Raw genomic sequence first — 62,875 nt, 5'->3', positions numbered from 1 at the left:
CTTCTGCTAGTATCTTTTCATTTAGTAGTACTTGAATGTAACTCAATTTTAATAGCAGAAATAGTGATAGGTTTTTCTTTGGATCTGCCTTTAGTTGTGCCAATATTTATTTTTAAAGAAGATGCATTATTTGTCTTTTGAGAAACCTATCATGTACCTTATTCATGTTAAATTTAACATATGAAGATCAATTTAATTTAAAAAAGCTAATTACCTGAAGATTGGTAAACTGAGGATGAACTTTTTTGAATCCCTTGAACTTCATATTTTTTTGCCTTGAAGTCTCTCCCACCACTAATGCCTTGCAACATTTTACATTAAATCTAACTTGACCATAGTTTCCATATTTACTTGGCTTATTTTTTTGTAACATTTTGTAATGATTTTACTGTTCATTTGGTGTTTTTTTTTTTTAAATTTTTTCGTCTACCTGGTGGTTTATATATGATTGGAAGGGCAAAAGTAGGGTTATTACCTATAGTCCATTCTTGTTATCGTAAAATACGATTAATAATGGCATCATATGTAACCATGTATGTCTCCTTAGAATAGCAAGAACGGACATAGAATTTTGGTCTTTTTATTATTGTAAATGATAGAAACAAATGTTTATAGGAGATTCTAATCAAATCTTAAACTTTATAAGTACAACTCCATTTAGCCAAGTACACAACATTATAGGTTATATCACATTCAACTTCATATATAGACCCACCAACAGGAATAGAAAAATAATTAAAAGAGTTTTTTTTAATCTTCTCAAGTTTGTCTTGAATATCTAGATATATAAGGCCATTGTAAGACTTTATACCAACTTTCTTAGAATCAAAACTTTTCATCAATCTTTTTCTTATCCATTCTAACATGCTAATGATAGTCAAATCTACACCTTTCAATATATAAGTATTGAAAGATTCATTAAGATTATTGACCACTAAATCAACCTTTGTTCTATAGCTAAAATGAGACCTTGCCCAAGTTTTTGGATTTAATTTACTCACCTAAGCATGTGCTACTCCTATTTTGTCAAGTTTATTTCAGCACCAATATAGCTTTCTCCCATTCTTTCATTGACGCCATGCTTGCTGCCTTCCAAAAAGCTTTCTATACTCTTCTCTCTTAAAGTGAACATTAAAATTTGTATACAAATGACTTAAATAGAACTTATGCTCAAGTTGAGGGTCTATTTCTTCAAATGTTTGGTTTAAACCTTTAAAAAGAAAGATATAACAAAGAATATAACATGCCTAAAATATAGCAACTAAATATAATAATGATTAATATCTTTTGTTAGTTAGATATAAACTCTAATCCTAATTCAATGAAACTTTCAAGTTCTTGATGTAGCAAATTCAAGAACCAGGACCCAATTCTTTATTTTCTTGTTTAACAACTGCATAATAAAGAGGAAAAAGGTTGTTATTCTCATCTCTAGCAACAACACTTAATAATTGCCCTCCAAAATGACCTTTAAAGTGACAACTATCCAATTATATTAACCTTTTATATCCAGCCATGAATCCCTTTTTTTGTGCTTCAAACATGATGAATATCTTTTCAAACCTAGAAATAACGGATCTAAGAACACCAGTGTTTGCATGAAAATATTGACTTTTCATTTTCATCAATGTAGAGCTACCATAATTGATATCTCGGATCATATGACAATAATCAAACAACTTCACATATTGTAAATTGTTATCCCCTTACATCATTTCTCTAGTTTTTTTTTTTAGCTCTATATACTTGAGGGATACTAACTTCAACCTTTAATTTTTGTAAACTTTTCTCAATATCTCTATAGTTTTTCGATTCGAGTTATCTTTCAAATCATCAAAAAACTTTTCAGTCAAATAAGATGCAGTAACTTGAGCAATGATGCTCTGGTTGAAAAGTCTTTATTTGAAAAGCGTGATCCTCTCTTAACCTAGATGCATATATTCTTCATTTATAGTTTTTAGCACAAATAGCACTAATTTTATCTCTATCTTTCTTTTCAAATGTATAGTCATAACCTTTATTAACATAGTATTCCTTCAATGCCCTTTTATAAGCGGTGCCATTAATAAACTTCAATCCAACTTTTAACTACATATTTTTTATGTCAACATCTTTATTGAACATTGGGTAATGTCTATCTCTTCATCAGATCTATGAACACAATATAAATTACCATCATCCATCACTTCATCCTCTTCTAAAATAATGTTTTTAGTTTAGAAGTTTGGATTAAGTTGTCTAGTATGATGCATTTCTCTTTTTTTAGGACCATCAACTTTATTATCCTCAAAGATATTATTAGATTCTACAAAGCCTTCATCAAAGCCAAAACAACTGGGATCACTACTAGAATAACCATCATTTTTGCATGATGGTGACTATCATCCTAATCACTATCTTTACCATATTTCTTGTCATCATTTTTAGCATCTTCACCAACATTTCGAGCATCATTTTCAGCCTTACTTGCATCATTATTTTCTACCAAATTAGTAGTGCCATCATCAACCTCATTTGCATCATAGTTTTTTTACCAAATTAAAAGTACCATAATCAACCTCATTAGCACCATTATTTTTTGTCAAATTAGTTCTATCATTTTTAGCCAGCTACAAATTCTTGAGTAGATCTCTCTGTTTCTACCTCATTTTCATTCCCAGATGGTGTACATGGATAAATAATAGAAAGATAAGGCTCACCTACCACAACATATATTGGAATAGTTTTTTTCTTTTGATGACACAGAATCATATATGGAAATCTGAACCAATACATTTCAAGCCTTCATCAAATGATAGCCAATACAATAAAATATGTCACTAGTTATCTTGTCTTCTAATTTAATAACCGAGTCTTGCAACTGAAAAAATGACAACTTAGATAATCATCCAACCATGCTACATCAGCTTCTACCTAAACTTTGTTAGGAATATGTATAAACGACCCACCATGATAAAACTCAATAGTTTTACTAGCATTCCACATTTGTAGCAAAATGAAAATTTTATTTTTTAATGAAATTTTGATTTTCTCATCATGTTAATAACATTTCAAAATTTAAAAAACCTTCAATTGATTATAATATGGAGTTAAGTATAAAAAATCTCTAAATGCTTTTAATAAAACTTGCTAACCCTAACAATTACCCTATAACCAATTGCATCAAAATTAAAAATAGAATTGTATGTACCTTATTTGATTGTGTAAATCCAATGAAATATCTCCAAATTGTGTCCAAATTTCAAGCACTACCTTTCTATCAATTTAATGTAAATCCAACCAAAATTTGATTTCAATCACTAACCTAAACACCTTCACATCATAATAATCAAATAATTTTAAAGATTGATTGTTGAAAGAAGAGTTTTAAAAGATGAAGATCAGATTAAGGGAAGTTTTGTTCAATGTTTTATTAACTATTCAACTGCTTCTGTGATATTCGTGGCTTGTGTTATACAAATATCAATTTGGTCATTTTACTTATAACGGCATTTAATAGGTGTTAATAGAATAGTAGCATAGGACAATTATGTGTCACGTTTTAAACCTCAAGGGTACTTTTATATTGCTTTTAACTACATGGTAAATTTGCATTTGTCAAATTTATTAAGAAAGAATATTTTAATGTTAAGAAATAAATTGAGATAATACTTATGTCTTACACTAACATCAAAAAAGTAAAAAATTTATAACTTCAAAAAAAATATTGTTTGCTTGTCAAGTTACAATATAATGAATTAATTTTAATATTTTTTAATAGTAATGAAATTAAAATAATCATCATGACATTAAACTGAATGTCCTTGTGTATAATATTTGATTTTTATTTTTGGTAACATTTTTTAGAACTTTGATAACATTTGATAAAATTTTGATAATCTTTAATACAATTTTCATAACCTTTAATTCTATTTTGGTAACTTATTATATGACTTAGGTACTCATTAAGACAATTTTGGTAATTTTTAATAAAATTTTAGTAAGTTTGATATAATTTTGGTACTTTATAATATAATTTTGATAGCCCTTAATACAATTTTGGTAATCTTGAATATAATTTTAGTAAGTTTTGATATAATTGATAACCTTTTATATTATTTTGATTTTGATAACCTTTTATATAATGGGATGATCTTTGTTAGAAATTTGTAACAATTAATAAAATTTGGTAACGTTTGATACTATTTTGGCAACTTTCGATACAATTTGATAATCATTTATATAATTTTGATTTTGATAAATTTTGATATATTGTAATAACCTTTATTAGAAGTTTTTTAACAATTCGTAAAATTTTAATAACCTCTAATATAATTTTGATAACCTTTACTTCTATTTTAATAACTTCGATATAATTTGGGTAACTATTTATATAATTTTGGTAACATTTAATAAAATTTTATAAGTTTGATTTAATTTTGATAACCTTTAATACAATTTTAGTAATCTTAGATACAATTTTGATGAGTTTTGATGTAATTTTGATACAATTTTGATTATGGTAACTTTTTATATATTTTGGTAATTTTTGTTAGAAATTTGATCGACTTTGATAAAATTTTGTAACCATCAATAAAATATTGGTAACATTAGGTATTAGTTTGTTAATATTATATAGTTTTGGTAGCAATTAATATATTTTGGTAACATTTGATAAAACGTTGACAATTTATTGATGTAATTTTGGTAACCTTTCATACAATTTTGATAGCTTATTATATACTTTTGGTAATCTTTAATAGCATTTTAGTAACAATTCGTAAAATTTTAGTAACCTTTAATACAATTTTGATGACCTCTATTTCTATTTTGATAATTATGATATAATTTTAGTAACTATTTATATAATTTTAGTAATATTGGACAAAAGTTTAGTAAGTTTGATATAATTTTGGTAACTTTTAATGGAATTTTGGTAATCTTAGATACAATTCTGGTAATCTTTTATACATTTTGATTATTTTTGTGAAAATTTTGATAAAATTTTGTAACCATCAATAAAATGTTGGTAACATTTAGGTATTATTTTGGTAATATGATATAGTTTCAGTAACTATAAAATACAATTTTAGTAACTTTCAATAAAACAATGATAACCAACTAATATAATTTTGGTAACCTTTTATACAATTTTGGCAACTTATGGTATATTTTTGGTAATCATTGATACAATGTTGGTAATCTTTGATAGCATTTTGCAATATTGGGTATAGTTTTGAGAAATCTTAATACAATTGTGATAAACTTTGATATAGTTTTTATTTTGATAATGTTTGATATATTTTGGTAACCTTATATATATGGTAACCAAAGACACGTAGGAGAACCTTTGCAGTAACCTTGACCTTATATAAACATTCATCTTTCCTCTCATTTTTCACACCAAGAAACTAAAAAATCTAAGACTTGCAATCTTTCTTTTTACTATTAATCTGAAAAAGGAAAAAAACCTAGCATCACCTTTGGAGACACTGTGCCTAACCTTAAAGTTGAAACCACCCACGAAAAATTCAAGCTTCATGACTATTTTAAGAATGGTTGGATAATCATTTTCTCTCATCTTGGTATATGTTTTTTTTTGTTCTTTAATTCTCTTTGTAATTATCTTGGAATATAAGATGCTAGTTTTAATTTATTTTAAGTTAGGCTGGGTTATGTTTTTGCATTTAGTTGATTTCACACTAGTTTGCACTACGAAACTTGGCAAGATGGCAGCTTTCTAACCAGAGTTTGAAAAATGAAGGGCAAAGCTTTTGGCTTTCTCTTGTGATAATGTGCAATCACACAATGAGTGGATCAAGGATGTTGAAGCCTACATTGTACCATTTTTACTGTAAATTTTTAATATAACTATTTTTTTGAGTTAACATAAGAGGGGAGTATGGCTTTTATGTCCATTTTGACCAGTTTCTTTGTTACTTTGTTTATGTCTTACTTGGTTGTATGGTAGCCTAAGTGCAAGGTGACATACCCAATCATTGTTGATCCTAAAAGAGAGATCATCAAGCAACTTAACATGGTGGACCCAGATGCTAAAGACTTTTCAAAAAACAAGCTCCCAAATTAAGCTTTTCATATCATGGGCTCTGATAACAAGGTGATGTGTTGTTTTATACGTAGCTTTAGCATTAATGTAAATAAAAATAAAGTCATCGAGAAAAAAAAAAGAACCCATATGAACCATTGATTTGTGCTAACAAAAAACTTGGATGATGAAGATCAAGCTGAGTTTAGTATATCCAGTAACCACTGGTCGCAACATGGATGAAGTGTTGAGGGCCCTAGATGCCTTGTAGAAGGTGTCAAAGTACAAGGTTACCACACCAATGAATTGGAAACCAGATGATTTTATGGTGATTTTTCATACTATAACCAACAAGAAAGCTAAAGAAATGTTCTTTCAAGGTTTTGAGACTAAAAAGCTTCCATCAGGGTTAGAATACCTACGCTTCACTCATGTCTGATGATTAGAAGACTTATAATATTTTCTATTATCCAATAAAAAATATGTAGAAGGCAAACATATAGTACATGTTTAGGACTATGTGGTTTCGAACATATTATACTTGTCTTGCAAGTTTTACTATGTAAAAACTATTTACAGTTAAATAAAGTTAAATTTTATTTGTGTTTGCTTGGAGTCAAACCTTAATCTGTTGCTTGGAAGGCAATTATCCTAACCATTAGACTACAAACACAACTTTGTTTTTAAATAGATTTTTTTTTTAGTTGAAAATAAGGAACTCTCAGATACGGCTTAAACATTATAGATGATAAGTAGTATCCCTTTGTCTATTTTTCATTCAATTTTGTTTAACAATAGAAAATGAAATAATGTACTTCACATATAGGGATGGCAGCGGGGCGGGGCGGGTCGGATTTTTGCTTTCCCCGCCTCCGACCCGAAGCCTTAGTGCTTCTACCCGATACCCGACCCGTCCCCGTTCGGAGGTTTTAGTGAAAAATCTGACTCCGACCCGTTACAAATATTATTTATCCGAATAAAACCCGACCCGACCCGTTACAAATATTATTTACACTGCAGGGATTTTTCAAATTTTTTTTGTTCTTAAAGAAAAAGAAACCCGAAAAGATTCCTGGAAAACCTACAATCGTAGCTAAGGTTTTTCGATTCTGCAGGGCATTACTTTGTTCTTGAAAAGTTACAAAACCAATTTTTAAAACATAGCCTTTTTCAACTCCCTCAAAGACGTAAAAAGTTTATCCAAAACCCCTCCCATGGTTTGCAAGCACATGGTTTGCAACAGAACATGGTTTCGAACAGCACATGGTTTGCAATAGAACATGGTTTCGAAAACAGCACATGGTTTGTAACAAAACATGGTTTGCAAGTTGCAACAGAACATGAACCAGAACAGCCGGTTAGCAGAGTTTCAGCTTTGTCTGAAATCGAAATTGAAACTATCCAAGTCTCTATAAAAACTCAACATGCTTGACATAACATTAACAGTAGAGGGTAAGGAGATGATTTTGGCTTACCTCAAAACTGTTGTCTGCTGGTATCCTGGCATTGTGGAGATTACAAATGGTTGCAACTCGTCTGTCTTTCTGTCCTGTTAACTTTACTCTTTCTAGCTTGATGGCTTTTTTTGTTGAAATAGAGGAAAGATTCGAAGGAAGAAAGCTAAATAGATGGAAGTTAAATGGATGAAAACAGGTGGGATGGCTGGAATTGGATAGGTGGATGAAAAATTTTGAACAAATCGAAAGAGATGAGAAGGATAAGATGGACGAAAAACAAAAACATTGAAAGCAATCGAAACTTAGAAACCCTAAAAAAAAATTACATATATATATTAAGGGTATTTTAGTAAATATCTCGGGTCGGGTCGGTTCGGGTTTCATATAAACCCGACCCCGACCCGAAATCGACATTTCAAAAATTAAACCCGACCCCGACCCGATTCGAAACCCGTTTTTTAAGAAAAAAACCCGACCCTAAATTATCGGGTCGGGTCGGAACCCGACAGATTCGGGTAAATTTGCCGACCCTATTCACATAAAAGGATTGACTTGTTAGGCTTTAATTATCTGCTAAAAGACTAAAAATAAACTTCGATGGATCCAAGCACAGATTTAAATTAACACTTATTGGTCTTTGGATAGACATCTGAAATACTTGAGTCTAGAATATAGATAATTTAAGTAATTTAAATGCATTAATTGATTAGTTTGAAAAATCATACTATATTTTACAAAAGGGTAAAATGTTTTTGAGGTTTAAAACATGACACATAACCATCTTATGCCACTATTTCATTATCACCTATTGAACGCAGTTAGAAAAATAGTCATAGTAAGTATCTTTTTCTTATTCCTTCCACAAGTAACGTCTTTTATGTTCATTTCTTCTTTTTTTTTTCTCTTCCCATTATATTACTTGGAAAAATTAAGTGAATCTGTCCATATATATTCTCTCAAATCTGTAGAAAACGAAGAAATGAATAGTGCCAAATTATGCTATTGTGGTGTAGAATCACTAATAAGAGCTTTTGGAATAAATGATAACTATTGAAAAAAATTTTATGGTTATGGAAAATTTGAGGTAAGATTTTGTTAATTGTTGATATAGCTTTTAGGTAGGAAAAATGTAAATTTTTTTGGTTTTGGCATTTATAAGGATTACAAAAATGTGAATTTTTTTAATGGGTGGATGAGATACTATGTGAAATTGTAAGAAAGAGATACTAAAATTAAAAGAAATAATGACAAATATGATAGATGAATTTCAAGATCAAATGCAAATAAACAAGAATTAGTTGATGCATTAAAAATATACTTAGCAAGAGAGTTGCATTTGCAACAACAACTATTCAAAGAAAAAAAAAGAAGTTGAAATTGAATGAAGAACTTGTTAAAGCTTGAAATAAAGAGCATTAAATTTAGAATGAACTAGCTGAATTTCATGCAAGAAAGTTGCAATTGGAGCATCAGCTAGTTCAAATTTGATATATGAAAAAAGGTACTTGCTTTAGTTTATAGCAGTGTTATGGTGTTGTTGATTTTGATTTTGTGCGATCATTTAGATAGAATAAGCTTAAGACCTAGTTTTCTTGAGTTGATGAATTGATGTTAGTTATTTATTTTGAGTTTGTTGTGGGTAGGATGTAGGGTATGATTTAGTTTTATGCAAGGTTGTAATGGTTATTAGGATGTAATATGTAGCAGTACCTAGTGTTTGATGAAATGTCTATGTGAACTTGTTATTTAACTATTAAATGAATGTTTGCCTTTTGTGAAATGAGCTGTGTAATGACATTTCTTATTAAATTTTTTGTCTTGCAAATTGGCATTTTACTATTTTCAACCAAGTTGGACAGTTTTTAAAGGTACTAAAGAATAGAATTATAGGAACTACCACATCCATTTATAGAAGTATAATCCAAAATATAGCCTTAAAAGTTAGCATTCCTATTAAACAAAAAAGGCCATTAGCTTATAAAGCCATCATAAAATGCATAAATAGTGTTTGGCTAAATAGCAAAATAAAAGGCCAATCTATCAAATAAAAGGCCTATACATCACATTAGTTTATATGACAAATAAGTTAAATCACATATATTTACTACGTTAGCCCAGAATAACATATATGAACCTTTTCCAGATTTCACCCAAACATCTTGGCTATTAGTTACTCGACAGTGTGTTGCTCGATTGTTGGTTGTTTGGTTACTAACATTGTGATTGTTAGATGCTTGAAAATTAGTAACTTGACCATAGCATAGATTGAGGTACTACTCTTACCTTTTCCTCTGATTAAAACAACTTTGGCCCTAGCATCACTTTTTCCACTACCAACATTCTGACCATCTCTTTTTCAAACATTTTTAGCAGATTCACAATGAATGTCAGATGCTTTATCTCTATTACCAATACCAAATATACTTTCTTTTCCAGTAAGACATTTTCTTAAACTTATGCCAAAATCTCAAACTGAACCAGTAGCTCTTCTTCTTGAACTTTTGCTAAGACCCCTTCCTTTAGTAGTACTTAAATGTAACTTAATTTCAGTAACAAAAATAGTGACAGGTCTTTATCTAAATCTACCTTTAGTTGTGCTAGTATTTGTCCTTAAAGAAGATGCACCATTTGTCTTTTAAAAAACCTATTAAATACATTTCATTCATGTTAAATTTAATATGAAAATCAATTTAATTTAAAAAAGCTAATTACTTGAGGATTGGTAGATTGAAGAGAAATTTTGTTTAATCCTTTCAACATCATCCTTCTTTACTATGGAGTCTTTCCCATCACTAATGCCTTATAACATTTAATATTATGTCTAACTTAACCACATTTGCCATATATAATTGGCTTTTTTTCATGATATTTTGTAATGATTTTGTAATTCATTAGATGCTTTCCCTCTTAACTTTCTTGGTCTACTTAGTAGTCTATATATGATTGGAGGGGCAAGAGTAGGGTTACTATTTTTAATCCATTGATGTTGTGGTGGAATAGGATTAATAATGGCATCATATGTAGCCATGCATGTCTTTTTAGAATAGTTAGAATTGACATAGGATTTCAGTCTCTATATATTATTCTAGTATCTCTCTATTATTGTCACTAATAGAAACAACATGTTTGAATGTTTACAAAAGATTCTAGTCAAATCCCAAATCTTATAAGTACAACTCTGTTTAGCTTAGTTTGTAACATAAGAGGTTGTGCCACATTCAACTTCATATATAGACTTACTAGTTAGAACAACAAAGTAATTAAAAAAGTGTTTTTTAATCTTCTTAAGCTTATCTTGAATATCTAGACATATAGGGCCATCGTATGACTCCTCACCAACTCGCTTAGAATGAAACCTTTTCATCAATCTTTTTCTATTCCATTTTAACATGCTAAGGGTATAAATATCCCTACCTTTCAATATAAAAGTATTGAAAGTTCACTAAGATTATTAACCACTAAATTAGCCTTTGTTCTAAAGCTAAAATGAAAAGTTTTTAAATTTAATCTACTTACCCATGCATGTGCTGCCTCTATTCTATCAAGCTCTTTTAGCATCAATATAGCTTTCTCTTATTCTTTCATTGACCCCATGCTTTTTACCTTCCAAAAAGCTTTTTATACTCTTCTCCCTTAAAGTGAATTTTGAAATTTGTATACAAATGCCTCAAACAGAACCTATGCACAACTTGAGGGTACACTTTTTCAAATGTTTGGTCTAAATCTTAAAAAAAAAATAGATATAACATGCCTAAAATATAGCAACTAAATATAATTATAATTAATACCTTTTATTGGTCAGATATAAACTCTAATCCTAGTTCAGTGAAACTCCCAAGTTCTTGATGTAGCAAATTTAGGAACCAATACCAAGTTTCTTTATTTTCTTATTCAACAACTGCATAACAAAAGGGAAAAATGTTGTTATTCCCATATCTATTAACAACACTCAATAACTGCCCTCTAAAATGACCTTTTAAGTGACAACCATCCAATTCTATTAACCTTCTATATCCAACCATGAACCTCTTTTCCTTTGCTTCAAACATGATAAATATAATTTCAAACCTAGGAATAAAGGATCTAAGAACACCAATGTTTGCATGAAAATACTAACTTTTCATTTTCATCAATGTAAAGCTACTAGAATTGATCTCTCAAATCATGTGACAGTAATTACACAACTTCACATATTGTAACTTGTTATCCTCTTACATTATTTCTCTAACTTTTCTTTTAGCTATATATACTTAAGGATATTGACTTTAGCCTTTAATTCTTTGGAATATTTTTTCACTATCTTTGTAGTTTCTCAATTCAAGTTATCTTTCAAATCATTAAAAAACTTCTAAGCCAAATAGGGTGCAGTAACTTGGTGAATTTTGAGCTCTCTTGAGTAACAATGCTTTGGTTGAAAAGTCTTTATTTGAAATGTGTTATCCTCATTTAACCTAGATGTATATATTCTCCATCTATAGTTTTAACACAAACAAAACTAATTTTATCTCTAGTATTCCTTTTAAATTTATAGTCATAACCTTTACTAATACAATACTCATTCAATGCCCTTTTATAAACAGTGCCATTAATAAACTTCAATCCAACCTTTAATTGCAGATTCTTCATATAAACCTTTTCATAGAATATTGGGCAATGTCTACCTTTTTATTAGATTTATGAACACTATGTAGATCATCATCATCCATCATTTTATCCTCTTCTAAAAGAACATTTTCATTTCAAAAGTTTGGACTAGGTTGTCTAGTATGAGTCCTTTCTCTTTTTTTGGGACCATTAACTTCATTATCCTCAAAAATATTATTAGGCTCTACAAATCCTTAATCAAAGCATCTAGGATCACTACCAGAATAACCATCACCATCATATTCACTGCTCGCATGATAGTGACTATCATCTTAATCATTACCTTCACTATTTTTCTTTTCATCATTTTTAGCATCTTCACCAACATTTCGAGCATCATTTTTAGCTTCATTTGCACTATTATCTTTTACTAAATTAGCAGCAACATCATCAACCTTATTTGCATCATTGTTTTTTTACCAAATTAGAAGTACCATTATCAACCTCATTAGCACTACTATTTTCTACCAAATTAGCTGTACCATTTTTAGCCTCATTTACTCCATTATCCTTTGTCAAATTAGAAGTATTATCTTCAGCTATAAATTCTTGAATAGACCTCTCTATTTTTACCTTTTTTTTATTCTCAAATGGAGTACACAGATAAATAACAAAAAGATGAGGCTTACTTACCACAACATATATTAGAATGGTTTTTTTCTTATGATGACATAAAACAATATGTTCAATATGGATATTTGAACTAATACATTTCAACCTTTCATCAAATGATAGCCCAATAATAAAATATGTCACTAGTTGTCTCGTAACCCAATTTAATAACCAAATCTTTCAATTGAAAAAAAAGGATAACTTATCTAAAGGGTAATCATCCAACCATGCTACATTACCTCTTACCCAAACCTTGTTAAGAATTTGTATAAATGACCTACCATGATAAATCTAAATAGTTTTCCTGGTATTCCATATCTGTAGTAAAATGAAAATTTCATTTTTTAGTGAAATTTTGAATTTCTCATCATGTTAATAACATTTCAAAATTTAAGAAACCCTAAATTGGTTTTGATATGGAGTTAAGTATAAAAAATCCTCAAATATTTTTAATAAAACTTGCTAACCCTAGCAATTTCCCTAAAACCAATTGCATCGAAATGAAAGAAAGAATTGTATGTACCTTATTTGATTATGTAAATCCAACGAAATACCTCCAAATCATGCCCAAATTTCAATCACTACTATTCGATCAATTTAGTGTAAATGCAACCAAAATCTTAATACACTTTCACATCATACTAATCAAATGATTTTGAAGGTTGATTATTGAAAGATGAATTTTGAAAGATGAAGATTAGATTAAATGAAGTTTTGTTCAACTTTTGTTAACTATTCAACTACTTTTGTGATATTCGTGGCTTATGTTATACGAATATCAAATTGGTCATTTTACCTCTAACGTTGTTTAATAAATAATAACGGAATAGTGGCATAGGGTGGTTAGGTGTTACGTTTTAAACCCCAAGGGCATTTTCATACCGCCTTTAACCATAGGGTAAATTTGCATTTGTCAAATTTATTAAGACAAAATATTTTGATGTTAACAAATAAGTTCAGATAATACTTGTTTTACACCAGCATTAAGAAAGTAAAAAATTTGTAAGTTTGCAAAACATATTGTTTGAATGTTAATCAAGTTATAGTATAATGAATTAATTTTAATTTTCTTAATAGTAATAAAATTAAAATATTCATCATGATATTAAATTGAATGCCCTTGTGTGTAATATTTGATTCTTATTTTTAGTTATATTTTTTAGAAGTTTGATAACATTTGATAAAATTTTGATAATCTTTAATACAATTTCGTAACTTTTAATTCTATTTTGGTAACTTATTATATGACTTAGGTACTCATTAAGACAATTTTGGTAATTTTTAATAAAATTTTAGTAAGTTTGATATAATTTGGTAGGTTTTAATATAATTTTGGTAGTTTATGATATAATTTTGATAACCGTTAATAGAATTTTGGCAATCTTGAACATAATTGTAGCAAGTTTTGATATAATTGATAACCTTTTATATAATTTTGATTTTAATAACCATTTATATGTCAGGATGATCGTTGTTAGAAATTTGATAACAATTAATAAAAATTGCTAACGTTTAATACTATTTTTGTAACTTTTGATACAACATGATAACCATTTATATAATTTTCATTTTGATAAATTTTGATATATTGTAATAACATTTATTAGAAGTTTTATAATAATTCGTAAAATTTTAGTAACCATTAATATAATTTTGATAACCTATATTTCTATTTTGATAACTTACGACATAATTTGGCTAACTATTTATATAATTTTGGTAACATTTAATAAACTTTTAGTAAGTTTGATATAATTTTGGTAACCTTTAATACAATTTTGGTAATCTCAGATACAATTATGATAAATTATGATAAATTATGATATAATTTTGATAATTTTTTTGTACAATTTTAATTCTAGCAAGCTTCCATATATTTTGGTAAATTTTGTTAGAAATTTGATTAACTTTGATAAAATTTTGTAATCATCAATAAAATATTGGTAACATTAGGTATTAGTTTGGTAACATGATATAGTTTTGGTAACTATTAATATGTTTTGGTAACTTTTGATAAAACATTGACAATCTACTGATGTAATTTTAGTAACCTTTTATACAATTTTGATTATTTGTTATATACTTTTGGTAATTTTTAATAGCATTTTGGTAACAATTTGTAAAATTTTAGTAACCTTTAATACAATTTTGATGACCTTTATTTCTATTTTGATAATTATGATATAATTTTGGTAACATTTGATAAAATTTTAGTAAGTTTGATATAATTTTGGTAACTTTTAAAGTAATTTTGGTAATCTTAAATACAATTCTAGTAATTTTTTATACATTTTGATAATTTTTGAGAAAATTTTGATAAATTTTGATAAAATTTTATAATCATCAATAAAAAATTGGTAACATTAGGTATTATTTTGGTAATATGATGTAGTTTTAGTAACTATTACTACAATTTTAATAAATTTTGATAAAACATTGATAACCTATAGATAATAATTTTAGTAACCTTTTGTACAATTTTGGTAACTGATGATATATTTTTGGTAATCATTGATACAATTTTGATAATCTTTGATAGCATTTTGGTAATATTGGTTATAGTTTTGAGAACCCTTGATACAATTTTGATAAACTTTGATATAGTTTTTATTTTGATGATGTTCGACATAACTTGGTAACACTATATATATGGTAACAAACAATACGTGGGAGAACCCATGTAGTAACCTTGACCTTATATAAACACTCCTCTCTCCTCCCATTTTCTACATTAAGAAATTGATAAATCCAAGAGTTGCAGTTTTCTTTTTACTATTAATCTGAAAAAAAAAAAAATGCCTGGCATCACCCTTGGAGACACTGTGCCCAACCTTGAAGTTGAAACCACCCATGGAAAATTCAAGCTTCATGACTATTTTAAGAATGGCTGGACAATCATTTTCTCTCATCCTTGTATAGGCTTTTTTTTTTGTTCTTTAATTTTTTTTATAATTATCTTGGAATATAAGATGTTAGTTGTAATTTATTTTATGTTGGGTTGGGTTATGTTTTTGTATGCAGCTGATTTCACACCAGTTTGCACATAGAACTTTGCAAGATGGCGGCTTTCCAACCGGAGTTTGAAAAACGAGGGGCAAAACTTTTGGCTTTCTCTTGTGACAATGTGCAGTCGCATAACGAGTGGATCAAGGATGTTGAAGCCTACACTGTAACTTTTTTATTGCAAATTTTCAATATAACCTTTTTTTAAAATTTCTTTTGAAACTTTTTTACATTTTTTTAAAAGTTTCCTTTGAACTTAAATGAGAGAAGCAAGTATGGCTTTTATGTTCACTTTGACCAATTTCTTTGTTACTTTGTTCATGTCTTAATTGGTTGCATGACAGCCTGGGTGTAAGGTGACATACCCAATTATTGTTGATCCCAAAAAAGAGATCTTCAAACAACTTAACATGGTGGACCCAGATGCCAAAGACTTTTCAGGGAATAAGCTCCCAAATCGAGCTCTTCATATTGTGGGCTCCGATAATAAGGTGATATGTTATTTTATACGTAGATTTAGCATAATTAATACCAATCAAACGAAAGCAATCGAGAAAAAAAAGCACCCATAAGAACCATTGATTTATGCTAACAAAAAAGTTAGATGATGTAGATCAAGTTGAGCTTAGTGTATCCAGCAACCACTGGTCGCAATATGGATGAAGTGTTGAGGGCCCTAGATGCCTTACAAAAGGTATCAAAGTACAAGGTTGCCACACCAGTAAATTGGAAATCAGATGATCCTGTGGTGATTTCTCCTGCTGTAACCAACGAGGAAGTAAAAAAAATGTTCCCTTAAGGTTTTGAGACTAAAAGGCTTCCATCCGGATTGGAATACTTGTGCTTCACTCGTGTTTGATGGTCAAAAGACTTATAATATTTCCTAGTATCCAATAAAAAATATGTAGAATACAAACGTATAATATAGATATAGGACTATATGGTTTCAAACATATTATACTTTTATTGTGAGTTTTACTATATAAGAACTGCTTACAGTTAAATAAAGTTAAATTTTATTTGTGTTCATCGGGAGTTGAACCCGGTCTAATTCTCGAAAGGCAATTATCCTAATTGTTGGACTACAAATGTGACCTATTCTCTAAATAGATCTTTCTTTCTTGGTTAGAAATAAGGAACTTTCAGATGCGGCTCAAACATTATAAATGGTAGGCAATATTCCTTTGTCTATTTTTCATTTAATTTTGTTCAACAATAGAAAATGAAATAATGTACTCTACATAAAAGGTTTGACACTGTCAGGCTTTAATCACGTGTTGAAATACTGGAAATAAAGTTTGGTGGATCCATGTACATATTTAAATTATCACTTATTGGTATTTGGATATGCATATGAAATACTTAAATCTAGAATCTATATAATCTAAGTAATTTAAATGCATTAATTAATAAGTTTGAAAAATCATACCATATTTTAAGAAAGGATAAAGGTTTCTGAGATTTAAAATGTGACACATAACCATCTTGCACCATTATTTCGTTGTCACCTATTGAATGCAATTAGAAAAATAATCACAATAGGTCTCTATTTCTTGTTCCTTCCACAATTAACATATTCTATGTTCATTTCCTCCGTTTTTTTCTCTTTCCACTATCTTACTTTGAAAAATTAAGTGAATATGTCGTTATAGATTCTCTACAATTTACAGCATGTGAAGGATTGAATGGTGTCAAATTATGCTATTGTGGTGTAGAATCACCAATAAAAACTTCTGAAATAAGTGGTAACTGCGAGCAAAAATTTTATGGTTATGGAAAATTTAAGGTAAGATTTCGTTAATTGTTGATATAGTTTTTAGGTTGAAAAAATGTTTAATCTTATAGTTTTTGCATTTACAGGGAGTACAAACATGTGAATTTTTTTAGTGGGTCGATAAGATGCCATGTGAAAATTGTAAGAAAGTGAAACTGAATTAAAACAAATATTGACAAAAATGATAGATGAGATTTCAAGATCAATTTAAGGAAAAAAAATTAGTTGACGCATTGATAATATGCTTAGGAAGAGAGTTGCGTTCACAATGACAACTATTCAAAGTAGAAAAAATGAAGTTGAAATTGAATGAAAAACTTGTTGAAACTCGAAATAAAAAGTAGATAATTAGGAATAAATTAGCTGAATCTCATGCAATATTAGAGTATTATCTTCAGCTACAAATTCTTAAGTAGAGCTCTTTATTTCTACCTCATTTTCATTCCTAGATGGATTACATGGATAAATAACAAAAAGAAGAGGCTCACCTACCACAACATATATTAGAACTGTTTTTTTCTTTTGATGACATAAAACCATATGTTCAATATGGATATCTGAATGAATAAATTTCAACCCTTCATCAAATGATAGCCTAAGAATAGATTAAAATATGTCACTAGTTGTCTTGTACCCTAATTTAGCAACCAAATCTTGCAACTGAAAAAATGAAAACTTATTTAAAAGATAATCATTCAATCATGCTACATCACCTCCTACCCAAACTTTGTTAGGAATATGTATAAATGACTTACCATGATAAATCTCAATAGTTTTCTTGGTATTCCATATCTGTAGTAAAATGAAAATTTTATTTTTTAGTGAAATTTTGATTTTCCCATCCTGTTAATAACATTTGAAAATTTAAAAAATGCTAAATTGGTTTTGATATGGAGTTAGGTATAAAAAATCCTCATATGTTTTTAACAAAACTTGCTAACCCTAACAATTACTGTAGAACCAATTGCGTCGAAATTAAAGAAAAAATTGTATGTACTATATTTGATTGTATAAATCCAACAAAATACCTCCAAATCATGCCCAAATTTCAATCATTATCTTTTGATCAATTTAGTGTAAATGCAACCCAAATCTTGATTTCTATCAGTAGCCCAAGCACATTCACATCATACAAATTGAATGATTTTGAGGGTTAATTATTGAAAGATGATTTTTAAAAGATGAAGATTAGATTAAAGAAGGTTTGTTCAACTTTTTGTTAACTATTCAACTGCTTATGTGGTATTCATGGTTTGTGTTATATGAATATCAATTTGGTCATTTTACTTTTAATGACTTTTAATAGGTGATAACGGAATAATGGCATCAGGTGGTTATGTGCTACATTTTAAACCTCAAGGGCATTTTCACATTACTCTTAACCATAGGGTAAATTTGCATTTGTCAAATTTATTAAGAAAAAATATTTTAATGTTAAGAAATAAATTGAGATAATACTTGTTTTACACCAACATTAAGAAAGTAAAAAATTTGTAAGTTTGCAAAAAATATTGTTTGAGTGTTAATCAAGTTATGATATAATAAATTAATTTTAATATTTAATAGTAATGAAATTAGAGTAATCATCATGATATTAAATTGAATGCCCTTGTGTATAATATTTGATTTTTATTTATGGTTACATTTTTTAGAAGTTTGATAACATTTGATAAAATTTTGATAATCTTTCATACAATTTTCGTAACCTATTTTGGTAACTTATTATATGACTTAGGTACTCATTAAGACATTTTTGGTAATTTTTAATAAAATTTTAATTAGTTTGATATAATTTGGTAGGTTTTAATATAATTTTGGTAGCTTATCATATAATTTTGGTAATAGTTAATAGAATTTTGTTAATCTTGAATATAATTTTAGTAAGTTTTGATATAATTAATAACTTTTTATATAGCTTCGATTTGATAACCTTTTATATATTGGGACGATCTTTGTTAGAAATTTTACAAGAATTAATAAAATTTGCCAACGTTTAATACTATTTTGATAACATTTGATACAATTTGATAACCATTTATTTAATTTCGATTTTGATAAATTTTGATATATTGTAATAACCTTTATTAGAAGTTTTATAATAATTTATAAAATATTAGTAACCTTTAATATAAATTTGATAACCTTTACTTCTATTTTGATAACTTGTGACATAATTTAGGTAACTATTTATATAATTTTGGCAACATTTAATAAAATTTTAGTAAGTTTGATATAATTTTGGTAACTTGTAATACAATTTTGGTAATGTTAGATACAATTTTGATGAGTTTTGATAAAATTTTGATAATTTTTTTATACAATTTTGATTTTGGAAAGCTTTCATATGTTTTAGTAATTTTTGTTAGAAATTTGATTAACTTTGATAAAATTTTGTAACCATTAGTAAAATATTTGAAACATTAAGTATTAGTTTGGTAACATGATATAGTTTTGTTAACTATTAAGATGTTTTGGTAACTTTTGATAAAACATTGACAATCTACTGATGTAATTTTGGTAACCTTTTATACAATTTTGATAACTTATTGTATACTTTTAGTAATCTTTAATAGCATTTTGGTAACAATTCATAAAATTTTAGTAACCTTTAATACAATTTTGATGACCTTTATTTCTATTTTGATAATTATGATATAATTTTAGTAACTATTTAAATACTTTTGGTAACATTTGATAAAATTTTAGTAAGTTTGATATAATTTTGGTAACTTTTAATGCAATTTTGGTAATCTTAGATACAATTTTGGTAATCTTTTATACATTTTGATAATTCTTGTGAAAATTTTGATAAAATCTTGTAACCATCAATAAAATATTGGTAACATTAGGTATTATTTTGGTAATATGATGTAGTTTTAGTAACTATTACTAGAATTTTAGTAACTTTCAATAAAACATTGATAACCTATAGATAGTAATTTTGGTAACTGATGATATATTTTTGGTAATTATTGATATAATTTTGGTAATATTTGATAGCAGTTTGGTAACATTGGGTATAGTTTTGAGAACCCTTAATGCAATTTTGATAAACTTTGATATAGTTCTTATTTTGATGATGTTCGACATAATTTAGTAAACTTATATATATGGTAACCAAAGACACGTGGAAGAACCTGTGCAACAACCTTGACCTTATATAAACACTCCTAGCTCCTCCCACTTTACACTTAGAAACTAAGAAATCCAAGAGTTGTAGTCTTCCTTTTTACTATTAATTTGAAAAAAAAATGCCTGGCATCACCCTTGGCGACACTGTGCCCAACCTTGAAGTTGAAACCACCCATGGAAAATTCAATCTTCATGACTATTTTAACAATGGCTGGACAATCATTTTCTCTCATCCTGGTATAGGTTTTTTTTTTTGTTTTTTTAATTCTTTTTGTAATTATCTTGGAATATAAGATGTTGTAATTTATTTTAATGTTGGGTTGGGTTATGTTTTTGAATGCAGCTGATTTCACACCAGTTTGCACTACGGAACTTGGCAAGATGGCAGCTTTCCAACCAGAGTTTGAAAAACGAGGGGCGAAGCTTTTGGCTTTCTCTTGTGACAATGTGCAGTCGCATAACGAGTGGATCAAAGACATTGAAGGCTACACTGTAACATTTTTATTGCAACATTTCAATATAACTTTTTGTTTAAAGTTTCCTTTAAATCTTTTTTACATTTTTTAAAAGTTTTTTTTGAACTTAAATGAGAGATGCAAGTATACCTTTTGTGTTCACTTTAATTGGTTTCTTTATTACTTTGTTCACGTCTTAACTGGTTGCATGGCAGCCTGGGTGCAAGGTGACATACCCAATCGTTGCTGATCCCAAAAGGGAGATCCTCAAACAACTTAACATGGTGGACCCAGATGCCAAAGACTCTTTAGGGAATGAGCTTCCAAATCGAGCTCTTCATATTGTGGGCTCCGATAACAAGGTGATGTGTTGTTTTATACCTAGCTTTAGCGTAATTAACACAAGTCAAAAGAAAGCCATCGAGAATAAAAAGAACCTATAAGAACCATGGATTTTTGCTAACAAAAAACTTGGATGTTACAGATCAAGCTGAGCTTAGTGTATCCAGCAACCACTGGTCGCAATATGGATGAAGTGTTAAGGGCCCTGGATGCGCTACAGAAGGTATCAAAGTACAAGGTTGCCACACCAGTAAACTGGAAACCAGATGATCCTGTGGTGATTTCTCCTGCTGTAACCAACGAGGAAGCTAAAGAAATGTTCCCTCAAGGTTTTGAGACTAAAAAGCTTCCATCCGGGTTGGAATACCTGCGTTTCACTCGTGTTTGATGGTCAAAATACCTATAATATTTCTTAGTATCCAATAAAAAATATGTTGAAGGCAAACATATAGTTCATGTATAAGACTATATGATTTTGAACATATTATACTTTTCTTGTAAGTTTTACTATGTAAGAATTGCTTACAATTAAATAAAGTTAAATTTTATTTGCGTTTGCCGGAAGTTGAACCTAGATCTATTACTTAGAAGGCAATTATCCTAATCGTTGGACTACAAATGCGACCTATTCTCTAAATATATCTTTTTTTTTGGTTGGAAATAGGAAACTTTTAGGTGCGACTCAAACATTGTAGATGGCAAGCAATATCCTTTGTCTATTTTTCATTCAATTTGGTTTAACAACAGAAAATGATATAATGTACTCTACACAAAAGGATTAACAATGTTAGGCTTTAATCATATGCTAAAATACTGGAAATAAAGTTTGGTGGATCCAAGTACACATTTAAATGAACACTTATTTGTCTTTGGATAGACATTTGAAATATTTAAGTCTAGAATCTACATAATCTAAGTAATTTAAATGCATTAATTAATAAGTTTGAAAAATCATACCATACTTTAAGAAATGGTACAGGGTCTTTAAGGTTTAAATCATGAAACATAACCATCTTGCTCCATTATTTTGTTATCACCTATTGATTGTAGTTAGAAAAATAGTCACATCAAGTCTCTATTTCTTGTTCTTTCGACAATTAATGTCTGCTATGTTCGTTTCTTCTATTTTTTTCTCTTCCCACTCTATTACTTTGAAAAATTAAATGAATCCATCTATATAGATTCTTTACAATTTGTAGAAAGTGAAGGATTAGATGGCACCAAATTATGCTATTGAGGTGTGTAATCACTAATAAGAACTTTTGGAATAAGTGGTAACAGTGGGAAAAATTTTATGGTTGTGAAAATTTTAAGGTAAGATTTCTTTAATTATTGATCTAGCTTTAGGTAGAAAAAATGTTTAATATTATGGTTTTTACATTTACAGGTAGTATGAAAATATGAATTTTTTAGTGGGTTGATGAGATGCCATGTGAAAATTGTAGGAAAGTGATATTGAAAATTAAAGAAATAATGACAAAAATGATAGATGAGATTTCGAAATCAAATTCATGAAAACAAGAATTAGTTGAAGCATTAATAATATGCTTAATAAGAGAGTTACGTTCGTAATGACAACTATTCGAAGCAGAAAAGATGAAGTTGAAATTGAATGAAAAACTTGTTGAAACTCGAAATAAGAAGTAGAAAATTAGGAATAAACTAGCTAAATCTCATGCAATAGAATTACAATTAGAGTATTATCTTTAGATACAAAGTCTTGAGTGGACCTCCTTATTTCTACCTCATTTTCATTCCCAAATGGAGTATTTAGATAGACAACAAAAAGATGAGGCTCACCGGCCATAATATATATTGGAATGGCTTTGTTCTTTTGATGACATAGAACCATATGTTCAATATGGATATCTAAATGAATAAATTTCAACGTTTCATCAAATGATAGCCCAAGAATACAATAAAATATGTTACTAGTTGTCTTGTACCATAATTCAATAACTGAATCTTACAACTAAAAAAATTACATCTTATCTAAAAGGTAATCATCAATCCATGCTACATCACTTCATACCGAAACTTTGTTAAGAATATGTATAAACGACCCACCATGATAAATCCCAATAGTTTTCCTGGTATTCCACATTTGTATTAAAATGAAAATTTTATTTTTTAGTGAAATTTTGATTTTCTTATCATGTTAATAACATTTCAAAATTTGAAAAACCCTAAATTGGTTTTGATATGGAGTTAGGTATAAAAAATCCCCAAATGTTTTTAATAAAACTTGCTAACCCTAACAATTACCTTAGAACCAATTGCATCGAAATTAAAGAAAGAATTGCATGTACCTTATTTGATTGTGTAAATCTAACAAAATACCTCCAAATTGTGCCCAAATTTCAATCATTACCTTTTGATCGATTTAGTGTAAATGCAACCAAAATCTTGATTTCAATCACCAGCCCAAACACTTTCACATTATACTAATCAAATGATTTTGAAGGTTGATTGTTGAAAGATGAGTTTTAAAAGATGAAGATTAGATTAAAGAAAGTTTTGTTCAAGTTTTTGTTAATTATTCAACTACTTCTGTGATATTCATGGCTTGTGTTATACGAATATCAATTTGATCATTTTACTTCTAACGACATTTAATAGTTGATAACTGAATAGTTGCATAGGGTAGTTATGTCTTATGTTTTAAACCTAAAGGGCATTTTCATACTGCCCTTAACCACATGGTAAATTTGTGTTTGTCAAATTTAATAAGAAAAAATATTTTAATGTTAAGAAATAAATTGAGACAATACTTGTCTTACACCAACATTAAGAAAGTAAAAAATTTGTAAGTTTGCAAAAAATATTGTTTAAGTGTTAATCAAGTTATAATATAATGAATTAATTTTAATATGTTTTAATAGTAATGAAATTAGAATAATTATCATGATATTAAACTAAAAGCTCTTGAGTATAATATTTGATTTTTATTTTTGGTTACATTTTTTACAAGTTTGATAACATTTGATAAAATTTTAATAATCTTTAATACAATTTTCGTAACCTTTAATTCTATTTTGGTAACTTATTATATGACTTAGGTACTGATTAAGACAATTTTGATAATTTTTAATAAAATTTTAGTAAGTTTGATATAATTTGGTAGGTTTTAATATAATTTTGGTAGCTTATTATATAATTTTGATAACCATTAGTAGAATTTTGGTAATCTTTAATATAATTGTACTAAGTTTTGATATAATTGATAACCTTTTATATAATTTTGATTTTGATAACCTTTTATATATTAGGATGATCTTTATTAGAAATTTAATAACAATTAATAAAATTTGCTAACATTTAATCCTATTTGGTAACTTTTGATGCAACTTGACAACCATTTATATAATTTTGATTTTGATAAATTTTGATATATTGTAATAAACTTTATTAGAAGTTTTATAACAATTTGTAAAATTTTAGTAACCTTTAATATAATTTTGATAACCTTTGTTTCTATTTTGATAAGTTATGACATAATTTGGGTAACTATTTATATAATTTTGGCAACATTTAATAAACTTTTAGTAAGTTTGATATAATTTTGATAACTTTTAATACAATTTTGGTAGCCTTAGATACAATTTTGATAAGTTTTGATATAATTTTGATAATTTTTTATACAATTTTGATTCTAGTAAGTTTCCATATATTTTGCTCATTTTTGTTATAAATTTGATTAACTTCGATATAATTTTGTAACCATCAATAAAATATTGGTAACATTAGGTATTAGTTTGGTAACATGATGTAATTTTGTTAACTATTAATATGTTTTGGTAACATTTGATAAAACATTGACAATTTACTGATGTAATTTTGGTAACCTTTTATGCAATTTTGATAACTTATTATATATTTTTGGTAATCTTTAATAGCATTTTGGTAACAATTCATAAAATTTTAGTAACCTTTAATACAATTTTGATGACCTTTATTTCTATTTTGATAATTATGATATAATTTTAGTAACTATTTATATAATTTTGGTAACATTTGATAAAATTTTAGTAAGTTTGATATAATTTTGGTAACTTTTAATACAATTTTGGTAATCTTAGATACAATTATGGTAATCTTTTATACATTTTGATAATTTTTGTGAAAATTTTGATAAAATTTTGTAACTATCAATAAAATATTGGTAACATTAGGTATTATTTTGGTAATATGATGTAGTTTTAGTAACTATTACTACAATTTTAATAACTTTCGATAAAACATTGATAACCTATAGATAATAATTTTGGTAACCTTTTTACAATTTTGGTAGTTGATGATATATTTTTAGTAATCATTGATACAATTTTAGTAATCTTTGATAGCATTTTGGTAACATTGAGTATAGTTTTGAGAACCCTTGATAGAATTTTGATAAACTTTGATATAATGTTTATTTTGATGATGTTTGATATAATTTGGTAACCTTATATATATGGTAACCAAAGACATGTGGGAGAACCTATGCAACAACCTTGACCTTATATAAACACTCTTTTCTCCTACCATTTTCTACACCCGAAAATTAAAAAATCCAAGAGTTGTAGTTTTCCATTTTACTGTTAATCTAAAAAAAAAAAAATGCCTGGCATCACCCTTGGAGACACTATGCCCAACCTTGAAGTTGAAACCACCCATGAAAAATTCAAGCTTCATGACTATTTTAAGAATGTTGGACAATCATTTTCTCTCATCTTGGTATAGGTTTTTTTTTGGTTCTTTAATTCTTTTTGAAATTATCCTAGAATATAAGATGTTAGTTGTAATTTATTTTATGTTGGGTTGGGTTATGTTTTTACATGCAGCTGATTTCACACCAATTTGCACTACGAAACCTGGTAAGATGATGGCTTTTCAGTTAGAGTTTGAAAAATGAAGGGCAAAGCTTTTAGCTTTCTCTTGTGACAATGTATAGTCGCATAATGAGTGGATCAAGGACATTGAAGTCTACACTATAATATTTTTATTGCAAATTTTCAATATAACTTTCTTTTTAAGTTTCCTTTAAAACTTGTTTACATTTTTTTAAAGTTTCCTTTGAACTTAAATGAGAGAAGCAAGTATGGCTTTTATGTTCACTTTGACTAGTTTCATTATTACTTTGTTCATGTCTTAATGGGTTGCATGGTAGCCCGGGTGCAAGGTGACATACCCAATCGTTGTCGATCCTAAAAGAGAGATCCTTAAGCAACTTAACATGGTGGACCCAGATGCCAAAGACTATTTAAGGAACGAGCTTCCAAATCGAGCTTTTCATATCGTAGGCTCTAATAACAAGGTGATGTGTTGTTTTATACGTAGCTTTAGCACAATTAATGCAAATCAAAAGAAAGCCATCAAGAAAAAAAAACCCCATAAGAACTATTGATTTATGCTAACAAAAAACATGGATAATGTAGATTAAGTTGAGCTTAGTATACCCGACAACCAGTGGTTGTAATATGGATGAAGTGTTAAGGGCCTTGGATGCCCTGTAGAAGGTATCAAAGTACAAGGTTACCATACCAGTAAATTGGAAACCAGATGATCCTATGATGATTTCTCCTGTTGTAACCAACGAGGAAGCCAAAAAAATGTTCCTTCAAGGTTTTGAGACTAAAAAGCTTCCATCTGGGTTAGAGTTTTTGCGCTTCACTCGTGTTTGATGGCAGAAAGACTTAAAGTATTTCTTAGTATCAAATAAAAAATATGTAAAAAGCAAACATATATTACATATATAGGGCTATATGTTTTGAACGTATTATACTTTTCTTGTAAGTTTTATTATGTAAGAACTGCTTACAGTTAAATAAAGTTGAATTTTATTTACGTTTGCCAGGATTCAAACCCAGATCTATTGCTCGGATGGCAATTATCCTAACCGTTAGACTACAAATGTGACCTATTCTTTAAATAGATCTTTCTTTTTTGGTTGGAAATAGGAAACTCTTAGATGCAGCTTAAACATTATAGATGGCAGGTAATATTTCTTTGTCTATTTTTCATTCAATTTTGTTTAACAATAGAAAATGAAATTATGTACTCTACATAAAAATATTGACATTATCAATCTTTAATCATGTGCTAAAATACTAGAAATAAAGTTTGTTGGATCCAGGTACAAATTTAAATTAACACTTATTAGTTTCTGGATAGACATCTAAAATATTTAGGTCTAGAATCTAGATAATCTAAGTAATTTAAACACATTAATTAATAAATTTGAAAAATCATACCGTACTTTAAAGAAGGGTAAAGTGTCTATAAGGTTTAAAATGTGACACATAAGTATCTTGTGCTATTATTTCAGTATCACCTATTGAACGTAGTTAGAATAATAGTCACAGCAAGTCTTTATTTCTTGTTCATTCCGTAATTAACGTCTTCTATGTTCATTTCCTTCATTTGTTTCTCTTCCCATTATATTACTTTGAAAAATTAAGTGAATCTGTCCATATAAATTCTCTATAATTTGCAAAAGGTGAAGGATTAAGTGGTGCTAAATTATGCTATTTTAGTGTAGAATCACCAATAAGAACTTCTGAAATAAGTGGTAACTATGGGAAAAAATTTTATGGTTGAGAAAATTTTAAGGTAAGGTTTTGTTAATTGTCGATATAGCTTTTTGGTGAAAAAAATGTTTAATCTTATAGTTTTTGCATTTACAGAGAGTACAAAAATGTGAATTTTTTTAGTGGGTTGATGAAATGCCATGTGAAAATTGTAGGAAAGTGAAACTAAAATTAAAAGAAATAATGACGAAAATGATAGATGAGATTTCAAGATCAAATTCAAGGAAACAAGAATTAGTTGAAGCATTGATAATATGCTCAGCAAGAAGTTGCATTCGTAATGACAACTATTAGAAGCAGAAAAAAAGAATCTGAAATTGAGTAAAGTACTTATTGAAAGGTGAAATAAGCAGTATAAAATTAAGAATAAACTAGCTGAATCTCATGTCATAGAGTTACAATTAGAGCATTAGCAGGTTAAGATGGACACAAAAAAGGTAGTTGCTTTAGTTTATGGTAGTGTTATGGTGTTGTTGATTTTGATTTTGTGTGATCATTTAGATTAAAGAAGCTTAAGTTTTGGTTTTCTTGAATTGATGAATTGATGTTAATAATTTATTCTATGTTTGTTGTGGGTAGGATGCAGGGTATGGTTTAGTTGTATACAAGATTGTAATGGTTATTAAGGTGTAGTATGTGGTACTAACTAGTGTTCGATGAAATGTCTATGTGAACTTGTTATTTAACTATTAAATGAATGTTTGCCTTTTATGAAACGAGTTGCGAAATAGAATTTCTTACTAAATTTCTTATCCTACAAATTGGCATTATATTACTTTAATCCAAGTTGGATAATTTTTAAAGGTGCTAGAGAACATAATTATAAGAACTACTACAGCTAGAGAACAAAATTATAGGAACTAACACATTTATTTATAGAAGTATAATTTAAAATATAGCCTTAAAAGTTAGCATTCCTATTAAACTAAATATGGCCATTTTATTGAAGAAAATAAGGCCATCAACTATGTCATCACTATTGAACAAAAAATGCCACTAGCTTATAAGACCATCACAAAATGCACAAACAGTACTTAGCCAAATAGAAAATGAAAGGCTTATACATTAAATAAAAGGCCTATACATCACATCGATTTCTAGGAAAGACAAGTCAAATAGCATATATGATCATTTTCTAGATTTCAGCCAAACACTTTAACTACTAGTTGCTTGATAGTAAGTTGCTCGATTGTTGGTTGTTTGGCTATTAAAATTGTGATTGTTAGATGCTTGAGAATTAAAACTTGACCACCAATACAGATTAAGGTACTACTCTTACCCCTTCCTTTGATTGGAGCAACTTTGGCCTTAGCATCACGTTTTCTTTTGTTAACATTTCTAGCATCTTTTTGTCCAATATTTCTTGCAAATTCACAACCAATACCAGATGCTCTATCTCTACTACCAATACCAAATGTTCTTTCTCTTCTAGTAAGACATTCTCTTGAATTTGTGCCAAAATCTTGAATTGAACCAATAGCTCTTCTTTTTAAACTTCTGCCAGCACCCCTTCCTCTTACAATACATGAATGTAACTTAATTACAACAGCAGCAATAGTGATAAGTTTTCATCTGGTTTTGCTTCTAGTTGTATCGGTATTTGTTCTTTAAGAAGATGCACTGTTTATCCTTTGAGAAACTTGTTAAATACACCTCATTCATGTTAAATTTAATATAAAGATCAATTTAATTTAAAAAAGCTAATTACATAAGGATTGGAAACTGAAGAGGAATTTTGTTTAATCTCTTCAACTTCATCCTTTTTTGCCATGAAGTCTTTACTACCACTAATGGTTTGCAACATTGATTAGGGAAATCTTGTAAGCACATAGGCTGTCAAATAAAAATAGAGACAATAAAGTCTGAGTGTCGATCTTTCGAGGGTTGGCTAAAAAAAATACCTAGCCTAAGTATCGACGATCCTCATTCCCTGTCTAAAGTTGTTTGGTCAATCATTATCTATGAAAAAGAAAGAAGTAAACAAAATATAGTCATACAAGATTACTGATGCAAAATCAAATAAAAAAACAAGTCTTAAAAGAAAATATGAATTAAAACTAAGAAATAAAATGCAAAAACATGTAATGGAATACAAAATTAAAAATCAAATGTGAAGCATAATGGTATGTTCACATGAAAAGAGTACTTAAAATTTTAAAACCAAAATTCTATAAAAATAGTACCTAAATTTCTAAAAAAAAAAAATGAAAATCTAGGAATTGAAATCTAATGTATTTTACAAACTAATACCTATAATAAAAATTGGATTGGTTGTCTATTGATAAAACATTAAAATTAAACAACTTCTATATGAAAAACTAATTGCTAACTTATATGGAAAAGTTCATTGAAAGAAATATTCACATGCAAGAATGTGACAACACAATGAATTAATCTTTATATGAGCGAGCTTACTATCAAAACCAACTCAATCTAAATTCATCAAATGTATATATGATCTTAACTTTACTTGTACTTTATATGAAAAAAAAGGCCTATTCAATGCAGTAAAATGTATTAACTAGCTCCAATAAATAGTAGAAAAAAATTGATTTCAAAATAGAACAAAGGAGGTAATTTAGTTTAATGCATACAATGAATGCATGTAATAGTGATTGAAAATGCAACATGCATATTTGGTACATGAAATCCCTATGCTAGTAAAGAAACCTATTTCTAATGAAGATTAGAAGATCAAGGAAATGAAGAGAAATAAAACCAAAATGTATAAACATAAGAAACTTTAACCTGAACTCCACCAATCACTGTTTTACCATGCATTGCTTTGCATGAAGTTTTTTTAAACACAAAACTTTAGCAAATCATCATGAAAAGTAATAAGAACTCTTCAACAACATTATTAATATCAATACAAACAAATCTCTCATGAGAATCCACAAAAAAAGAGCCAAAATCACATGCAAAATCAAATTAGCAAAATGAATACAAAACAAGTTATTGACATGCTCCAATAGAAAGTTTTTTTAGCTCCAAGGAGCATCTAAATAAGTAAAACCTAAAAAAAGCAATCAAGAATCATTAACTAAATCATAAAGCTATAAATCTAAAGAGGAAAAAAGGCGAACAGGTCTCCTTGAAGAAAGTAAATCCTTACTAGTGGTGATCACGCTTGAAACCAGCTGCTGTTACAATTGAACCTGTCAACTTTTAACCTAAAATTGTATGCTACAAGTTTCACTCTAAAATCTATAAATGTTGATGATCTGTAGCTTAGCAACCTGTAAAAATGAAATCTAATAAAAGTTGCTATAGATTTAATGTAAAAATTTATTGCATATCTACCTAATCAATTTCACAAACAAATAGAAACATAAATAGAGTTAATCTGCTTGGAAATAAAAGCTGTTTGAATTATCAAATTTCATTGCAATATTTGAAGAGATATGAAGAAAATACACAAAAACATGTTATTGACAGCAAGTTTCACTTAAAAAAACTCGAGAGTAAGTGTTTGGGAGCTAGGATAGTGTAAAAAAATTACAAAAGGAAGATACAAAAAAATAGAATTGAAAATTTTTTACTACTAACTCCCCTCTAAGACCAGCCCTCTCCTCTATTTATAGCTAGAGAGGAGGGACTTTAGGTGTTAAAAATTTGGATGGTGCACGTTTATAGCTTAGCCACTTGACTTTTTTTTTTGCAAGGGTATTAGCACTAATGCGCACACCTAGGTTGATCTTGTGTTGCACGGCTAGGTTGATTTCCTTCCTAGTGCTTGACTCTTTAGCTGAATGTGGACTCCTTTCTAAGCACTTCATCAACCAATCACATGTTTTCTTTGTGCCAAATCTGTTCATTTATTATTATTTATTATATATTTTTGTTTTCTTTAAAAATTTCCACACTTAGTGAATGTTTCTATCACAAGTCTTACTAAAAAAAATCTAAGAGAATAAAACTAAAAAAATTCAAGCAAGAAAAGTTTTAAAAAAACTTCCTAAATATCATTGTGACCAAATGACACTAATGAAGGCCATTAGCCCTAAAATCATTCATTTTATGTTTAAAATTCTTTTTCTTCTTCACTTGTGCCTACACATAAGATAATTGTGATTTTAGAAGTATTTTTGCTAAGAGATGCTAAAGAATAAGCTAAAATAATAGTCAAATTGTACTAAAATTAAGCATTAAAAAGCTAAAATTTTTAATGCAATCAAACCCCTAAACTTGAACTTTTGCTTGTCCTCAAGCAAAACATGATTTGGCAAAAATCAAATTATACTTCTAATACTTCATTCAACAATATAGCCTCATGAATTGATCGGTAAATATAACTAAAGTAAAATCATAAATGAGTGCTATTGTACAAAAATCTATCTACGTTGAAATCATTCCTAACTAAGGTTCCACTAGCAAGCAACATTTTTTCACATATTCTTGAATGAAATCTAGTAATATTATGCAACTTATGAGACATCAATAACAATGATCAATAAAGCATGTTTATGTTCCATAAGTTTGCTTATCATATCTCTTTTCTCTAATGTAGATGAACACACGACCAGAGATCATTTAGGACTTTAGTAAGCTTATAATGTAAGGCTACGGTTAATGATAAAAGTCATTTAGGCTCAAGTACCCTAATAATGTATCATATATCTAGGACCATTTATCATTAAGCTCTCAAGGTAGGAAGGTAAGCTTGATTAAAAAATCAACCTCTAAATTTTGATTGTATCCATATTTTTTTTTTTGTTTTTTCACCACTTAATTGTTTTTGTTGTTCTTATGGTTTTTTTGTTTTTGTTTTTGTTTTTCACAACTTTTTTTTTTCTTTTGGAAGCTAGCCTTTTTTTTTTCAATTAACTAATTTTTTTAAAATTTTTAATTCTTTTCGAAAGCTCTACCATTCCTCTCTAATAATGCATAGCTCACAAATGATGCATGAATGTCTTAATGCATATATGGCAAAGGACCAAAAAAATAAGAAATATACAAAATAAGGCCATAAGCTTGTAATATGTGACTTTAAAACAAAGAAAAGGCATCATAAGACTCAAATTGGGTGATTATTTATATATTATATCAAGGATGGCTCAAAAGGGCCAATCGATCCAAAGATGTTCTATATCATTTCTCTAATCATATGTCCTCTAAGATTTTACCTTAAAAGATGATCAAAATAAATTTAGAATCATGACGTATAATTTTAAAAACCAATGCAAATATAATCTCATGCTTACATAATTAATACTAGATAAAAAATGCATTTCAATGTTCAAAGCATTACTCACAAATAAATACCATATTCAAGAATTCTTTAAGTCTAAGCACCATCTCATATTTTATACACATTCAATCTTTACCTAAAACTATATTCATTATCAATCATTAACTCTCATTGGCTTCATGAAAAACTAATCAAAGAAAGTATAATGATGATTCAAGCTACTACATGTTAAGCTTAATTTCAAAACAAAAATCAAGAAAAATTCAAAAAATTTTGTAAAAAATTAAAAAAAAATTTCCCTAATACCCCCAAACTTAAAAAACACATTATCTTTAATGTGTAAGTATCAAGTAATAAAGCACAAAAGATAATGACTAGAAAACTCTCTTATCAACATGGAGGCATGGTGGCCAAATCTCTTATGTAGCATTGGCCAAACTAGTGTTTGCACTTTAAGCTTTTATTCAACCTACAACCAAAGAAAACAACTATACAATTATGTACAAAAATTAAATGAACACAAAAATAACTATGTACAAACTACAAAACTCAATTATGTATAAGAAAACAACATGCAAACACATATATACACAAGCATGCATAAAAAAAGGTAACATGAAAGATAAAACTTGAGTTGCCTCCCAAAAAATGCTTTTTTTAAAGTTAAAAGCTTAGACTATAATCTCAAGAGAATCAATCTCGAAAATAAATAACTTTTATCACTCCCCCAATTTCTCCTCCATAATAGTGCTTCAATCTATGCCCATCTACTTTAAAATGAACCTTTTTCTCTTCATCCATAATCTTAATAGTGCCATAACGAAAAGCTTGTGTCACCACAATTGGGCCTATCCATCTCTACTTAAGCTTCCCTAAAAAAAGCTTTAAGCAAGAATGAAATACCAAAATATGTTGATCGGGCTTAAATGTTCCATCCACTATTCGCTTGTCATGCCATTTTTTCACGTTTTCTTTAAACAATCGAGCACTATCATAGGCATGCAAGAGAAACTCATTAAACTCATGGAGCTGTAAAAGTCTTTCTCACCTATAGTATTTAAATCAAAGTTCAAACTCTTAATAGCCCAATATGCCTTGTGCTTTAACTTTACTAGCAATGACAAGTTTTTCATATACTAATTGATAGGGTGACATCTCAATTGGAGTCTTAAAGGCAATTTTATATGTCTACAATGTATCATGTAATCTCTTAAACTAATCCTTAATATTTAGATTCATAGTTTTTTCAAGTATGGACTTGATTTCTTTATTTGACACTTCTATTTGACCATTACATTATGGATGATAAGCTGTGGCAATCTTATGAGTGACCTTATACTTTGATACTAATGCATTAAACACCTTATTACAAAAATGAGATCTCTTATCACTAATGATGACTTTAGAGATTCTTAATCTAAAAAATATATTCTTTTTCAAAAAGTTAAGTACTACCCTAGCATCATTAGTAGGCAAAGCTACTGCCTTAACCCATTTTTAAACATAATCCATAGCCATCAAAATATAATGGTTCCCACAAAAATAAATGAAAGTTCACATAAAATCTATACCCCATACATAAAAAATCTCAACCTTTAAAATTGAGTTCAAAGGCATTTCATGTCTCCTAGATATGCTCCCAACTCTTTGACATCGATAGTGCTTCTGAATAAACAAAATGTACCTTAAAATAAAGTGGGCTAATAAAATCTCGATTGAAGCACTTTAGCTATAGTTCCTTGTCTTTCAAAATATCCATCATAATCAGAAACATGACAATGTCTTAGTATATCATCAATTTCCTCTACCAGGATACATCGCCTCAAAATATGATCCTTATATTGCCTAAACAAATAAGGCTCATTGCATACATAATACCGAACATCTTGCAAAAACTTTTTCTTTTGATGGAATGACAAATCTAGAGGTAAAACTTCACTAACAATAAATTAAAATAATTAGCATGCCAAGGCAAAGTATCATGTTGAAATGTTATCAATTACTAATTAGGACAAGTTTCACCAATGTTCAAATTGCTGTCAATGCCACCATTATCTAACTTAGAAAAATGGTCAGCCATGTGGTTCTCCGATGCTTTCTTATCTCTAATATCCAAATCAAACTCTTGTAGGAAGAGAATCCACCTAATCAACCTAGGCTTTGCATCTTTCTTGGTCATGAGATATTTAATTACTGTATGATTAGTGTAAACTATAACTTTAGGGCCTATAGGATAAGAGTAAAGCTTATCAAAAGCAAATACAATCACTAACAGCTTTTTCTCGATAATAGCATACCTTAATTAAGCACCATTCAAAGTTTTACTTGTATAGTATATAGCATGAAATTGCTTTCCTATCTTCTCGCTTAGAACAACTCTGGCTGCATAGTCACTAGCATTATATATAAGCTCAAATGGTAAAGACCATTCAAAAGCTATAATGATCGGAGTAAAAACTAATTCCTCTTTAAACGCTTGGAAAGCATACAAGCAATTATCATCGAATTTAAACTTCAGCACCTTTTTTAACAACTTGCATAAGGTTTAGAAATCTTAGAAAAGTCTTCAATGAATCTCTTATAAAATCTTGCATGTATGAGAAAACTTCTAATACCCTCAAGTGTAGTTGGAGGTGGCAATACTTTTATCACCTTGATTTTAGCTCTATCAACCTCAATACTTGCGACAATAACCTTATGACCTAGCATTATTCTCTCTTTAACCATAAAATGATATTTTTCCTAATTTAGCACTAGGTTGGTTTTCTCACATCTAGTCAAAACACAAGCTAAATGATTGAGACACTCTTCAAAGCTATCATTTAAGATCGAAAAATCATTCATGAACAACTTAAAAAAATCTTTTACCATATAAAAAAAATCACCATCATACATTTTTGAAAGGTAGTTGGTGCATTACAAAGTCCAAAAGGCATTTTCTTAAAGGCAAAAGTACCAAAAGAACAGATAGAAGTAGTCTCCTTTTGATTTTTAAGTGTTATAACTATTTGATTGTATCCAAAATATTCATCCAAGAAATAATAAATACTTATGTCTGGATACTTAATCCAATATCTATTCAACAAAAGGCAAAAAAAAAATGATCTTTTCTCGTTGTCTTATTTAGCTTATAGTAATCCATACACACCCACCATCCGATAACAGTCTTCATAAAAATTATCTCATTTTTCTCATTTTGTACCATCGCCATCCCACCTTTTTTAGGCATACATTGAATTGGGTTAACCCATGACTCTCTGAAATTGGATGTATGATCCTAGCATCTAGCCATTTTATAATCTCTTTTTTCACCACTTTTTTCATGGCTAGATTTAACCTTTGTTGCATCTATATGGTGGCTTAAATCCATTCTCCATCAAAATCTTGTACATGCAAAAAGACTGATTAATACCTTGATTGTCGACAATGGACCAACCTGTATCTAACTTATGATCACGTAAGACCAAAAAAAGCCATGCCTCTTGATCAGCACTCAAGAATGCTACTATAATCACAGGCAAAGTGTCATCCTAACCTAAGTAAGTATACCTAAGGTGTGAGGGTAATGGTTTAAGCTCCAAAATTGATGGATTAACCAAAGAAGGTTTAATTACTCTAGGGATAATATTCGTATCTACTAAAGGCTCAATATTAAGAAGAGATGCATATCGACCGATAGAGATAATTAAAATCGCATTATCATCATCCTAGCTCAATTTCATATCCTCTACCTCATCGATAAAAGATGAATCTTTAAATTGCAATAATGGATGTTCTAGGTGAAAAACATCATGAACTAAGCTATTTACTACATTTACCCTAGAACACTCCTTAGAATCATCCGGATACTTCAAAGCCTTAAAAATATTAAACCAAACCTCATAATCCTATAGTAGCATTGTCAATTCACCCTTCTGCACATCTATCAACACGTTGCCTATGTTTAAAAATGGTCTTCCTAAAATAATTAGGATCTTTCAATCCATCTCCATATCTAACACCATACAATCAGCAAAAAAAATGAATTTTTTTACCTTGACCGAGACATCTTTTACTATCCCTTTAGGGTATTTCAGTGACCAATTAACCAACTAGAGTAATTGAGGTAGGTTTTACCTCACCTATGCCTAATTTTTGAAAAATAGACTAAGGCATCAAGTTAATGCTAGTACCTAGGTCACACAAAACTCTATCAAAAGATATACTACCTATGGTACAAAGAATGATAAAAATACTAAGATCTTTGAGCTTAATAAGTAGTCCTCTATGAACCACTGATGTACACTAACTAGTAATGCAACTATCTTATAGTCTTCAAGCCTCTTCTTATGAAAGATAATGTTATTCATAAATTTTGCATAGGTAGGCATCTGTTCAAGTGCATTTGCAAATAGAATATTAAAGTGCAGCTTCTTAAACACCTCAAGAAATTTAAAAAATTGCTTTTCTCCTTTCTACTTATGAAACCGTTAAAAGAAATGAATATAAGACCTAGATGGCTCAACTTTAGGAGGAGTAGGCCTAGATAAACTCAATAAAGTATAAGAGAATAATGTCTATGGTACTTTAGTGTGAATAGGGACTACACTCTAATCTTTTTTTTCACCTATCTCACCATTATAAATTAAGTTTCTATTAGACTTAACATTAGTAGACCTTTCATCATTTTCATTTTTATAACTTACCTAGACTCACTTATTAGCTATTTATTTTTCACTTGTAAGGGTGATTGCTTTGCAATGCTCCTTCCCCTTCTTCTTAAGGTTAACCTCTGTGTTACTAGGTAAATTACCTTAAAGTCAAGTACTTAAAAAAGTAGTTAGCTGACCAATCTAGGTCTTTAAGTTCTTTATGGATGCAGATTGATTTTGAAACATTATATTTTAAGTTTTCCTGAATGAGGTCTAAGCTTTAATAAAGGAACTTAAAAGATTTTCGACTAAAATTTTTTTAACTGAAGGTGACATAAATGGATATGAAGGTGTGTAGCATTACTGTGAAGACTACTACTGATAAGGTGGCTATCAAAAACCAGATAAATAAGGTGGTTTAAAAAATTGAGCATGTTGTGATGGTTGTAGTGGTGGTGGTACTAGTGGTAATGGTGCTTGACTAGGTTGAAAAAATGTGGAATGGTGGTTTTACTATTGATTCCAAGAAAAAAACAAGATTATTCCTCCAACCTGGGTTGTATGTAGAAGAATAAGGGTTGTTAGATTGCCTTAGGTTTTGTCTTGTAAATGAAATTGACTTTGAGTGAGTAATTAGACATGCCTCTTTTGGGTGTCCTACCTCGCATGTCTAACACATAGCTACGAAACTGTAGGTATGAGTCAACTTGGAATGACCAAAACTAGGCTCTGAGGATATAGCCTTACAATGTATAGATTATATAGATTTGGCTAGAGAATCTACCCTAAGACTAAGTGTTGTAAGCTCACTAAGCTTGTACACCACTAAAACTTCCCTAATATGTTATTTTTCAAGACTACTAACAATTATTAATTGCCATATCCTTAATCAATTCATAAGATATATCAGAAGTCTTACTCATTGAAACACCTCATGATGTAGTATTTAAAAGTGTTTTATGTTAGGTACAAACCCTTTATAAAAGATCTGAATCTCCAATCATTTTAGTAGTCAATAGTGTGAACACCACTTCAAGAGCTCCTTGTATCTTTCCCATGTTTCATACAAGGTCTTTGATTCATGTTGTGCAAATGTAGTAATTTCATTTCAAAGCTTGATCATCTTGGTTGGAGGAAAAAATTTAGTTATGAACTTTTACACTAAATCATCCTAAGTTGTGATAAAATCTGGTAGCATCAAGGCTAACCAACTCTTAGCTCTATTTCTAAGGAAAAATGGAAACAACCTAAGCTTTATGGCATCTTCAGTAACATTATTATGTTTAAATGTATCACATATATCTAAGAAATCTAAAAAATGAGCATTTGGATCCTCACTCGAATGACCATTAAATTGCACTGACGACTATATCATTTGGATGATTGAAAGTTTAATCTCAAAATTATTGGCTTGTATGGCTAGCTTCTTAATATTAGGCTGAAAACCATAAAGATCGAGCATAACATAATCTCTAATGGCTCTAATGTCTTGCTCGACCATGGTGATGGTAGGATCAATTTCCTCAAGTTCAAGATCTAAAGAGATTAACCATGATTCCTAACAGAGTGCATACATGGGCCCTAAAAAATAATAAACCTAGTAAACCACTCAAAAAATAAAACTCTAAGTATGTACATCTAGAACCGAAACAAATCTAATTTCTAGCCTAAAGTATGTACACTAAAGTGAACTAATCTGTAATAGAGTATGGTGAAACTTTATATAAACCTAGGACTCCTTAGACCTAATCCTAGGCAATGGCGCCAACAAGTTGATTGAGGAAATCCTGCAAGCGCATAGGCTATCAAGTAATAATAGAGGCTGTAATGTTTGAGTGTTGATCCTTCGAGGATTGGCTAAATAAAATAGCTAGCCTAAGTACCGGTGATCCCCATTCCTTATCTAAAGTTGGTTCGGTCAATCACTATCTATGAAAAAAAATATAGTCCTACAAAATTAATGATGCAAAATCAAATCAAAAAACAAGTTTTAAAAGAAAATATGAATTAAAACTAAGAAATAAAATGTAAAAACATGTAATAGAATACAAAATTAAAAATCAAATATGAAGCACAATGGTATGTTCACATGAAAAAAGTACTTAAATTTCTAAAACCAAAATTTTGTAAAAATAGTACTTAAACTTCTAAAAAATAAAAATCTAGGAATTAAAATCTAATGTATTTTACAAACTAACACCTAAAATAAAATTGGATTGGTTGTCTATTGATGAAACATCAAAACCAAACAACTCGTATAGGAAAAACTAATTGATGACTTGTATGGAGAAGTTCATTGAATGAAATATTCACATGCAAAACTGTGACAACACAATGAATGCATCTTTATATGTGTGACTTTACCATAAAAACCAACTCAATATAAATTCATCAAATGTATATATGATCCTAACTCTACTTGTACTTTATATGGACAAGAAAAGGCCTACTCAATGTAGTAAAATGTATTAACCAACTCTAACAAATAGTAAAAAAGAATCAATTGCAAAATAGAATAAATGAAGCAATTTAGTTTAATGCATGCAATGAATGCACATAACAGTGATTGAAAATGCAACATGTATATTTGGTACATGAAATCCCTGTCCTAGAAAAGAAACCTATCTCTAATGAAGATTAGAAGATTAAGGAAATGAAGGAAAACAGAATCGGAATGTATAAAAACAAAAAACTTAACTTGAACTCCACCAGTCATTATTTCACTATGTGCTATTTTGCATGAATTTTTTTAAACACAAAACTTCAGCAAATCATTATGAAAAGTAACAAGAACTCTTTAATAACATTGTTAATATCAATACAAACAAATGTCTCATGAGAATCCAGAAGAAAAGAGCAAAAATCACATGCAAAATCAACTCAGCAAAATGAATACAAAACACGTTACTGGCATGCTCAAATAAAAATTTGTTTAGCTTCAAACAACATCTAAATCATGTAAAACCTAAAAAAATCAATAAAGAATCATTAACTAAATCATAAAGCTATGAATCTAAGAAGGAAAAAAAGCAAATAGGTTTCCATGCAGAGAGCCATGCTATTGGTGATCACACACGGAACCAGTTGCTGCTTCAATCGAATGTATCAACCTTTAACTTAAAATTCTATGCTTCAAGGTTCACTCTAAAATATATAAAGGTTGATGATCTATAGCTTAGCAACCTACAAAAAATAGATGAATTAAATCTAACAAAATTTGCTATAGATTCAATGTAAATATATATACCTAATCATTTTCACAAACAAGTGGAAAAACAAATGGAGTTAATCTTTTTAGAAATAAAAGTTGTTTGAATCATCAAATTTCATCACAATATTTGAAGATATCTAAAGTAAATACATTAAAACATGTAATTGACAGCAAGTTTCACTTAAAAAAATAGAGAGCAAGTGTTTTGAGAGTTAAGAAAGTGTATGAAAATATGGAAAGAAAATACAAAAAAATAGAATTAAAAGTTTTTACTACTAACTCCCCTCTAAGACCAACCTTTTTCCCTACTTATAGCTAGAGGGAAAGGACCTTTAGATGCTAAAAAAAATCTGGATAGTGCATACCAACAGCTTGGCCACTTGAATTTTTTTTTTGCTAGTGCATCAACACTGGTGCACATGCCAAGGTTGATCTTATGTTGGACGGTTAGGTTGACTTCCTCCTTGGTGCTTGGTTCTTTTACTAAATGTGGACTTCCTCCTAAGCACTTCATCAACTAATCACATGCTTTCTTTATGCCAAATCAACATTTTTTATTTTTTTATATATTTTTATTTTTTGTATAAAAATTCCACATTTAATGAATGTTTCTATCATAAGTCTTACTGAAAAAAGTCCAAGAGAATAAAACTAAAAAAATTCAAGCAAGAAAAGTTAAAAAAAAAAAAACTTGCTAAATATCATTGTGACCAATTGATACAAATAAAGGCCATTAGCCTTAAAATCCTCTATTTTATGTTCAGAATTCTTTATCTTATTCACTTGTACCTACATATAAGACAATTGTGATTTTAGAAGTACTTTTACTAAGAAATGCTAAAGAACAACCTAAAATAATAGTCAAATTACACTAAAATTAAGCATTAAAAGCTAAAATTTTTAAGGCAGTCAAACATTTAACATTTTCTCCAACCTAACCACAGTTGCCGCATCTAATTAACTTTTTTTCATGACATTTTGTAATAATTTTGTGGTTCATTAGGTGCTCTCTTTCTTAACTTTCTTGATCCAGCTAGTGGTCTATATATGATTAGATAGGCAAGAGTAGAGTTACTACCTGTAGTCTATTCATGTTGTCGTGGAATAGGATTAATAATGACATCATATGTAGCCATGCATGTCTTCTTAGAATATTAAGAATTGAAATAGGATTATGGTCTCTCTCTATTACTATAAATAACAGAAAAAACATGTTTTAATGTTTACAAGAGATTCTAGTCAAATCTCAAACCTTGTAAGTACAACACTATTCAACCAAGTTCACAACATAAAAGGTTTTAGCACATTCAACTTCATATATAGACTTACTAGTAAGAATAAAAAAGTAATTAAAAAAAGTTTTTTTTAATATTCTTAAGCTTGTCTTGAATATTTGGACATATAGAGCCATTGTAGGACTCCATACCAACTCTTTTAGAATGGAACCTTTTCATTAATCTTTTTTTTTATCCATTCTAACATGTTAAGGATAGGCATATCCCTACGTTTCAATATATAAGCATTGAAAGGTTTAGTAAGATTATTAACTATTAAATTAGCTTTCGTTCTAAAGCTAAAATGAGACATGCCCAAGTTTTTAGATTTAATCTACTCACCTAAGTATGTGTTGCCTTTGTTCTATCAAGCTTTTTTAGAATCAATATAGATTTCTCCTATTCTTTCATTGACCCTATGCTTTCTAACTTTCCAAAAGCTTTTTATACCTTTCTCCTTTAAAATGAACTTTGAAATTTGTATACAAATGCCTCAAACAAAACTTATGCATAACTTGAGGGTATTCTTCTTAAAATGTTTGATCTAAATCCTAAAAAAAAAAATTAAATAGATATAACATGGCTAAAATATAGAAACTAAATACAATAATAATTAACACATTTTGTTGATTAGATATAAACTCTAATCCTAGTTCAATGAAACTTCCAAGTTCTTGATGTAGCAAATTCAGGAACCAAGACCAAGTTTCTTTCTTTTTTTGTTCAACAACTACATAACAAAAAGGGAAAATGTTGTTATTCCCATCTTTAGCAACAACACTCAGTAACTGCCCTCCAAAATGACCTTTTAAGTGATAACCACCTAGTTCTATTAACCTTCTATATCCGGCCATGAATCCTCTTTTTTGTGCTTTAAACATGATGAATATCCTTTCAAACTTAGGAATAAAGGATCTAAGAACACTAACGTCTACATCAAAATACTAACTTTTTATTTTCATCAATGTAGAGCTACTAGAATTAATCTCTTAGATCATGTGACAATAATCAAATAACTTCACATACTGTAACTTGTTATCCTCTTACATCATTTCTCTAGCTTTTCTCTTAACTTTGTATACTAGAGGGATACTGACTACAACCTTTAATTCTTTAGAAACATTTCTCACTATCTTTGTAGTTTCTTGATTTGGGTTATCTTTCAAATTATCAAAAAACTTCTTAGCCAAATAGGGTGTAGTAACTTAGTGAATTTTGAACTCCTGTGAGCAATGATGCTCTGGTTGAAAAGTTTTTATTTGAAAGGTGCAATCATCTCTTAACCTAGATGCATATATTCTCCATCCATAATTTTTAACATAAACATTACTAATTTTATCTCCATCATTCCTTTTAAACTTATAGTTATAACATTTACTAACATAGTAGTCTTTCAATGCCCTTATATAAATAGTGTCATTAGTAAACTTCAATCCAACATTTAACTACAGATTCTTCATATCAACCTCTTCATTGAACATTAGGCAATGTTTATATCTTCATCAAATCTATGAACACTATGTAGATCACCATCATCAATCATTTCAGCATCTTTTAAAATAATGTTTTCAGTTCAAAAGTTTGGACTAGGTTGTTTAGTATAAGGCTTTTCTCTTTTTTTAGGACCATCAATTTCATTATTCTCAAAGATATCATTAGGCTTTACAAATCCTTTATTAATGCAGCTAAGATCACTACTAGAATAACCATTATTGTCATATTCACTGTTTGCATAATAGTCATTATCATCCTTATCATAATTGTCATAACATATAGATCTATAAATTTATAGCTAGAGTTAACAAAAGGAGTCACCACCAATCTTTTTTATCTAGTTGTAATTGATCACCTAAAAAATCTATCTTTTTAAAGAGCTCTTAAGCTCAACTGAGAGTCTCTAAAAGAATAAGTTCAGATCTACAAACCAGAATAGAGTTCAGGAGTTTAATTACATATGAAAAAAGTTATAGCACCCCCATATTCCCATCCAAAGGATGATACCATTTTATTTTAAATTCATCCTATGGTCTTGAGTCTAATGGTTTCAAAATTTTACATAAAATATTGTAAATAATTTATAAGATTCTTCTATTAATCTGGTAAAATTCTTAAAAATATTTTCTCACCTCAAGAGTATTCAAGAATCTCATTTGATTTCTTGAGTTGAAAAGATTTTTGTTGGTTCTATTTTTTAAGTTTTTTGTCGAAAATATATCTCATTATTTCATCATTTAGGCCAAATTAAAAATATTTTTTCTTTTTGAATATCTAAATTTTCTACCATTTGGACCTATTTAAAAATTTTATTTATTTATTATTATTATTTTTTATTATTTCTAAATTTTTCACCATTTGGACCTATTTAGAATTCTTTTTTATTCTTTTTCTTTTTTTTTTTGTTTTCAAAAAAAAATAATATGACAATTATTTTTATTGAAATCTCATTTAAATTTTTTTACCATTTGGGACAAATTTAAAAGAATTTCTTACCTAGAGATTTTTAAAAATTTACTATTTAAAATTTTTAAGAACCTCATCATTGGACAATTGTCAAATATTTTCAACAAAAAACTTTTTTTATTTTTTTTATTTTTTGATTGAAAATAAATATTAATTATTGTTATTGAAACTTTATCTACATTATTCCACAAATTTGGACAATTTTAGACAAAATTTTTTGCCTAAGAATTTTATAGAAATTTACCTTTTGAAATTTTCATAAATTTCATCATTGGATAATTAATATTTATTCCCAAAATTTATTATTTTTTTATTTTTAAAAAAATTTAATCATGTAAAAATATTAAAAAAAATAAAGTGAAAAAAATACCCAAATAAAAGGCTGTTCGACTCTAATGGTTATAGTGCCACTTGGCTGCAGGAAGAAAAGCTGGAATGACTTAAAAAGTGATTTCACTTGGCTCAACTTGAGGTAAAGACTGAGTCAAAATCTGAAAATTTTTCATATTTTTTTCAAAAAAAAAATTTTTAAAACCCCAAAAAATCTTGAAAAAATTTTCTTGACTGCTTTCTCTGATTTTTGCTTATTGTTAATTTTTTTTATGTGTTTGTGTGATCTGTGTGGGCATGTATTTATAGGGTTCTAAATCTGAGAACTCCAATCCAGAAAGGAATCCCAATTTCCTTTGAATTCCAACCTTAAACCAACTCCAACTTTACAAACCAATTTCAATAATTTCACATAAACTCAACTACCTATTTTTCATTTTTTCTATTTTTCCATAAAATCAAGTAGACCTCTGGACAGATTAAGGTGTCTACAGCTACCTCTCTTTGCACATTTTTTGTGAAATAGGAATTGTGCAAAGACGTAGACAATCCAATCAACTCGACATACATTTTTTGGCTTCTTTTATATTTTTTCTTTTTTTTTGAAAAAGTAAACAAAGCTCCTCTAAACAGTCACTCAACGACTTTAAGAAAAATAAATGCTCTTCTAAACAGAGACACCATAACTTTGAAAAGTAAAATGCTCCTTGACAATCATGCTAGAGGAGTCATAGATCGTGTCTGAAAGAATTTGTATTGGAGACTCAAAGATTCACAATTTGAGTTCGAAAATCAAAGGTTTAGAATCGCAAGAATTCATTGAAATTTTATTCTCAAAATTCTAGTTCACAAGAATTCAAATTTGTAAAATCTCAAGATTTGTATTTGTAAATTGTAAGACTCGCCTCCAACATTTAAAGATTCTCATTCGAATTTTAGAGATTCACATCCAAAAATTTAAAACTTTTTATTTGAGTTCAAAGGTTCACATTTGACAAATTTTTACATCTCAAAGATTCTCATTTGAGGATTTTTTAAAGATTCTCATTTGAGGATTTTTTAATGATTCTCATTTGAAAATATCTTAAAGATTCTCATTTAAGACTAAAAGCTTTTCATTTGAAAACGTCTTAAAGATTTTCATTTAAGACTCAAAAATTCTTATTTGAAAACATCTTAAAAATTCTCATTTGAAAGCATTTTAAACATTCTCATTTAAGACTCAAAGCTTCTCATTTGAAAATGCATTTAAAATTTTTATTTAAAACTCAAAGATTCTCATTTGAAAACATTTTAAAGATTCTCATTTGAGACTCAGCTTCTCATTTGAAAATGTTTTAAGGATTCTCATTTAAGACTCAAAGATTCTCATTTGTGGATTCTTTAAAGATTTTCATTTAAGACTAAAAAATTCTCATTTGTGGATTCTTTAAATATTTTTATTTAAGATTCAAAGATTCTTATTTGAGGATTTCTTAAAGATTGTCATTTAAGACTCAAAAAACTATATGTATTTTTTAGTCATATTATGTGTACTCTCAAATCATCTTTTCAAGTTTCTACCATCTTTTCATCATTCATTTTTTCTCCCTATCATCCTGGATTTTGTTTCAAAAGAATGTAAGAATCTTTTATGCACATTATCTTTAATTCATCATCATCTCAATTCATGACAAATATAATGCAATCATACATTTTCTTGATTCATTCTGGAGATGCGAGAATAAAAGAGCACAATGTGAATTGGATGAAAGGTGATCAATGAGAAGTGAGTCTGGTACAAAAACAAACAGACAAAGGAATATATTCAAAGCATATAAATTAGGATGGTATTGAATGGTGTGACAATATCCAAATAATGAACGCTCAGGCAATTCTTAACATTAATCTAAAATTTTTTCAAAAACTCATTCCATTGACTTTTCAAAATCATATTGAGCTCATTGAACTTTACCCCGGTTTTGATGAATCTTCAGATGTCTTTAACCTTCTTTCATGTGATCTATTTATCCAACTCTCAATTTAGATTTTTTTTTACCTAAATTACCTTTTTTGGGGTTTCAATTTGAGTATTCCTTTTATTTTCTTTTTATTTTTTTTATTTTTTTTATTTTTTAATTTTTTCACTTTTTTTATTTTTTTCTTTCTTTCATTCTTTCACCCATTATTGATATCTTTTTCGTATCAATCTCTAAAGTAACGAAGCATGATTTTATCATTTCTTCACGAGCATACCTTAGCCCAACATATGATCATTCAATTCAAGCACTCATATTTGATCCAAATGGACTTTTCAAAGTTGTAGTGTAGGCTATTGTGAAGGGGTCATGAAAGAAATGAATAAAATAGGCTCAAAACATATGTTTAAAGGGCTCAACACCAAAGGAACATTTCTCATCATTTGAAACAACTCGGCATTTTGCCCCTTTCCACTTCATTTCACTACTTTTTTCCTTTTTTTTATCTCATTCCTCACATAAAGCCTCTCATTAGTTTGCCCTATATCATGTATGGCATTCATTTATTTTATTTTATTTTATTTATTTTATTTTTTATTTTTGAGACCTTTTGTGATCTTTTTGCCATTTTTTTAAATTACTCTCCAGTGTGGAGGGTGATTATTGGTCAGGGTTCTTTAGAAAAAAAATCATAATAGGCTCAAAGGAGTAGTAATGAATGGTTTTTCAAATGGTAAAAGAAAGATGACCATTTTTCCTCCCAAATGTGAATGTTTTCCTTAAAATTCATCTATTGAACAAAAATAAGCTCATGGATTTTTATAGCAAACTGTATATATTTAAGATATATCTATTTCACATTAGCTTGCTTCTTTTACTAAAATAGTCTCCATAGATCAATATGAATGAGTTTTCAAAATTAGATCCCAGAATTATTGTTATCATTGTCTAAACATTCATCATTTGAAATTTGAGAAAGGGTATATGAAAAAATGTGGCAAATAACAAAGCATGAAATAATAGCCTGGACAAAAGAGAAAATGTAATAAAATGCATTAACTTATCTTTTATTGAAATGATAACAAGTGAAATCCTATTGCATAAAAGAAATCCTAACATTACTCTTAAAAGAAATCCTAAAATGGCAAGCAACCTCTAACCAGCCTTAATATCCTTTTTAAGATTATGCCCATGTGTAATCAGGTGAAAGATTGTTATTGACATCTTGCCCCCTAATTTATCGAAGCTCATTAAGCCTTTTTGGATCAAACTTTGCACTTTATGTTTGAAAGCATGGCATGTTTTAATAGAATAATCTACATTCATATTATGATAATTGCACATCGCCTTAGCATCGTACCACTTTGGATAGGGTGGCTTTAATGATTCTAGAATAACTGGAGATACCAAGTTGTTCTTGACCAATTTTGAGAATAACTCAGTTTAAGTCATGAGGATATGGTCAATATGTGCTATTCTTTAGTTATCTTGAGATCTCTTTAAACCCCTTGCTTGGTTGTTAGGCCTTGAAGATGATGTAAGTACTTGAAAAACTGATTATGGGTAAACTAGTTATGGATATGGTTGGTAAAGGTAAGGTGAGATATTGTTCACAGTAGGATAGTATGAGAAATAACCTTGTGGTGGATATGGTTGATCCTCTTTGAACTATCTACTAAAGCTCACGCTTGAGCTTTAGTTTCTTTTTTCTCTGATGCCTTATTGGTTTTTCCTCCTTTCAATTTATCATTTTTAATGGCATTCTCAATAATTTCGCCCAAGATCACCATGTCGACAAAATTATTTGTAGCATTCATTATCATCTTTTTATAATAGGGAGATTTCAAAGTGCTGACAAATAATACCATGGTTTCTTTTTTAGTTAGAAGATGTTACACTTGAGAAGTTATATCTCTCCACTTCTAGGAGTATTTCTTGAATGATTCAGTCACTTTCTTTTTCATATTCTATAAAGAAAGATGATCAAGGGCCAAGTCTATGATATATCGATATTGATTAATGAAATATGGGCCATATCACTTTAAGAATGAATGCGGATTCTATCAGCTAGACATACCACCTAACAGCGAAGCCCGTAAGACTATCTTGGAATACATGCATCAATAGCTTCTCATTATTAGCACAAGCAGCTATTTTTTGATAATACATGGTAATGTGGGTCTTCGAACACTTTGTATTATCGTACTTTTCAAACTTTAAAACCTTGAATTTTAGAGGAATAACCATATTTGGGGCTAAACAGAGTCTAGCTGCATTCATTGAACCATAAAAACTAATTCTTTCTACTGCTCGTAACCTTTTCTCTAACAAGTTCATCTTTTATTAAGCTTTTGAGGCTTCTAAAATTTTTTTCTCTTTGGGCCTCAGCTTTTTTTTCTCTTATGGATTATCCAAATTAAGGACTGGTATTGGTTTTAGTACTTTTTCAATAAAGATAAGATTTATATAACTCTGGTATTGTCTTGGATTTGAAGCTGATGGTATTCCAGGGTATGTGTACCCTACAAGATAGGTGAACTGCTATGGTGGTGGACCTTGTACGGGTTGGGCTTGATGTAGCCCAAAACCAATAGGGTATAATGGGTCATCCACCTCTTGTGATGGATGGTCTTGTTGGCTAGTACTTTCTTTAATATATTTTTCTTTGTTTAACTTGTTCAAAGCCTTTAAAATCTTATTGAACTTTCCTTATAGCTTCTCTTAGGCTTTTTTTATCCTCTCAAGACGATTGGAATTTTTTTATTCTATCTGTCTGGCTCGTGCCTTTGTATTGTATTGGTGAGTTGATTGTGTGAGATTTTTAATTGGTAGAGCTATTCTTAAACCTTGAATACCACAATTATGATAAAAAATGTTATGCTATGCTTTATATTTGATGCATGAAATGTACCTTTTTATGGATGAAATAAAAATGATGCAGATGTAGAATGTTACATATGATAATGAAAATGATGCATGATATGGTAATGCAAATGCACAAAGTAAAACAAACAAAATAGTTAGATCACAAACTGTTTCTTCTTAAGTCCTAACTTTGGGTTACATCTATCACTGGATAGGAACGACTCTATCCTAAAGCTGGCCCTCTTAGGTGTTGATTATATGCAAGGCTAGGTGACTTTGACCACTAAAAGTTTCGAAATTGTTCCTTACATCGTCGTCCATTATAGATTAGTAAAGTAGTCAAATCCTCACCCATCACAAGCTACTAACAGAAAGGATTCAATTTGAGTCAAAGTATTTTGCTAGCCATTGTGGAGATTATCATCTCACAAAAATATAGGTACTTTACTCTCTTTTAAGAGAGATAAAGCCTAGGTGTAGAGCTCATATAATGTAAATGCATGTGATAGTGTGTGTGTGAAAGAACATATAGGTTTCTTACCCCAAAAATAAAATACAAGACAAAAAAAAGCGTTAGTAAACAAATAACACAAATCATCACAATTTAAAACCATTAGACCAAAGGATAGGATAAATTCAAAAATTATGGCTTGACACTCTAGCTTCTCCAATGGAGTCACCAAACTATCATAACATATAGATCCGTAAATCTATAGCTAGAGTTAACAAAAAGAGTCACCACTAATCTTTTTATCTGGGTATGATTGGCTACCTAAGGAATCTATCCTTTTAAGGAGCTCTTAAGCTCGACTAAAGGTCCCTAAAAGAATAGGTTCAGGTCTGCAAACTAGAATAAAGTTCAAAAGTTCGATTACATATAAGAAATGTTATAGCACCTCCACATGCCCATCCAAAGAATAGTACCATTTTATTTTAAATTCATCATATGGTCTTAAGTTTAATAGTTTCAAACTTTTATGTAAAATATTGGAAAAAATTTATAAGATTTTTTCATCAATCTAGTAGAATTCTTACAAATATTTTTCACCTCAAAAGTATTCAAGAATCCCATTTGATTTCTTGAAGAGGCTCCATCGTAGAAAAGATTTTTGTTGGTTCTATTTTTTAGGTTTTTTGTCGAAAATATATCTAATTATTTTACCATTTAGGCCAAATTAGAAATATTTTTTCTTTTTGAATCTTTAAATTTTCCACCATTTGTGCCTATTTAAAAATTCTCTTTATTTATTATTATTTTTTTATTTCTAAATTTTTCACTATTTGGGCCTATTTATAAATTTTTTTTCTTTTTTTTTTGTTTTTGAAAAAAATAATATGACAATTATTTTCTATTGAAATCTCATTTAAAATTTTTCACAATTTGGGACAAATTTAATAAAAATTTTCACCTAGAGATTTCTTAAAAATTTACCATTTGAAATTTTTAAGAATCTCATCTTTGGATAATTGTCAAATATTTTCAACCAAAATTTTATTTTTTATTTTTTTATTTTTTTAGATTGAAAATAAATATTAATTATTGTTATTGAAACTTTATCTACATTATTCCACCATCTAGGATAAATTTAGACAAAATTCTTGCCTAAGAACTTTATAAAAATTTACCTTTTGAAATTTTCATAAATTCAATCATTGGATAATTAATATTTATTCCCAAAATTTTATATTTTATATATTTTTTTAAATTTAATCATGTAAAAATACTAAAAAAAATAAACAAATAAAGTGAAAAAAATACCCAAAATAGGAGATGGCTCAACTCTAATGGTTACAGCACCGTTCAACTGCAGGAATAAAAGCTAGAATGGCTTAAAAAGTGGCTTTGCTTGGCTCAGCTTAAGACAGACTAGAAAAAGTTGTCAGAATCTGAAAAATTTTTAGATTTTTTTCAAAAAACAATTTTTTAAAACCCCAAAAAATCTTGAAAAAATTTTCTTGACTGCTTTATCCGATTTTTACCTTTCTCCTTAATTTTCTTTGTGTGTTTGTGTGATTCGTGTGAGCATGTATTTATAAGGTTCTGAATCTAAGAACTCCAATCCATAAAGAAATTCTAATTTTCTTTAAATTCTAACCTTAAACCCAATTCTAACTTTACAAATAGTTCTAACAATTTCACATAAACTCAACTACCTATTTTTTCTTTTTTTTTTTATTTTTCCATAAAATCAATTAGACCCCTGGATAGATTGGGGTGTCTACAATAATCTTCACCATTTTTTTCTTTATCATTTTTAGCATCTTTACTAACATTTCAAGCACCATTTCCAGCCTCATTTGCCCTATTATCTTTTGCCAAATTACGAGTACCATCATCAACCTCATTTGTTTCATTGTTTTTTGCCAAATTAGAAGTACCATCATCAACCTCATTAGCACCATTGTTTTCTACCAAATTAGCAGTACCGTATTTAGCCTTATTTACACCATTGCCTTTGCCAAATTAGAAGTATTATCTTCAGTTACAAATTCTTGAGTAGAGCTCCCTGTTTCTACGTTTTTTTCATTCCCAGATGGTGTACATAGATAAACAACAAAAAGAGGAGGCTCACCTACCACAACATATATTGGAATGGTTTTTTTCTTTTGATGACACAGAACCATATGTTCAATATCAATATCTAAACCAATACATTTCAACCCTTCTATCAAATGATTGCCCAAGAATACAATAAATGTCATTAGTTGTCTCGTACCCCAATTTAATAACCCAAATTTGCAACTGAAAAAATGACAACTTATCTAAAAGATAATCATCCATCCATTCTACATCACCTCATACCCAAATTTTGTTAGGAATACGCATAAATGACCCACCATATGATAAAACTTAGTAGTTTTGCTGGCAATCACATATATAGCAAAATGAAAATTTTATTTTTTAAATGAAATTATGATTTTCTCATCATGTTAATAAGATTTCAAAATTTAAAAAACCCTAAATTGGTTATGATATGGAGTTAAGTACAAAAAATCCCTAAATGTTTTTAATAAAAGTTGCAAACCCTAACAATTGCCTAAAACCAATTACATTGAAGTTAAAGAGAGAATTGTATGTACCTTATTTGATTATACAAATCTAAAGAAATATTTCCAAACTATGCCCAAATTTCAATCACTGCTTTTCGAACAAATTAGTAACCAAAATCTTGATTTCAATCACCAGCCCAAACACCTTCACATCATAATAATTGAATGATTTTAAAGATTGATTGCTGAAAAAAGAGTTTTAAAAGACGAAGATCATATTAAAGGAAGTTTTGTTCAACTTTTTGTTAACTATTCAACTGTTTCTGTGATGTTCGTGGCTTGTGTTATATGAATGTCAATTTGGTCATTTTATGTTTAACGACGTTCCAACAAGTGATAACGGAATAATGATAGAGTGGTTATGTGTCACATTTTAAACTCCAAGAGCACTTTTCATACTACCTTTAATCACAGGGTAAATTTGCATTTGTCAAATTTATTAAGAATGAATATTTTAATGTTAAGAAATAAATTGAGATAATACTTATGTCTTATACCAACATTGAAAAAGTAAAAAATTTGTAAGTTCAAAAAAAATATATTGTTTGATTGTTAATAAGTTATAATATAATGAATTAATTATAATATTTTTTAAATAGTAATGAAATTAAAATAATCATCATGATATTAAACTAAATGTCCTTATATATAATATTTGATTTTAATTTTTGGTAACATTTTTTAGAAGTTTGATAACATTTGATAAAATTTTGGTAATGTTTAATACAATTTTCGTAACCTTTAATTCTATTTTGGTAACTTATTATATGACTTAGGTGCTCATTAAGACAATTTTGGTAATTTTTAATAAAATATTTGTAAGTTTGATATAATTTTGGTAGACTTTAATACAATTTTGGTGTTTATGATATAATTTTGATAACCATTAATATAATTTTGGTAATCTTGGATATAATTTTAGTAAATTTTGATATAATAGATAACCTTTTCTATATTGGAATAATCTTTGTTAGAAATTTGATAACAATTAATAAAATTTAGTAACGTTTAACACTATTTTGGCAAATTTTGATACAACTTTATAACTATTTATATAATTTTGATTTTGATAAATTTTAATATATTGTGATCACCTTTATTATAAGTTTTATAATTATTCGTAAAATTGTAGTGACCTTTAATACAATTTTGGTAATCTTTTTTTCTATTTTATAACTTATAATATAATTTGGGTAATTATTTATATAATTTTGGTAACATTTAATAAAATTTTTGTAAGTTTGATATAATTTTGGTAATCTTAGATACAATTTTAATAAGTTTTTATATAATTTTGATAACTTTTGATACAATTTTGGTTTTGGTAAACTTTTATATATTTTGGTAATTTTTATTAGAAATTTGATAAATTTTGATAAAATTTTATAAGCATCAATAAAATACTGGTCACATTAAGTGTTAGTTTGGTAACATGATATAATTGTGATAACTATTAATATATTTTAGTAACTTTTGATAAAACATTGATAATCTATTGATGTAATTTTGATAACCTTTCATATAATTTTCTTAACTTATTAGATACTTTTTGTAATATTTATTAGCATTTTGGTAACAATTTGTAAAATTTTAGTAATCTTTAATACAATTTTGATAACTTATACTTCTATTTTTATAATTATCACTACTAGAAAAAATTGTTTTAATAATAGTTAATATAGTTGTAAAATGATAATTTATCGTTGCTAAAGCTTTTTGCAACGAAAAAAATTATTGCAAAGTCATTGCACGTACTTTCATTGTTAAAAGTATACACAACAATTTTTATCATATCGAAAGTCATTATAAAAAAAGTTTATTGAAATAACTTTTTTTCATTGATAAATAAATTATGTTTAAGCAATGATATAATATGATTGTCAAAACTGTCTTTTAACAACTACATATTTGGTTACTAAAAATTTTACGCAACAACATTATTTTTATTGTCTAATAATTTTTTACTTCATAATATTTTTTATTGTAAATTATCTTTAACAACAATTATTTTATCATTTCAATAAATAATTTCATAATGACAATAATCATTGTAAAAAATTTTTTTAAAACCACAAATTTATCATTTCTAAATATTTTTTCAATGACATAAGAAAATTTAATAACCATTATAATTGTTACAAATAATCTTTTCACAATAAAATTTTTGTTGTTACAACTGGTAAACAAATTAACAATGGCCTTATTAATATTAGAAACAACAAATATTATTATCCAAAATTATTGCACAACATTGTCTCATCATGAAAATCCTTTTTTTTTTTTTTTTGTAACTTTTATAAAAATTAACACTCTATGGTTTCAACAAATCTTTGCTCACTAAATTTTTATAATGGCATCATTTTCAATACATTTCTTTTAAAATATGTTAAAACAATTAAAATTCTTACACAAGTAAAGAATGTAATAAAGTATATTACAACAATTAAAATTCCTAAACGAGTAAAAACAATTATGATTGTAATCTAAGGTCTAACTCACGACTCCATATTAAGTTGATTTCACAATTGATGCTGTAGCAAATTCACATATTTGCTCATTTGGATGGTGTAGCAAATCCTTAAACCTTCCTCCTAAGTACTACATGGTTCTCAATTCATCACCTGCTTCTATTTTTTTCCTTGAAAGAAAAAAAACTAAGAGAAATAGTATCACATAATGAAGTAGTGAATAACAGAAAGAGAAAAAAAAAGAAAAAAGAAAAGAAACCCATCTTCTTTTGTTAACTTTTTGTTGCGTGCAATTCATTTTTCCTGACTTCAACTTGTTATTCAAATTCTAATAAATAAATCCAATTAAGATTTTAAGTATAAAATTTATGTATAATTAAGATTTACCATACTATCAAGGCCATTAAGTCGTCGGAGATTTTTTGTTTCCACAGCTTTGCAAGAAATATTGTAAAGACAAAATAGACAATGGCCATTTAAATGTATTTTGCCACTGTTTGGCATCTAAAGCTTTGAAAGCTAAGTTGACCAGCATTTTGTTGTAGGAAAAATAACTAATAAAAGATAGCACATGAACTTAAGACACACAGTAGCATTCAAATGGCCATGATTCTACCATTGGAGCAATAAATAAAATGCTTTTATCGCTTAGGACCAAAAGTAAGATGCCTGAAACAAAATGTGAATGTAGATATCATGGATTATAAGTACCTAAATTGCAAGCCCATATGTTGCTCTATTAGGTCTTAGATCACTTTTTTTCAACTGTAGAATCGCCTAGGAAACACCCTTCCATAGATACAGTAGGATACAAGTATTCAGAATCTAGCAAGCATTTTGCCAGTGAAAATTATTATATCATAATTTAATGGATTGAAAGAAGTCATAGAATGTCAAAAAGAACAAGCATTGAAATGCTCACATACAACATTAATTATAACTAGATCAGGTTCAGCACTTGGATCCCGATTCTTGGGACACATTTTTTTAATTCTTTTACAAAGTTTCTGCCTTATGCACTCAATTATGTTCAAGAGTTCCTTCAAAAGACCAGCTTGCCAAATGGAATAGCAATATTGTTATATGCAGCTAAATCAGGATATAAATCTATCTATCTCTCTGGCAGTCTCCCTTAACAGTTTAGGAGTTAAATATTAAACCAACAACATTGCATAAATACTAAAAAAGATCTCTCATTGCATAAAGTGATAAAATAGTGAAAAATTACAAGCATCATATTGAAATCCTAAAGAGCTTCTTGAGGCCTTCTCACCTTCCCAAGAACTGAAAAAAATTTTATGTAAATAAAATTACAAAAAAATATTAACTTGTTCATAAGATATATTTTACGGTCTTAAGACATCATGCCAACATCAAATTACCTAATTGTTCAACAACTTTATTTTCAACTAAAATTAAAAGCCAAAAAAAATCATCATAAATGAAAAACCTTATGCAGATGAATTGAATCCAATGAGAAGGGAAGAAAAATTACCTAGTTTCACTATAATAGCACTATAATCCATACTTATATGCTTTTGAAAAGGTAAATCTGCACATACCAATAAAAGGTATACCAAAAGAAGACATCTAACAACAATAGTGCCCTTCGAGATAATCCTCTCACCCACTTTTGTAAGGGCTTAAAAATATCCACAAAATTCATTAGTCAAAATAAATTAAAAAATCAAACACAAGATATATTATCTTTCAAAATACAATGAAGGAACTCTTAGAAAGGCCAAAAAAGCCATTGTGAAAAGCACATGGATATACTTATATCATCAAACAAATAAATAGTTAAAAGAATTGGATTTAATCCCCCATAAGCATACTTCAGCATCAAATAAAATGCAAAACTTTACTTTCTTTAAACAACCTCATAGGGCATAATGTTAATACCTTTTAATTAAATAATCTCTGTTTCTATCCCAAACCTATGCATCTTGTAAAGCATATGCATAAACAATGTATACAATTACATGGCAACAGAATAGAAGTCAGTTCACAATTTCAAATATGTATTGAACAAAAGAATTACGTAAGCAAAAAAAACATAGGACTCACCTTTTACCCACTTTTAAATCATGCATTTTCTGCCCATTACTACAACATCTTGAGGTACCCTAAACAAAATTAAGGTCAAACTCAGATCATTGACAATGTCTATAATACAAAGCATCACAAGGTCATGATATAGATAATTTAAGCACAAAATCAAGTCAAAATCTTGGTTAAGATATCCACTTCACATATATGCTAGTTAAAAAGACATATCAAATCAATATTCCATAGTTCATTCAAACAAAAAATAACTGTTAAAAAAATTCAATTTGTTAACAATACCAGACAGCAAAGTGAGGATCAATTTGACGAAAGCATTAAAAATATTGAATAAAAGATGATTGTTTTGCCATTCCTTGAAACATTTAACAATGGGAAACATAGGTTTGAGAATGGGGTGTCTCTCGAATAGACTAAGCGAACTGCATCTCCATCCGTTGCATTCATGACTAACTTATATGGTTACAAGTTTGATGCTTTATCTATGAAAAAATATATCAAAAGTTAACAAATAGGAATTAAAGTTTAGGGTTAGTGCTTAAATTACCTGGGAGAAACATTAGGAGAGACAAAAAAAAAAAAGGAAAAAAAAAGTTTGGCCTTTTTAGCCATTGTTGTACTTTTGCTAGGTATCTAAAATCCAAAGTTAAGCTCCAGTGCTCCACCTCTCTTGTCTCCGCATCTGCCTTGAACTTGAACTAGAGTAGGCTCGATCGCATTTTATCCAACCTTGCGAGAATTTCCTAAAACCTCATATTAAATTTGGAATCAAATTATTTCATCTTATGAATATTAAACAAAACAAATCAAAATAGAAAAATTTTTCCCGTTTAACCTGTTTCACAAAATTAAAGAAATTGGAATCCAAAAAGAATATGAAAAATGAAAAGAAAATGAAAAGACATTCAGGACAATTGAAACTCACCTTAAAGAGATAAAAATGAATAAAGAAGGGACGGTGGAGTGTGTGGCCACCGATAGTGAGGGTTGGTTTTGAGTGGGGAGAGAAATGGTGAACATGACAACAAAGTTGAGCAAAAATTTCATTTAAAATATTGGGGGTTGGAACGTCGAGAATTGTTTGGCTTTAGAATTTCATTAGCCCGATTCTCTTTTCATTTTGGACTTACTTTATATTTTTACATTTATATATATATTTTTTTGAAAGAGAAACATAAAAAGTCAATTAAATCATTGATTTTTAAACTTAAGCCATATTAAAATATAAACACAATTAACTATTAAATGTAAACTAATAAGATATAAATTAATAGACTAATATTATTGAATTAAGTAATTTTAATTTTTTAAAATGGTATAACTTATAATCTACTTCTTATGATTTATTAAGTTACATTTTAATGAACAAAATGTAAATATCCTTTTTTTTTCTTATAATAAAGTCATGATATCTTCAAGTTTTGCCCAAACTTAATTATTCTCGGAATGATCTTATGAAGCTATCTGTATTTGTTACAAATATTAGCATTTTTTAAGTTAATTAACTCTTAATTCTCCATGTATGTTTTATTGACTTACCTTAACTACTTTATTGAAAATATAAAAAAATACTATTTCAACTCATTATGATAAATTAAATATTTTATAAGTTAACTTGGAGAAAAAGAATAGTTGACCTCTTCATATTTTACAGATACATTTAAAAGATTAAGAAGTAAAACTTATCAATTACATATATACATACATAAATACATGTATATATACACCATATTGATGGTGATCTTTTTTAAGAAAATTTATATATTTATTTTTGCAGACTTAAAAATATAATAATGAATATAATTAACATTTCAAAGAGCCCATTAATAGTATATTTTGGAAAAAGATAATTTATAAAAAAAAAAAAAAATTGATCCAAACGTTAATTATGCAGAATTTTAAAAATTATTTCAAATCTAATAAAATTTTGCGACGACAATTTTTTTAAATGATAGAAATTTTGTAATAATTATTTTAATCATTGACTAAAATATTTAAATATTAAAAATTTTATAATTTGGCACCAACGGTAAAAAGTCGTTGCAAATCTAATAAGCTTCCAAAACGATTTTTTTTTTATCATTATAAATACGATGAAGATATCATAGCAACTTTTTTTTTGTCTTTATATAAAATATTTTAAAAGTTAATTAAGTAACGACAATAAAAAATTATTGCAAATATAATAGGGTTTCATAACGATTTTTTTTTATCATTACCAAATTTGATAGGAATTTGTAACAATAAAAAAATCAATATATAAAATATAAAAAAAATTCAAATAAGCAACAATGACAAAAAATTGTTGCAAATATAATGAGATTTTGCAACAATATTTTCAGTGACTACAAATTGTTGTTGCTAAAAACTCATTTTCTAATAGTGTATGATATAATTTTGGCAACATTTAATAAAATTTTAGTAAGTGTGAAATAATTTTGGTAACTTTTAATGCAATTTTGGTAATTTTAGGTACAATTTTGGCAACTTTTTATATGTTTTAGTAATTTTTGTGAAAATTTTGATAAACTTTGATAAAATTTTGTAATCATAAGTGATTACTATTTTGTTAATATGATATAATTTTAGTATATATTAATAAAATTTTAGTAACTTTTTATAAAACATTGATAACTTACCAACGTAATTTTGATAATCTTTCATATAATTTTGATAATTTATTATATATTCTTAGTAATTATTAATATAATTTTGATAAACTTTAATACAGTTCTTATTTGGATAATGTTTGACATAATTTAATAATCTTATATATAATTTTGATAAATTTTTATATAATTTTAGTAAGCATCGATATAATTTGGTAACCAAAGACACGTGGGAGAACCTTTGCTACACTCACGTAGCAGCTTTGACCTTACATAAACACACGTCTCTCCTCCCACTTTCCACATTAAGAAACTAAGAAATCGAGTTATAGTCTTCCTTTTTACTATTAATCTAAAAAAAAAATGCCTGGCATACCCTTGAAGACATTGTGCCAAACCTTGAAGTTGAAATCTCTCACGGAAAAGTCAAGCTTCATGACTATTTCAACAATGGCTGGACCATCATTTTCTCTCATCCTGGTGTAGGCTTTTTTTTTTTTTTTTTTTTGTTTCTTTAATTCTCTTTGTAATTATCTTGGAATATAAGATGTTAATTGTGATCTATTTTATGTTGGGTTGGGTTGGTTTATGTTTTTGCTTGCAGCTGATTTTACATCAGTATGCACTACGAACTTGGCAAGATGGTAGCTTTCCAGCCGGAGTTTGAAAAACGAGGGGCAAAGCTTTTGGCTTTCTTTTGTGATGATGTGCAGTCGCACAACGAAAGGATCAAGGATGTTGACGCCTAACATTTTTATTGCAAATTTTCAATATAACTTTTTTTTTTTAAAGTTTCCTTTGAACTTAAATGTGAGAAGCGTGTATGGCTTTTATATCCACTTTGACCAATTTCTTTGTTACTTTGTGCATGTCTTAATTGGTTGCATGGTAGCCTGGGTGCAAGGTGATATACCCAATCATCACAGATCTAAAAAAAAAAGATCCTCAAGCAACTTAACATGGTGGACTTGATGCCAAAGGCTTTTCAGGGAACCAACTCCCAAATGGAGCTCTTCATATTGTGGGCTCCGATAACAAAGTGATGTGTTGTTTTATACGTAGCTTTAGCATAATTAAAGCAAATCTAAATAAAGCTATCGCGAAAAAAAAGAACCCATGCTTTGTTGCTAACAAAAAAATTGGATGATATAGATCAAGCTGAGCTTAGTATCAGGGATTTAAATTGCGATAACGATCACATTTTCGATCGTATTGTGTTTGTCACGGTTGCAAATATAACGAAGATTTTCGCAGTCATTACGACTATTGCGATCGTGAATTTTTTTAAATTTTGCTCAACTTATTATAAAATATAATAATTTTAATTATTAATCATAAAACCTCTTATTTTATAATTTTTAAAGTAATTTATATTATATCATGTGTTTTATTTATTTAAGAAAAAATATTTATAGTAAAATATTCATATTTAAAAAATTATTTATATGATAATTAAAAATTAAAAAGAGATAAATAAATATGTAAAAAATAAATAATCATAACAAATAATATATTTAATTATTTAATTACCGTATTCATCAAATTATTACCGAACTATATTATGCATAAATCAAATAATAAGTGATTAGGTATTCATAAATTAAATAAGAGCATTATAATTTATGAGTCAAAAGAATTGCTTTTTATGAACTTACAGTAAATCAAACTTGATAGCCTTCATGTTATGGGTGATTTTCAACAATAATAACCTCAAGTCTACTTCTCTTGTCTCTTGACTAAATTGCACAGTCCCACACAACTTTTCATCTCTTCACCTTGCATTCAATAATTTTTTTTCTCCAAACCTTTATCCACATCCCCATCTCTCAGTTCTCTTTTTATTTGGTGTGTGTTATTTGCTTGCTTCTGTAAATTTCAAGTTTCACTCTCATCTCTTGTCTCTTATTTTAAGTCTCAGCAACTCTTGCCTCATTCTATCAATGTAACATCGCCCAATCTAATCCCAAACACATAAAATCATAACAAATTTGGAAATTAAAAAAAAAAAGATAATTTGAATGTTGAATTAATTTTTTATTTTAAATTGCATATACTTGATTTTGATTGAAATTGAACTTGAGAGAATTGATTTTTTTTTTAAATTTAAGTTTTGTGGGTTTTTTTTTTTTGAATTTGTAAATCGATGCTTATTTTTTTATTTGTTGTTTTTATTTTAAATTTTTAAAGAAAATCAAATGATTTTTTTTTTGAATTTTTGAATGAAAATAGGAATAGCGGCAATAACGATAATAGCGGGTAATAGCGGACCGTTATTATCGCTATTCATCGTTATATCGTAATTCACAATCACGATTCATCCGTTATAAACGAGATTCAAATTCTCTCATATTTTTTTGTTCAATAACAGTGGCAGATAGTGGCGCGATCACGAAATAGTGGTCGCGACACCACTATCCGACCGCTATTTGAATCCTTGCTTAGTATATCCAGCAATCATTGATCGTAACATGGATGAAGTGTTGAGGGTCCAAGATGCCCTGCAGAAGGTATAAAAATATAAGGTTGCCACACTAGTGAATTGGAAACCATATGATATTGTGGTGATTTCTCTTGCGGTGACCAACGAAGAAGCCAAAGAAATGTTTCCTCAAGGTTTTGAGACTAAAAAGCTTCCATCCGGGTTGGAATACCTGCGCTTCACTCGTGTCTGATGGTAAGAAGACTTATAATATCTCCTAGTATCCACTAATATTTCCTAGTATCCAATAAATATGCAGAAGGCAAATAGA

The 62,875-nt window shown here is 28.4% G+C and overlaps 1 protein-coding gene, 1 long non-coding RNA gene, 1 other non-coding gene and 4 pseudogenes across 13 annotated transcripts; 6 read left to right on the top strand and 1 right to left on the bottom strand.

Moving 5' to 3' along the window:
* Window positions 1-3,529: 3,529 nt before the first annotated feature.
* LOC111279112 (1-Cys peroxiredoxin-like) lies at window positions 3,530-6,651 on the top strand (annotated as a pseudogene).
* An 8,882-nt stretch (window positions 6,652-15,533) lies between these two features.
* On the top strand, window positions 15,534-16,600 carry LOC111279896 (1-Cys peroxiredoxin-like; annotated as a pseudogene).
* Window positions 16,601-20,724: 4,124 nt separating this feature from the next.
* On the top strand, window positions 20,725-22,000 carry LOC111279846 (1-Cys peroxiredoxin-like). The gene is made up of 4 exons (XM_022866908.2): window positions 20,725-20,884; window positions 20,991-21,139; window positions 21,318-21,464; window positions 21,587-22,000. Exons 1-4 carry the CDS (start codon window positions 20,767-20,769, stop codon window positions 21,830-21,832), a joined length of 660 nt encoding a protein of 219 aa, XP_022722643.1. The 5' UTR covers window positions 20,725-20,766; the 3' UTR covers window positions 21,833-22,000.
* Window positions 22,001-25,953: 3,953 nt separating this feature from the next.
* LOC111280018 (1-Cys peroxiredoxin-like) lies at window positions 25,954-27,107 on the top strand (annotated as a pseudogene).
* Window positions 27,108-38,845: 11,738 nt separating this feature from the next.
* LOC149510809 (small nucleolar RNA R71) lies at window positions 38,846-38,952 on the top strand. The gene has a single exon (XR_016334894.1). It is a non-coding gene; the product is annotated as a small nucleolar RNA R71 (small nucleolar RNA).
* A 17,425-nt stretch (window positions 38,953-56,377) lies between these two features.
* On the bottom strand, window positions 56,378-58,669 carry LOC111279873 (uncharacterized). 11 transcript variants are annotated; one of them, XR_016334861.1, is made up of 5 exons: window positions 58,442-58,669; window positions 58,182-58,259; window positions 57,520-57,578; window positions 57,015-57,094; window positions 56,378-56,736 (listed from the first exon to the last, which is right to left on the bottom strand). It is a non-coding gene; the product is annotated as an uncharacterized LOC111279873 (long non-coding RNA). The 11 variants fall into 11 exon arrangements; XR_016334858.1 differs by having other exon boundaries at window positions 56,378-57,094; XR_016334860.1 differs by lacking the exon at window positions 57,015-57,094.
* Window positions 58,670-60,499: 1,830 nt separating this feature from the next.
* LOC111279111 (1-Cys peroxiredoxin-like) overlaps window positions 60,500-62,875 on the top strand; it is a 2,531-nt pseudogene continuing 155 nt past the window's right edge.

The sequence above is a fragment of the Durio zibethinus genome, chromosome 27, assembly GCF_047325235.1.
Source record: "Durio zibethinus cultivar Kanyao isolate XHJ-2024 chromosome 27, ASM4732523v1, whole genome shotgun sequence".
NCBI lineage: Eukaryota > Viridiplantae > Streptophyta > Magnoliopsida > Malvales > Malvaceae > Durio > Durio zibethinus.
The sequence above is the reverse complement of the archived record's forward strand: the minus strand, read 5'-3'. Positions and strand labels throughout refer to the sequence as shown.

Coding starts and splice junctions, on each gene's coding strand:
- LOC111279846 (XM_022866908.2), top strand. CDS start 20,767: ATGCCTGGCATCACCCTTGGCGACACTGTGCCCAACCTTGAAGTTGAA. Junction 21,140..21,317: donor AAGACATTGAAGGCTACACT/GTAACATTTTTA, acceptor GTTGCATGGCAG/CCTGGGTGCAAGGTGACATA. Junction 21,465..21,586: donor TTGTGGGCTCCGATAACAAG/GTGATGTGTTGT, acceptor TGGATGTTACAG/ATCAAGCTGAGCTTAGTGTA.